Source organism: Echinops telfairi, unplaced genomic scaffold (assembly GCF_000313985.2).
Source record: "Echinops telfairi isolate 266 unplaced genomic scaffold, ASM31398v2 ScPeMD7_22;HRSCAF=79, whole genome shotgun sequence".
Lineage (NCBI taxonomy): Eukaryota > Metazoa > Chordata > Mammalia > Afrosoricida > Tenrecidae > Echinops > Echinops telfairi.
This window is the reverse complement of record NW_022103919.1, coordinates 2,982,336-3,046,812: the sequence shown is the minus strand read 5'-3', so window position 1 is coordinate 3,046,812 and position 64,477 is coordinate 2,982,336. Positions and strand designations below refer to the sequence as shown.

The window sequence follows — 64,477 nt, the reverse complement described above, 5'->3', positions numbered from 1 at the left end:
CAGACCCCGCCTCCCGCCCACAGCCTGTTCCACTTTCAGATCCCCGCCTCGGCCCCGCCCCACTCCGGCCCCACACCAGCCCCGCCTCCTCTGAGCCCTCCCCCTTTACCGGTGTCGGCGCTGGCTCGGCCCGGGCTGCCCGCGGAGAAGCCTGTGCGCAGGAGTGCTGCGCTCTGACGTCGGGCGAGGGAACTCCGAGGGTAGATGGCCAAAGGCACTTTAAAACCCCGCTCTGCCTGATCGTGGGCGCAGAGGCCTCTGGGTAGGTAGCAGGACCCTCCGTGTGGGAAAAATCCGAGACGGTTTCATTCTCAAGGCCCCCGGGACTTTGGGGAAAGTTTTATGGTTCGCGTCACAGGAGAACTGGAGTGATGGCGCGGGAGCGCAAAAAGACCGGAGGGCCTTTGACCATTCACTTATGTGACTGCTCCGGCCGCTTTTATTGCCCCGAAAGACGGGTCCCTTTTCCTAATAACCCCGAAGAGTGTGGGCTCATGTTCTTTTTAATGAGCATATGAATTTTAAAGCCCAAACCCGCGCCCCGTCGACTACTGGGTGGCGAGGGACGGATGGGTGGGCCCGCAGGACCGGCCCCTATCCGACCCTCCCGTCCCTTCAGCCCTGGACCTGAGCTCAGCCCGGCAGCTTAATTTCAGCCCAACACCAGACAGTCTGTAAGCAGAACGGCGGAGCCCAGCTCTTAGAACCGTCCGTCGTTTATTTCCGAGCATCTCCCCGAAGACAAAAGTCCAAGGGGTTCGGGAAGTCGGGGCGATGGAAACGGGGAAGTCCATTGAGGGGTTTGCAAAGAATGAGACGAAACCAGATGAAGTCTTGAATCTGCTCCATAAACCAAGTCACAATCAAGACTTTCAACTAAACCCCCCCCCCCAAAAAAAAAAACCCACAGGACAGAAAATCCAAAAATTAAATCCAAGGTTGTCTGAGAACGCAGTACGGGATAAAGAAGCCGTCTCATTTGTGCGGTAACGTGATGGCTGGGACACAGCGGTCCCACTGAGAGAAAATAAGATCAGACCGCGATATTTTGCCATATACAAAAATAAGTGCTAAAAGACAACAACACAACCCCCGCCCCAGCCCTGTGGGCGAATTCCGACTCCGAGGGACGCACGCCAATCCCTGGAGTGTCCTTTCAACGCGCGAGGCGTCTCCGTTGCCCTAGGCAACCGGCCCGGCGCTCGCGCTGCGGCCCCTTTAAGGGGGGCGGAAACCCGACCAGATTTTGTTTCGCGCGCCCGCCCGCGGCGCCCTCCGCACTGCGGCGCGACTATGGCCCTAGCCGCGCGTGTGCTGTGGCCCGGTGGGCGCGCTCTGGCCCGGCGGCTGGGCAGCCGCCCCGGGACCGAACTCTGGGCACCGAGCCGGGCTGGTCTGGCGGGGACAGCACGCGGCCCAGACCCCGCCGTCCCCGCCGGCAGAGGGAACCCACGGCTGCTGGGAGCCGCGGCGCTGGCCCTCGGGGGCGCCCTGGGGCTGTACCACACGGCGCGGTGGCACCTGCGCGGCCAGGACCTCCGCGCCGAGGGCTCGGCTGCGCAGGTGAGGACCGGCTAGGCCGGGCCAGGGGTTGGGGAGCTGGGACTGGGCATCCCTGAACCCTAGGACTTGATTTGCCTCCTTCGCCCTCTAGTGACCTTGGACGAGTGATTGGGCGTTCAGTCTTGAACCCGCAGCGTGTCCATCTGTAAAATGGGGCTGTCACAGATCCCAGCTAACTAGAATTGCCTTTCTCATAAAATCGGCTTTCTAAAGGGTTTGAGGAAGCCCCTCGAAGGTTAGAATAAACCCAGAGACACTTCCCGAGAAGGGCGTCCCGAAGATGGGCCCGGAGGTCTTGCTTTGGAAAGGCTCTGGGCAGATTTATCCTGCAACACGTGTTTCTGCTGGGTGGCAGCCAATCGCAGTACTCCAGGAAGATTTGTGTTTTAATTGAAGGATTCTGACATCACACCAAAGAGAAAGCGATTTCAGTGTATCATGTAGCACGCAGAAAGGATTGCACCGTATCATTCATAGCACAAGCAAGTAAAATGTGTTGAAGATAATTTTTTTTTAATGGTTGCAGCAATACAGACGAGACATTAGAGCCAGGTTCCGAAGAGGCTGGGAAACGGGTATCCTTGCTGATGCCTGATGAATCTCATCTGAAAGCAGAGAATACAAGAAAGTTGTTTACCTGTGTTTGACAGGCAGCATGGGTCATAACAAACTCTGGCTAGCCTCAAGGAGAAGGGGAATTCTGAGAACACTTCATTGTGCTCCTGTGGAGCCATAGGGAGCCCACGGAAAACAGACTAGGAGAAGCATTTTTAATCAGGGAAGGCATTCCGTCGGGGCTGTATCCTTGCACCATCCTTTTTCAATCTGTATACTGAACAAATCATCGGGAAGCCAGACGGTAAGCAGAAGAACCTGGCATCCGGAGTAGAGGAAGGCTCATGGGCAAGCTGCCAAAGCAGAGGGCACAGCCTGGCGTGCGGAAAGCCAAGAGGACTGGCAGCAGGTGCTGTTGAAGATCAAAGATTATAGACTTCAGTCTGGATGACCCTTTAATGGAAACAAAACCCGAATCCTCACAACTGGACCAATAAACAACAACAGGATCCACGGAGAAGAGACAGAACTGTCAAGGATCTCATTTTACTTGCCTGCACAGTCCGCGGCCCTGGGAGCAATGAGAAATCTCAGGGCACAGCCTTGGGCAGATCTGCTGCCCAAGACCTATCTGAAGCGTTAAAGAGCACGGTGTTTGAATGAGCACACGCACGGGAAGGGAGGACGGGGAGAACTGGGAGGTTTGCACTGCGGTGCTGGCAGAGAATCGCTGCTGCCAGAGGGGCCAGCAGACGCACAACCAGAATGCCCCTAGAATTGAGGATGGCGAGCCTTGGTCTCGGTACTTCGGACACGTGATCAGGAGGGACCAGTCCCTGGAGAAAGACATTTTACCTGGTCCAGTGCAGGGTGCCTGACAAAAGAGGGAGGCCTTCAGTGAGATGGACAGACGGATGGACGCAGGCTGGCTGCGGCCATAGACTGTGAGGGAGGTGCAGGACGCGGTACTTTATTCTGTGGCTGGGAGTGGAGCCAGGAGTGGAGCTGATGCACCTGCCACCTAGGGGCGATGTTCTTTCTACCCTCCATCACCTTCAAATCCTCGGGACTAGCATGTCCATGAGGCTGATCCTGTCAGGGGTGGCCCTGGGAGCGGGAGAAGCAAGGAAGTGTCCTACCAGCGGGGTTGTGGCCCTGCCCCCTGGACACTTCATAGTCTACCCAGGACCAACACAGCCACCTCTTCTCTGCTTGGAGGCACCCACAGCCGTTTCCTGGGTACCCCTGGGTAGCGGGGTGGTGCCTGGCAGAGGGGCAGGAAGGAGGTACCTGCCCAGCAAGCTGAGCTGGGGGCTTTCCCACCAAAATGTAGGTCCCAGGCCCCTGACCCAGACAGCTCACCGCCTTTGAGATCAGAGGTAGACCCCACACAGCAAATGCGGGCCCTGGGGCTGCAGCCAGAGGGACACCTCAGGTGGAAGCAGTTATTCTGCATTTGGTTGGGACAGCCTAGGACTGGCCAGTGTCCCCTTGGTGTAGGAGGGAGAAGGGAAGGGTCCTCTAGTGTTGGACAGAAGCCAGACGGTCCTTCCTACACAGACCTGGGCGGCTTCTCAGCTTCCTGCCCTGGGAAGCTTGCTGGTTGGGGGCTTGAACCTGGGCTGTCTACTCACAACTGGCAAGAGCCTCCCCTGCCTGTCTTCCTCCCCTTTCCTCTGCGCCCCTGCCATCCAGCTTACCCTCAGGGGTGACTTGCTGGGGGTGGGCGTGGGGCTCTGGGCCTGGGGCCCCGTGGCGCTCAGGGGGCCCCTTTCTCTCCCTCTCACCCAGCTGTCCCTGTCAAGTCACCTGCAGCTGACCCTGTACCAGTACAAGACATGTCCCTTCTGCAGCAAGGTGCGCGCCTTCCTGGACTTCCACGCCCTGCCCTACCAGGTGGTGGAGGTGAACCCCGTGCGCAGGGCCGAGATCAAGTTCTCCTCCTACCGGAAGGTGCCCATCTTGCTGGCCCAGGAAGGAGACTGCTTGGTGAGTGTTGGGGGCCCCCTCCACCACCCTTGTAGTCCAGGTCACGAGGCCTTCTGGAGTCTAGCACAGCATCGGGCACAGGCACCCTGCTTTGCAGCCGTGGGCGCCCTGGGCCTCGGCTGAGGGTTGTGGGGGGAAAGTAGCTGATACACAGTTGTGCATGGTCAACCCATTCTGGCTCCCCCTCTTCTGCCCCAAATATCAGCCGGGTCTAAGCGAGGCAGAAAGCTGAGAGCTTGAGGGTGGTTCTGGTTTCAGGGTTCGACTCTGGTGCTCAGTGGCTGCGTGACTTAGGGCACGTCACTCCGCCTCTCTGGGCTGGCTTCCCCACTCATCACACGGGCGTTATCTCCAGGTTGTGGGCCCAGTACTTCAAACCTAGGGTGTAGCTTCTAGGAGCCCACCTGCCCCGTAGTGCCCAGGGGGGCGGGCAGAGAGTGGGCCAGGGGCCTGGAGGGCGGAGGCTGGGCCTTGGAGGGCGGAGCGAGCTCTTTGGGCATTGGGTTAGTGGTGATGAATGGGCACGGGTCAGCAGGGCCGGCCTCCCCGCCTGTACGTCCGCTGCTTTCCCCATAATCCTCAGCCCAGGCCCACGAGCAAGTGTGGCTCAGTGAGCCTTTTCTCTTCCAGCGACAGCTGAATGACTCCTCCGTCATCATCAGTGCCCTCAAGACCTTCCTGGTGTCGGGGTAAGGAGCTGGTCACTGTCCCCTCTGTTCTGTGGCCTCCAGGGGGTGCCGCACCTGACTTGCCCTCCTAGGAGCTGTGTGTGTGTGTGTGTGTGTGTGTGTGTGTGCGCATTTCGCTTTGATTTCCAGAAAGATCCATTGAGCTCTTACTCTGAGACACACCCCCTTTCCCTGCACATCTCATTCCACCAGGGAAGCCCTCCCAATCTCTCTCACTGAAGGCAGGGCTTCCTCTGCCCACCCCCCACCCCCACTCCCCACCAGCTCGCAGGACCCTCCGTTCTCTGCCCGGGGGCTGGGTGGCCAGTAGTAGGCTAGGGCTTAGTCTCCCTTGGGAAGGAGTCGGGGTGAGCCTCTGGGTGTCTCCTGAAGGCAGTCTCTGGAGGAGATCATCACTTACTACCCACCCATGAAGGCCACCAACGACCAGGGCAAGGACGTGACTGAGTTCTGCAACAAGTACTGGCTCATGCTGGACGAGAAGGAGGCCCAGCGGCTATACGGCGGGAAGGAGGCGAGGACGTGAGTGGGGCTGGCCCCAGGGTGCTGCTTAGGGCTCCCCAGGGCGGGAGCCTGAGGGGGAGGCTGGGAGACCACCAGGGCTGGGCTGGCAGAGCCAGAGCCTGGGATTGAGCCGCAGTGGGGACCTTCTTGGCTCAGCCTTATCCATTGCCCGTCTCCACCACCAGTTGTCCAGTACCTCCGGGCCATGGCTTGGGAAGCCCACTGGTTTCACCCAGCTCCTTGGGCCTGGAGGGTGTGGCCGTCAGGGGAGGAGCTGGTGGCCATCCCCGCCTCCCTCCCATCCCTGCAGGGAGGAGATGAAGTGGCGGCAGTGGGCAGATGACTGGCTGGTGCATCTGATCTCCCCCAACGTGTACCGCACGCCCACCGAGGCCCTGGCCTCCTTCGACTACATCGTCCACGAGGGCAAGTTCGGGGCTGTGGAGGGCGCCGTGGCCAAGTACGTGGGGGCGGCTGCCATGTACCTCATCAGCAAGCGCCTCAAGAGCAGGTGATGGTGCCCTGTGTGTGTTCCCACCTCGCAGGCGAGGGTGCTGGGCTGTGGACTCTCAGGCCTCAGGGTGGCGGAGCTGGGAGACCCAGGCCCAGAGAAGGCACAAAGGCACCGTAAGCTCTCAGCAGAGCCGGGACTCGAACCCACAATGCAGCGACGCTTCCTCCCTGGCAGAGGAGGCTGGCCTTGGAGTCCAGGGGCCTGAGTCCCTGCCTGTGCCGTCCTGTCTCTCTCTCGCCGGTGACCTCCGTGTCTTGGCTTCTCTGAGCTCTCCCCGCTTGGGCTCCCTGGATGTGATGTAGGGTCATCACATTGGGGTCCAGCTTTGGGAGCCCCGGCCCTGAGGAGGTGTGGCTGCCCTCTTGGGAGGGAGGGGCAGGACCTCCCTGATGGCCTGCCCCCCCCCCCCCAGGCACCACCTCCAGGATGACGTGCGTGAGGACCTCTATGCAGCCGCCAACAAGTGGGTGGCCGCCGTGGGCAAAGACCGGCCCTTCATGGGGGGCCAGACGCCGAACCTGGCTGACCTGGTGAGTGACCGGACAGAGGGGCTTGTTGAGGTGGGGCCAGACCCGTAGTCTGAAGGCTGAATGCCTTGGGGAGAATCTCTAAGCATCTGACCTGATAAACAGCCTCTAAATTTTGGCATCTCTTTGGGGAGACAAAGCTGGGGGAAGGTCTTTTGTTATCCCACAATCTTGGCAGCCCCCTGAGTGCCCCCTGAGGAAGCTGGCTCCACCTGTGGCCTGGGACAGAACCCCCTTGAAGGCTTAGCAAACCCCAGGAATGGCACTGACCTGTCACCCACCAGCCTAGGGGTGGTTTCCGGTCTGGCTGGATCCTGGGGCCTGGGGCCAGAAGGCAGCCGGCCCAACTGCTCCAGGCTGCTACCCTGAAAGGCCATCCAGGGCAGAATCCTTTGACGGGTGACTTGGGTCTGGAGTATCGCTCCTGCTCTCTGGGTAACCCTCCGAAATGAGGGGCCCTGAGGGACCTCCGCCCGGGGTGTCACCCAGAAATGAGAGTGGGGGCGGGGTGGGTGAAAGCTGCAGCCATTCAAAGCCCAGGCGTACCTGCTGGCAGGCGCTCAGGCAGCCTGCGCCGAGCCGCCCACGGTGCCCCTCCCGTCCCTGTGCAGGCGGTGTACGGCGTGCTCCGGGTAATGGAGGGCCTGGAGGCCTTCGGCGACCTCATGCGGCACACGCACATCCAGCCCTGGTACCTGCGGATGGAGAAGGCCGTCTCGGGGGCCCCATGAGTGGACTGAGCGGCCCCGGAAGCACACAGCGGAAGATGTGGCTGCAGAAGACCAGGATGCTGGGGCTTGGCCACCTGGCTCTCCAGGGGGACCCCTCCATCAGAGTGAGACCCGAGACTGCCCCTCCACCCCCCAGCCCTCTCCTAGGCCCTGGGACCCCAGGAAACAAAAGTCCCAGGCGCAGTTTCCGTTCAACAGCCCTCCGGAAAGTCAGGGAGGGGCTACCTCCTCCTGCACCCCCACCCACCCGAAGATCGCAGTGGCCACACACTCCCCCTGCCCGGGCCTGCCTGGACCAGCCTGGGTGCCAGGACTGGACAGCGGTGTGTTTGAAGGAGAGCCCACTCTCTGGGCTCCCCCTAAGAGTCTGACTCACAACCCCCACCCAGGACCGCATCTGGTCACAATAAAGGTTCGCAGCGCCCGGTGCAGTGGGTGCAGTCATGCATGCACGTCTTCGAGGCCGAGGCTGCCACCACTGGGCTGTCACCACGGTCTGTCTGCAGCTTGCTGCCAGGAGTGGGGTTCAGGCTCAGCAGGCACGTGTCACACATCCCTCAGTGTGCCACAGGGAGGCCCAGGGGTCAGTTGGCCCTTCCCTTGTTGAGCGGGGGACCCGGGGCCGTGACCACCCCTTTTCTGAGCCTCAGTCTGTCATCTGGCATCATGGCAGGGAAGTTGGGAGGCTCCATGACCTGACAAACAGGATGCCCAGTTCAGAGCAAGCTCCTGACCCAGGGGACCGAGGCCGCTCCAGCCCTAGGCTTGTGACCAGGAGAGCCAGGATCAGAGAGCGCAGTGCCCTGCCCAGAGCCCCTCCAGCAGCAAGTGGGCCCGAGCTTCCATCTTCTCCTTCCCAGGTGGGAGGACAGCCCTGGGGAGAAGCCAGCTCTGTGCTTCCAGGATGAGGGTGAGCTCTGGGTGAACTTTTTCCAGCAGTCAGTGAGCTAACCCCCCACCCGTGGATCCCTCTCGGCGTGACTGGGCAAACCACCCCGACCCTCTCAGGAAGGTTCGTTTCTTTATGAATGGAAAAGAAACGCATTTTCGTAATGAGTGTAAAACAACCTGCCCTGTCATAGCACGTTCACAGTGGGTGGCAGTGGTTGCTAGGTGGTCTGGAGGGAGTCACTTGCAGCAGCCTTGGCGTCAGCTGGTGCTGATGGAAGGAATTTGCCCCGAAATAGGAGGAGGCAATTCTACCCTCAAGGCCTGTTTTGGAATCCCATTGGGAACCAGCTGCCCTTGTTGCGCTAATGGAAGTGGGCCTTTTGAGCCAGTCTCTCAAGATACAAGAGACGGAACCAACCGAGAAGAGATGGGGTACAGTATACACAAGCCCCACTGTGTTAGTCTGGGTGGACTAAAGAAACAAATCTAGGGACACTCATATGTATAAGAGTTTTATATCAAAGAGTAATTATATATTACAAAACAGCCCAGTCCAGATGAAGACCATAAGTCTGATATCAGCCCATATGTCCGGTACCAGTCTATGAATTGCCCTTCAGACTCAGGCAACACATGCAGTGATGCCGACGCACGATCACAGGCCAGTGGGTGGGAAGTCCTGTGGATCCCATGGCGGTGGAAGCATCTCAGAACTGGTGTGGGTCTCCATGTGGCTCCTCCATCTTCAGGGCTCTGGCTCCATCAGCATAGCTCCATGTGGCTTATCTACAGGCATGTGTAGCATAGCGTGTCCTGACTCCAGGGAGGAAGACAGGAGTTCCCAGAATCCTCAGAAGGCCATGTCCACAAGGAAGGGTCAATCAGGTTGAGACCGGATTGACAGGCTAGACTCCACCCCTTCACTCAGGTTGATGGGAGATAATGTAACTGCCACACCCATAGTCCTCTCCCAGGAACCTGGAAGCAGAAGCAGCCGGGCTGGACTCCTGCAACATTTCCTTTATTAAAGCCATCTGTTACCACCGGCGGCTCCGAGGGAGTTGCCAAGTGGGTTTTAACAAGAGCAAGGACTTTATTGTGTCCACACGTGGCTCAGTGGGTTTGTATCCAGAGCCTGAGCCCTGACCTCTTAGCAGGAAGGGGCGTAGATTCATGGGGTGGTCTGTGGTTGGTTGAGCCAGCCAGATCTTACGGAAGCAGAGACAAGCAGTTGTAAAGGGCTGGCCAGCAGATAGCAAGTGGGTTACAGAAGCAGAATGGGGGTGTAGGTTGAAGGTCTCTTTTTTTTCACATTCCACAGATCTGTTGTCTCAGGAGCAGTGCTTTGCCTCTGCCTCATGACACTGGTGCTATTTGTCATAGCAGCGCTGGATCCCTGAGACCAAACCAAAGCTCCACCCTTGGCCAGCAAATCCATTCCCACGCATCTTGCGCCCCTGTGGCATAGTGGTTATGAATTGGGCTGCCATCCACAAAGTCCACAGTTTGAAACCACCCGGTGTTGGAAACTCACAGGGCAGTTGTCCCCTGCCGTATAGGGTGACTATGAGCCATCATCTACTCGGTGGCAGTAGTTTGGTTTAACAGGGGCTTCGAGGCTGGAAATCTTGACGGGAGCAGACAGCCCTGTCCTCCTCCAGTGCAGTGGCTGGTGGGTTGGAACTGCTGCCAGCACTGCCAGAGTTTCTCGACAACCTAGACAAAACCACGCCAGCTCACTGCTGAGTCATGCCACTACTCATAGAAAACACACACACACACACACACACACACACACACCCCCACCCCTCCGTCTGTCTCCCGAGAAGCAGCTGGTGATTTCAGACCTGGTCCTTCCTGATCCTCCGCTCTCAGGATCACACTGCTGCTTGCTTTATCCTCCCTCCTTCCCCCCACAGGTGCTCCCCCCCCACCCGCTCAGCCACCGTGGCACCGGCTCATGTGGCCTGGGTCGGGGGAGCTCCCCTTTCATGTGCCCTCTCCCGGGCACAAGGGGCTGTGGGGAGGAGGGCCAGACGGAGGCCGAGGCCCGTCTAAGGGGCCTCGGGTATCTGTCCCCAGGCCTGTGACTGTGCCCTTGAGTCTTGGGAGGTCTGTGGGCTCAAAGCCCCCCTCCCTGGGGCAGGGATTAGGCCTGGGGAAGTCCCCCTCCCTCAGCTTTCTCTGTGCCTCTCTCTCTCCACAGACAGGTATTTCCTGATTCCCTCGGAAGGACCCCAGCCCCTGGGTTACCGGGCACGTTTTTTAGCTGCACAAGGAGGTTGACTAGCCACCCTCTCTCTGTCCCATGTTCCCCAGAGGGACCCCCAGATGTGCCCAGTTTGGGACAGGTATCCTGTTCCCAGCCCATAGCCAGGGAGGGTCCCCCGGCGCCCACCCCTTGCCCCCTGCTCAGCCCAGCAGCTACAGTTCCCAGCCGCAGCTTCCCCCTGCAGTCAGGCCCCAGCCTGACTTCACATTTACAAGCTCCGGGATAAGGTTGCTTCTGTCCCCACCCCGCCCCATTTCATGAAAGGGGATAAGGCTGGTGGCTTGGCCATGGTTGGAACACGGCCCCATTCCAACTGGCTGCTTCAGGCGGCCAAGGAGCCCGCACCGTCTCCACCAAAGTCTAACTGGACTTGCTTCCTATGCTTGAGGCTGTCCAGTCAACCTGAGGCCACCAGGAGGGACACCCTGAGCCCGGCTGCTTCCCCCACAGGCCTCCCTTGCCCCCTGCAAGAGGTGAGTGATACCTGTTTCAGGCCATGCTCTCCTCCGCCTCTGGGGACGTGTCCTCCCACGGCCACCGGAGGGCGATAGGGTCTGTGAAACCCAGGAAGAGGTGGCCACCAGCTCCGGTGCCGCCACCTCATGGTGACTCCCAGTATTGCATCTCAGGCCCGCACTCATTCCCCAGGGTCTCTGTTTGCCCATCTGGAAAATGAGTTTGTGTGTCAGCACTGGAAGACAGTGGGTCAGGAAAAGTCATGCATCGAAGAGGAAAAGACCCCAAGCTAGGAACCCCTGTCCCAGCATGTTCCCTACAGCCTGGATGGTGGCAGAGAAACCTGCCATTTGCTGTGACCTTGGGCAAGTCCCGTCCCTTCTGAGAACTGGATCCGGTGGACACATCTGTCATTATTCCCAGAACTCGTGGTCCAGAGCTCCAGGAAGTAAGAAGGGTGAGATCCCTCCTCCCTGTGAGCTAGGGCAGGCTCTCTGGGGAGGACCAGCCAAAGCCAGGGCTTGCAGGATGAGGAAGTATTTGGGTTCTGCTCTATCTGCGGTTGAATCTTTGAGCCTCCCCACTTTCACTTTGATTATGCAAAACTAATGCATCTTTATTGTAGGGGACTAGAAATTGGAGCTAAGCAAGATGATACGAGTTATTCGGTCTCCCCTCCTCGCAACATTTTTGCTTTTTTGCGTTACCTAGGATGAGTGATTATACGAGGGTGAGTCAAAAAAAAAGTATCGCTACAAAATCCCAGAAACTTTTATTAAACAAACAATATCAAAATCTGAGGCTTTCTTTTGACACAGTCTCCACCTAGGTGTGTACGCTCCTGAAGGTGGGGCTCCCATCCTTCCAGCCCTTCCCCCAGGAACCACGCTCTTTGACTTAGCTCCCATCAAAACACCACTTCTGGCTTCATCAAAGGCCTCGAACCGTTTTCCTTTGAAGTTGCCTTTGAATCTGAGGATCAAAAAGAAGCCAGAAGGAACAGGATCAGGGCTGGAGGTGGACAGGACAGAGTTCCCCAAGGGAAGTCTCACAGACAGGCCGTGCACCCTGGACGTGTGAGCTCATGCATTGTTGTGAGGGGGGTTTCCTTGATGTAACTTGCCTGGTTTTCTGCTCACCGATGCAGGCTTCTGTTTCCTTAAAACGTCTTCCTGGTAACACACACACCGGAGATCAGCTGCGTCCTTTGAGAAAATCTTACCAAGGCCACATCTTTGGGATCTCTCAAAACGATCACCGTCACCTCTGTGCTGACCTCTCTTCCACGTTGAATATGGCTGCCACCCAGCCTCCCCTCACAGGCCACTGTTTGCAGGGATCTTTCTTTCCGTGAGGCTCCCTAACAAGAGCATTTCTGAGAGAGCCGTCCTCCGCGTCTCCTCGCCCAGGGACACGCTGGGCGCGTTTCGCTTGGCATAAGCCCAGGCACGCATGAGTTGAAAACCTAGGAGCAATGCTTTTTGACTTACCTTTGTGTGTGTGGTTTTAATATATACATAAGCTTATATGAAGTATATTTATAGTATATCGCTGATATGTAATAAATAACCATTTGGAATTTATTTTCAGAAATGGAGGTTCCTTTATTTTAAATTCCAGTTATAGGCATATGAAGATCTGCACATACAAATATGTGTAAAATATTTTTTAAAATTATTTTATGGGGGGCTCGTACAATTCTTGTCACAATCCATACAACCATCCATTGTGTCAAGCACATATGTACATTTGTTGCCCTCATCATTCTCAAAACATTTGCCTTCTACTTTAGCCCTTAATATCGGCTGCTCATTTCCCCGCTTCCTCCCCACTCCCCCCGTATAAAATATTTATACATTATACATCCACATTATAGATTAGAAATCTAGCCAGTTGCAGTTATGTATTTTAAATGGGCCTACGGCGTAGCAGTCAGGAATGAAAAAGGAGCGGGTATTTTCGCACAAACTTTTTGAAGTCCCTTTGTCTGTCTTCACTTTTAATTGTGGAAATGGCCCTATGAGTTAGGAACAAGCATTATTCCTATTTTACAGATGAGAACACTGAGACACCAGAAGGGTCGATCACTTGCCTGGTGTTCCACAGCCAGCAAGTAGCAGAGCCAGGATTTGAACCCAGATTTCCTGGCTGCAGAATCTGTGACCTTGAGCATGAGGTCATGTGGCTGCTCTCTCTGGGGTTCCTGGTTTGGGGACCTCTCTCCTGAGAGGTGTGGCTCTTCTTGTCCATCCACCTTTGGGCCTTGGCCCGCTAAGCCCATTAAAAAGACATCTTTGTTTTTTTATATTATTTTTAGGGAGTTTTTTCCATCATTTTTACAAATCCAGGTAGGTCGTGACCCCATTCCAGGCCAGTCAGTCCTTTCCTTCACCGTTTCTCACAGTCACAAAATACTCTGCACGCATGACGTCTGCCTGTCCCATGGTTTATTGAGCCCCCTCATCCAGTGGGGAGGGTTGACGGGCAGTGTCTGAGGAAGAAGCCCCAGTGGTCAGTGGTTAAGCATTAGGCTGCTCACCGAGAGGTTGGCGGTTCGAATCCATCAGCTGCTCTGAGATCAGTCGTTGTAGTCAATGACTGTAATCAATGAGCCATCCATCCCAACCAACTGGGCTGGACCGAGAGCACGGAGCAGCCCCGCTCCCTAGGGAGTCTGAGGCTGTGGATCTTTATCCCTGTAAATGCGACCCGAGGGGGCAAGAAGCACTTTGCAGATGTGATAGAATGAATGGTGGGGAGATGGGGAGGATGGGGAGATGACCCTGCATTGGGGGTGGGGGGGTGGGGGCTCTGACTGCCAGCGTCTTTAAGAAGCAGCAGGAGACTTGATTACAGAAGGGGAGAGGGTGGTGCCGTGATAAAGACCAGAAGTGAGGAAGGGACGCAGGACGAGAACTGCCCATGACCTCCAGAGACGGGAAAAGGCCGAGTGGATTCGCTCCTGGAAGCTCCCGAAGGAACTGGCCCTGCCCACATCTGGACATGGGTGTCCTTAGGAGCCGTCAAGTTAGTTTGGGTTCATGGGGACCCCCATCAGTGCAGTCACTGTGTCAATCTGTCTCCTTCAGGGTCTTCCTCTTCCCGCCCCTCCACTTGACCCAGCACGCCAGGCCCTCCTGACAGTACTGAGACGAAGTCTCGCCACCTGACCTCTAAGGAGCACTCTGGCCTGCTTCTTCCAAGAGATCTGTTGGTTCTTTCGACGGTCCAGGTACTCTCGGTCTTCACCAGCAATTGCTGTTTCTTCTCAATTTCATTCGTGCCCCCGCACGTCCCCAGTGAAGGCCCTGGAGGCTTGACTGCGCAGGCTTGAGTCCCTCCGGGGCCATGATGATCCACTCTACTTTGGCCAAGGGAGGTGGCCCAGAGCCTGAACGCATGTTCAACAGGTGCCCCTAACCCCCACGTTCTTGCAGACAGCAGGAGGATTGGACTGGTCTGGCCCGCTCTGCCTGGAGTCTATTCATCTGCAGGCTCCCAGGCTCCTCTGGGCTCCACCTCATCCACCAGCTGGCCAGGTCCCACTCCCTGACTGCTCCCTGCTTCCTCATGGATACGTCAGGGCAGGGGCCAAGGTCCACACCTGGGCAGCTGGACCCTGGTGCGCCTGGCTCCTCCTCCAACATCCAACTGGCTCAGGCCAGTGCAATCTGGAATGCAGGCCATGCGGTGAGGGGCTGAGGTTGGGGACAGGGCCTCTGTTGGCACAGCTGGGTTCAACCCCTTCTCTGCCTGTACGAAAGGGGTTGTGCCAGGGAGGAAGCCGAGGGTCAGCAAGGCAGAGGGCTGAGAGGCCGGCATGCACACACAGCCAGGAAGCACACACAGCCAGGATGCACACACAGCTGTGGGGTGAAGGGGAGAGGGGTCCCCCACAAATCATCACAGGTCCGGTAGGCACAATTGTACAGCAATAATAAGTAAAGATTATAGTAAAGTCATAGAGCGCATGAGAGGTAAAAGATAGAGCCAAGTAATGGAGTCAGATACAATTCATGGTACCATTGCTCACCTCAGTCCCATCTGATGGTCCTCGTGAGGGGAAGCTGGCCACGAGAGCAGGAGCAGCCTTGGGGACCGAGAACCGGGGAGCCTCCCCTGGCCCGAGAGTCAGAGAGGGCCCCAGGAAGCCAGGACCAGGGAGAGCGTTCTCTCTTTATCGCTAACCAAGTGTTATATCTCTTTAGGGGGACATGATTACAGGTAACCATGTGTCACAGGAAGGGGCAGTACAAGAGGCATACACATTGTAGGAAGGGGATCTATGATAGGCATAAGCATGACAGGAAGGGGACAAGCTAGGGGTGTGCCCATAGGAATGGGAAGGTCTAGGGGTATAATGTGACAAGATGGGCGGACCCTGGATTCATGGTGGCAGCCTAACCCTGGTCATCCTTGGGTGGGTTTGACCTCTCTCGTGTCTCCTACAAGGAAACAGACAACTATTATCCTATCAGAAGGGAGTGGGCCCTACTTGTGGGATAAACAGTAGTGTCTGCCTGGTCTAGATGGCTGATGGCTCTTAGGGAGAATGACCCCTAATCTACTCCTGATGACCTCCAAGTGTATAGTCATTCTCAAGCAGCTAAGTCTGGCATATATTTAGGGGAGACAGCTTGAGAGAAATCCTTCTATTTCCCACACGCAGCCAGGACGCACACACAGCCAGGATGCACATACAGCCTGCATGCACACAGCCAGCATGCACACACAGCCAGCATGCACACAGCCAGCATGCACACACAGCCAGCATGCACACACAGCCTGCATGCACACACAGCCAGCATGCACACACAGCCTGCATGCACACACAGCCAGGATGCACATGAGTTTCTCAGGCTCTCCTCGACCTCCCGGGCCTGGGCAGGAGGACCAGGAGGCCTTGTCATTTGGGGCACGTACTAACTTGGGAAGAAGGTTCCCTGAGTGGGTTGTGGCATGGAGAAGCCCCCAACCTCCCAAGTCTCCTGCTGGGGTTCTCCATGCACGCAGCCTGACACTCTGGGGTCAGCTGACCTCACTCAGTGTGTCCCTTGGCAACCCCTTTCTCTCCCAGAGCCTTAGTTTCCCCGTCTTTAAGAAGGGGGTCTCCCATGGCAGCACCCCCTGGAGTTGTTGAGGTAAGAGCCAGCGTAAGAGGTGAAAGGTCAAGCCCCCAGACAGGCACGAGGAGGGCTCAGGCTGACCACACCAAGCAAGCAGTGCCGAAGACTGCCTTCCCGTTTCCTGTCAGACACGGGAGTGGCCAGGCCCTGGTCATGTTTGAAATAGCAGGCCCTCCTAAGCATTCACTGACGAGTCTGGAATGAAAAGGATTTGAGGAGGCGCTTTCTGCATGTTTGGAATCCTGGAAGGAGCCCTCATGACACAGTGGTTAAAGCACTTGGCTGTTAACCCAAAGGTCAGAGGTTCTAACCCACCAGCTACTCCGTGGGAAAACAGTGACAGGCTCGGAAGCCCCTGGACAGTGCCGCCCTGTTCTGTGGGGGCAGCCGGAGTCGGGATGCCGAGTGGCATGCCGGGTGGGGAAGAGGAAGCCAACATACACTTGTTTACCAAGGCCGGCCCTTCCCACTGAAACTTTCCGACAGTATTCCTCAAAGAGCGTGTGACCTGCCCAAGGTCACACACCAAGGAAATGGTGATGCTGACAGAGAAAGCAGACAGGTTTGGGGCAACTCCCATGCACCCCCATTCCTAGACTGGAGCTGCCCTGGCCGGCCTGTTCCTTCCCTGAGAGCAGGTGGCTGTGATGCTGACCCAGAGACCTTGGGCTTCTGGGAGGAAGAGGAGCTCGCAAGCTGCCCATGGCAACGGTGGTGCCCGCCTCCTCCTGAGATGCATGTGGGGCCAGCCCAAGCCCATTCCTTCTGAGCTGCCACAGGGCAGTCAGCTTGCTCGGGCAGGGCACAGTGCTTGGCAGCTTCAGGCAGAAGTGCCAAGCAACAGTGCAAACCCCAAGGGGCGCTTCTCATGCCACATTCTGCACCCTCCTCGGGAGTGCCCGCTGATGGCACGCCTCCATCTAGGGAGGGACCTCTCCCCTAGGAGATGGACTGGCTGGTGGGAAGGGCTCTCCCGGACAGTGTGAAGAGGGAAGCTGGGAGCCAAACAAGTGCCTTTGTTTGACCAGTGCTGCGAGGCAACGATTCCTCACTTAGCAACGTCCTCATTATCTGACGTCTCTCATTTATGGCCACCTATCATCTGACTGTACTGTACTAGAGGCAGTAGCAGCCAATGTGCCAGATGAGAGTAATGCTGGCTGCGAGGACCTGAGGTGGGCCCACCTGGCTGGGTCGTGCGGCTCACTGATGCAGCAGTTACACAACGAAGTCACTTGACCACTCTGCACTGATGTCATCCGGCAGTTCTAGAGTCCACCATGGTAGTGCTGCGTGGTGCAGCGATCTGAGAAGTCATCCTCCATTTTTGCCTCCTGCCGGTTTTCCTAAGTCAACTTGGTCTTTGGAACCCGTAACCGTGGCGAGGAGGGAGGTGTGGAGGTGCCCAGATCGGCGGTTTAAACCACACACACATATTCTCTCCTACGTCTGGACGTCGGGGGTCCACAGTGGGTGTGGCTAGACAACCATCAAGGTGTTGGCTGGTGCTGTCCAAGGCTTTAGGGGAGAATCCATTCCGGCTTCTGGAGGTCACCCACACTCCATCCAGAGCTCGCGACTCCTTCCCTGGGTTCTCTTCCACCTTGAAGGCCCCTGGTGATTCCATGGGTCATCCCATGGGATGCTGGGTCATCCAGAGTAATCACCCTCATTTAGGGTCAGCTGATTCACAACCTTAATAGTACCTGCCCTAGCAGGTTCCCTTTGTCATGTAGCCTAACCTATTCAGGGGTGAAGGGGATTTGGAGGTGTACATCTTTGGGGGTCACTATTCTGCTGACCACACCAGGAAGCATTTTGGGGGTGGGGGAGAAACATTTGGAAGAGTTCCATTCAACCGATCACTATTCGCTAAGCTCCTACTAGGTGTCAGCCACTGTTTCAGGCCCTGGGAGACGGTGAACAGAGGCCTCTGGGAATGACATCCACACAGGGCCTGCACCGTAACCCAAAGTGCACGGGCTCTGTGCTCAGGAGAGAATTAAAGCAGAGCTGGGGGATTGTCATTGGGGTGGTCAGGGGAGACGGAGCCCTCACTCTGAAGACATGTCAGTGAAGACTGGAAGGGAGGGGTGAAGGAACAAGGGAGACCCCCTCCCCCCCCCCACCTCCCCAGGGAACTTGGCTTGGTGAACTCTGAGCTTTGTCCATCCCAAAGCATCGACTTCCAGGGCAGATGAGCGCCTCCTCCCAGCTGGATGGACCTGGGAGCTTCGGAGGGCATGGTGACCAGGCCAGGGCACTCAGGCCACTGCCGCTGAAGGTCCACCTGGGTGGGGTGGAGTCATTCCTACGGCTGGGAGGCACCAGGTAGCCGAGGCTCAGTGGGTAGGAAATGACTGATGCCCGTTTCCTGGTAACACACCATGGAAGCAAGCGGTGCGTGCCAGCGTCCCACCTGGGCACATGCCCAGGCCTCCCCTACAGCTCGATGCCAGGGCTCCCCAAGTTGCTGGGCACTGTCTCCGGCGTCCAGCCCTCTCTGGGGACCGCAGTATGGACAGTTATTGTTCAGTGCGTCAGGGAATGCTGGAGCGTTTTGTGCACCAAGAAGGGTAGGGCACACACTTCCCTGAGCTCAGAGACCATCCCGGAGACAGGCAGGGAGTGGAGTGGGGTGGAAGTGAACCTTGTTCAAAATGAGACGTGACGGCTGACTCACAGCAGCCTTGGGGACAGACGCCTGGCACTCACTCGCCTGGCACTCACTCGGCCTCTCCTACCAGTTCACCAGGAAAGGTTTTCCCTCCTCAGCTCTGAGTCCCACATCTTGGTGGTGGGGGTGGGGGCTGGGAACAGGCTTCATGCCTTCCTGGTGAGTCGGGCAGGTCACGTGGGGCCCCAGGCTTTTTATCCGAGTGAGATGGGAGAGCCGGGAAGGTTTCTACAAAGAACATTTCAAAACAAAATTGGGACTTCAACCACTCTCCATGTCAGTCACCATCATGTTCATCCCCAAGAGATTTTTCATCAGCCCCCCAAGAGCCCCGCTGCCTGGGAAGCAACATGGAGAGCTGTCTCAGGCCTGGGGGGCGTTTCTGGGGGTGCAGTGTACATGCCCCCTCGGGCCGAGAACCACCCCCAGCCGCTCGGAGGGAGAAAGGAGACTTTCTACTGCCCAGTGTGTCTTGGACACCACAGGGCAGTTCTACTCCGCCGTCCAGGGTCACTGTGAGTTAGAACTGCCTCGATGAGTTTGTTTTTTTAATGGCTCTTAGTTTTTATCCTTCATGTTTATTCCCCATTTGATTTACAGACAGTGAGTCACATGGCGTCTGAAATGGACACATTCATGAGTTCTGACAGGCGCATCCGGCGTTTCTTCACCATCTCCCTCACCCAGGATTCCGAATTTTGTGGTCAAGGTTAGTCTCACCTGTTCTAGGTCAAAACTACATTTACTCTTCTGTCTGCCTTTCTCTGTGCTGAATGGATTTTCAGACTTGCCCATGCTGTTGCCTGTTGTCCCAGGAATTCAGTCCAGTCCAGCGGGGAACCCAGCAGCTGCGGTGCAGGGAGATGCCAGGCCCCTGCCAGTCACAATGAAAGGCAGTTCCGCCTGAGGGCGGCAGGATGGAGGGTTGGGAGCATTGCAGGGCTGGAGACCTGGTGGCTTTGTGGGTTGCCATGGTCAGCAGTTCAAAACCACCAGCGGCTGCTCGGGAGAAAGCCTGACCTTTCTACTACTGCAAAGTGGGGGAGTCGCGGAAACCCATAGGCAGCTGGGCTGTTCAGAAACTGCCGTGAACCTCAGGATCATTCTTTTGCGGGTTACACCCTCATTTAGAGGCAGGGGCTAAACGCTGGGTAGCAATGATTGCTGGGTCATTAGGTAAACACCCCTTTATTAGAAACTGTCCTTTCTGGGGAGGGGGCAGGGGAGGAACATTTGGTGCCTCTCCTCCCCCAACTTCTGAACTGTCAGTTGTAGAGTCAAGGCCGAGTGTACCCAATGACATCCCATTAGGGCGTTGGTTACCCTTGACAACAAATGGTGCTGGCTAAGCCCTTTTATGTGCCCTTGGTACAGTGCTAATTTTTAAACTGGGTTGTCTTTTTTTTGTCTTTAAGGGGGTTTATTAGTTTATCTTAATTTACCCAAGTCCAAAACTATGTATAAATGAAATTCTGGTTTTCTCCACAATCTCTTTTTTTAAAAAAACATTTTATTAGGGGCTCATACAACTGTTATCCCAATCCATACACACATCAATTGTGTAAAGCGCATTTGTACTTCATTCTCAAAACATTTTCTCTCCACTTAAACCCCCGATATTAGGTCCTCATTTTTCCCCTCCCTCCCCACTCCCACCTCCCTCGTGAGCCCTTGATAGTTTATAAATTGGTATTTTGTCATATCTTGCCCTGTCCGACGTCTCCCTTCACCCACTTTTCGGTTGTCTGTCCCCCAGGGAGGAGGTCACACACAGTTCCTTGTAATCGGTTCCCTCTTTCCTACCCATTCTCCCTTTACCCTCCCTGTTTCGCCACTCACACCACTGGTCCTGTAGGGCTCATCTGCCCTGGATTCCCTGTATTTTCAGTTCCTATCTGTATCAGTGTACATCCTCTGGTCTAGCCAGACTTGCAAGGTCGAATTCGAGTCATGGTAGTGGGAGCGGGGAGGAAACATTTAGGAACTAGAGGAAAGTTGTATTTCTCGTTGTTACATCGCACCTTGACTGGCTCATCTCCTCCCTGAGACCCCTCTAACTGGGTTGTCTTATGATAGCAAGACACACTTGCATGATTAATATGTTCAGGACACAAACCCTCTTGTCTGTCTATGTACCGCAAGTGTTCCCCCCGGGTCTGCGGTTTCTGTTCATTGGAGGGTTCTGAGCAGAGGGGGGACCAGGAACCACACAAGTTCTGGAAGGGTCACTGGCTCCCACTGGCTCACTGGTGGAGAATGGGGGAGCCAAGCGGAGGAGCGTCGGTAATCGTTCTGGTGAGAAATGACTGGCGTAGCCCCGGGAGGTAACAGGTGTGAAGTAGTCGGATTCTGGCAGCAGCACTGAAGGATTTGCCCCCACTGGAAGGAGTGGAGAAGACTTTGGGGAGTGGGTGGTGTTGGTGTCAAAGACTCAAAGGAGTTGCCCCTTGCTGGGAAGAGGAGTCCCGGGAGAAGCAAGGCTGAGAGGAAATTTCAGTTGGCTTCCAGACCCGGGAGGCCTGAAGAACCTCTTAGTCAGCCAAGTGAGGATGCTGGCTTCCTCGGTGAAAACAGTGGGAGGGAGGCGGCCGCTGCCGATGACCACACGAGTGTGAAGAGGAGGGTCCCAGCTGCCCTTAGGGACCTGGAACATGTGTTGCGCCAGGAAGGCAGGCGGAGCCACGGGAAGACGGTCTCAGTATTCAGCCGTGTTCCCCGAGGTGAGGGCTGGGGTGGCCAGCACCCTGGGCACTGCACCCCAAACTCTAACCCACACCCACACCTAAGAGAGGGAGGGGCTCCTGAAGCTGGGGCTGGGGTTGCCGAGGAGTCTGATGAGAAGAGTGGATTCATCTTCGAATACGTAGAAGCCCCCCCACCCCTTCCTGGGCCCACAATCAGAAAAATCACGGTTTCATCGTCCACTTTGAAACAACTTTATTAGAGGGCTGTTTGACACGACAGCTTCCAATTCTTTCTCAAGCGGTTCTTGGGCACATTGCCATCATCGCTATCTACCTTGCAGGTGATGTTTGCATTGATCTTTGCTTCCTATTGAAAGTGCCCTCGGCGGGCCATTCTCCTAGAATGGAAGTGCAGCCGTCGGCGGGCAGGCGTGAGAGTTACATGGTGGTGGAGCAAGGGCAGGAGCCCATCTTCCCCACGGGGACAAGGGAGGGAAAGAGCCGAGCTCCTCCGTCCCAGCACTCCATCCATCCATCCATCCATCCCAAGCTCTCGAAAGGCACCTCACGACCTTCTGACTCAAAATAAGGGGGTGAAATAACAACATTCTCCCAGTCCAGGAAATGATTTGGACATCCATCTTCAACACTCTTGGGATAGCTCCCAATCTTCTCGGCCCCAATCAAATCAGGCCTTCAGACACTGGGGTTTTCTGGGCTCTCCTTCCGGGACACACACCCAACAGGAAGCCCAGGCAGTGCTGGCCCACAAGACAAAGACAAGCCTGCACCTGCCCTGTCCTCCCTCGTGGGCCTCCAGCTCCGAGGACGGTCTCAGCTTCTTTGGACAGACAGGACATAGTTGTGGGCGGTGGGCAGGAGCGCCCGTGGTCCCTTTGTCCTCCTCTCTCCCCACCATGCGGTGTCGAGAAAGTACAACTCACCATGAACATAAATACGAAGATAAAAAGAACTTGAGAAGAACTGACTATTAATTAAACACATCTATAAAAATAGTTAGGACATAACTCTGTTCAAATAAATACAAAATAAATAGGTTCCGAGCAGTGTGATCCATTGTGTCAGTGGAATGTGAGGCTGGTCCCATTATGCCTTGGTCAGGGTTAGACATCCAGCCCCTGGGATGTCAGAGACAGACTGTAATGCAGAACTGCCCACCCCGTCTTCTCTCTGGAAGCAAAAAACCCCGCACATTCATCCAGCTTGTCTTTCTGAACAAAGACCCTTTTCCCAGTGATACGTAATTCGGGCTTTCACACCTGTTCCTTCTTTCACCCGGGGACAGAGGCATGGGACAGACGTGTCCCCCTGAGACACAGCCCCGCCTGCCACAGCGCAGGGACAGCAAGTTTGGTTCTGGGCTGGGGCCAGTCCTGACAGAGGCGGAGCCAGCTCGGAGTCCCAGGAGACACAAGCAGAGGGCAGAGCCCCCAGCCTGCAGGCACCGGCCTGTCTAGATGCCATGGGCCGTGACGGCAGGGAGCAGAGTGGCCACTCGTGCAAGCTCAGGACATCTGGGCCCATCTGCTGTCAGCTCACACGGCGGGGGGGGGGGCACAAAGGTTACTCTTGCCCCTTGCTCACAACGATCATGCCAGCAGCTCAGCCAGGCCAGCGGGGAGGTCAGGTGAAACCCTCTTTTACCGAAGGCTTGTGGGCAGGCGATCGGAGAGCGGGGGTGGGCGAGCCGCCCTCCTGTCTGGACACAGCAGAGGAAGGAGACGAGGGGGCCTGCGTGATGTTCTGGCAGCGAGCGCGACACGAGAGGACTAAGCCAGTCTCCAAGCTCTGCCCCTTGGCAGGCACTGAGGGACATGCCCCTGCCTCTGCGCTCAAGCGCCCGAGTCCCGCTGACTCCTGGACACCGAGGAACACCCACGGGGACAGGTGTCCCCTGGAATCCACGCGGGGACCAGCGGGACAAACCCAGGGGGCACGTTCTGGGGCGTCCCAGCTGGGCTTCATTCACAGAATGAGATGGCTACACGTCCTGGACCGAGGCCCGTCACCGAGACTGCACGCCCAGCGTGATCTTCAGGTTCTCGTACACCACGTAGCTGATGCTCACGGCGGGGATCACCTTCATGAAGTTGGGGGCCAGCCCTCGGTACAGGCCAAAGGCTCCCTCGGTCCGCAGGATCTGTTTGAAGAGGCTGCTCATGGTCACCTCCGGGGCGCCCTCAATGGAGGCTGCAGTGACAGGGATCTGTTGGTGCCTTTCCTCACTCAGCACCGCCCGACTCCCAGCTTGCCTCCCCGCCGGGGACAGACCCAGGCCCAGGCTTACCTTGTGCTTGCATGCGGGTCCTGACCAGTGCCAATGGGTAACTGGCCAGCTGTCCACAGGTGCTGGACATGGTGCCGCAGGCCAGGAGCACGAACACCCCGGGGTCTGCGCTGTTCACTGCGTAGCGCTGCAGCCAGGCGTTCTTGAGCGTCTGGAGGGGGGGTGCGGGTAGGGGTAAGTCAGAGGATCAGGGCGGGCTCGGCCTGCTTGTCTCTGGTTGTCAGTGGGGACGCCCTGGACAGGCCAGGGGGCACGGAGCGGGGCGGGGGGAGGAGGAGCACCTCCCTCCCCGGAAGGAAGCTGGACCTGTGTGTTCTAGAGCCCGCTCAGGAGGATGGCCTGGGGCTGCAGGGCCAGGCAGGGTGACAGGCGCATTGGCCGGTCCTTGCAGGGAACCAGACGTGCAGCCGCCGAGTCAATGCCAACCCATAGTGACCGTATAAGATAGGGTAGAACTGCCCCTGTGGCTTCCCCAGACGGCAACCCTTCATGGGAGTAGAACGCCTCATCTTTCTCCTGAGGAGAGAGGCTGGTGGTTTCCAACTGCAACTTGTAACCACTGGGCCACCAGGCTGCTCTTGCAGGGAAGGGGTAGTCTGTCAGGAACCCCCCCCCCCTCCCCGTGGTGGTGGTACCGATTCTATCTGACTCCTGAGTCTACACAGGGGAAGCCAGGCTGTTTCAGGTGATGAGGAGCTTAGCTGGGAGTATGCCTAGCACTTTACCTCGTAGACGGCCAGGTCGATGCCGGCATAGGGGATGATCCCCAGCATGTTGGGGACATAGCCTTTGTAGAAGGCTGCCATGCCCTCTCTGGCCAGGATCTTCCGGGCACAGTCCATCATGCCTGAGTACTGGCCTGTCTTCCGCAGGGCCATCCGGGTCTTCAGGACCTGCAAAGCCGGGTGGGATGCATGAGCATGGCCCCGTCATCACCCCCAGGCCCTGCTCCCATGGGCACTGCCCAGACCCCAGGACCAGGGCGGCTCCTCACCTCCATGGGGTAAATACTGCTTTGGGCGATGGCACCTGCCAGGGACCCTGCCACAAGCCTCTCGTGAATCCTCAGAGACTCCTGGTCACTGCTGACAAGACGCTTGATCTAGAACAGGGAGCAGACGGACACACGGATGCACCTGGGACCATCAGGCAGGCAGGCGGCCCATTTTATGCTGCCTGGATTTAAAAGGAAGGAACTGGCAACCAGTGGAACTGGTGGCCTCCCACCTCCGGCATGGCCTGGGTGGGCCTCGTGGGGGCGGGGAGGGGGGGGGCGGATGATGCTCAGTAAGCAGCAGCCGCTGGGGCTCCTGGGGAAGCTCCTCACCTGCTCGTACGCCATGAATTTGATGGCCGACTCGGGGGCGATTTTGAGGACATTGATGCCGTTGCCGCGCCATAGGGATTTGGCTCCTCCCTCGCGGATCATCTGGGTGAATCCGCCCACGATGCACATGTTGTTACTGCGGGAGGCATGGACCTGCGCAGGGGCATCAGTCTGTCAGAGAGATCTCACTGGTCTGACAGTGCTCCATGCTGACCTGACCCCGTGGGTGTGGCCAGTGGGCAGGCCCTGGCTTCTTGGGCTTCGGGGCTCACACACCACTGATTTGGGATCAAGCGGTGTTCACCACACCCTGCAGTGTATTGAGTATCTCCACGGGCACGGCTTTGAACAACGGAGCGCTCTCTATTACAGAAAAGCAGACAGCGCTCTGTAACGAGCCCCGAGAACCATCAAGCCCGTCACTCTCAGTCACCCCTTGGGTCCCTGGAACGCAGCCCCAGGCACTGCAGCTTGTATCACTGGAGCGCCTAGGGAGTCCGGTTTTGCTTTTCAATTTCTTAAAATTTGGCAAGGGTTTCAAGTCTCTTAATTTCACTTGAGGGAGGAAAGTGGGTGTTGGCGAGGCTGAGCTGTGTCCAGGGTCACACAGTTGGGAGGTACCCCAGGTGTGCCTCCCTGGCTCAGCACCGTGCTTTGAGTTCACACCTTCAGATCAAGGGAGGCGCTGCCCCCAAGAGTGCTCCTGGCACATAGGGATTCTGGGGTGACTGGTCACTGCTCAGACAGACGCCAAAGTCCAGCAGAGCTTCCTTGCGCAGGTTGATTTCGCAATTCTTCCCCTGACGTCAACCTGGCTTATCTTTGCCCTGTACACGTGGAGTCCAGCCCAGTCAAGGGACGGGGCCGTTGCCAACTGGCATCTGGGTCAACCTGGGCCTCCTCATTCATACCTGCCCCTCTGTGTGGCTCTGCGAGGTGTGCCACACCCGACTTCCCACTGGACTCACCTGTCCTAAGCCGGTCACCTGATGCCTGGCTTCCGTGGCTCAGATCAAATTAGATCCAGCTGTGCTATGGGTCACCTGAGCCTGGGTGTAACGTTCCCCTTGTGGGAGCAATAATTCCGGGGCCACGCACTGGGCTGGAGAAGGACGGGCCCCAAGCAAGGCCCCGGCTGGCCTTCCTGGCTTACCTGCATGAGCACCTTGAGTCTGTCCAGGGGAGCTGTGCAGGTTCTGGACACGGCCCCTGCCCCGCCTCCTGCCACAAGGTGTCTCCACCACATGCCCGTCTGTCTCTCCTCCACGGTGAACTCATCCGGCACCGTCAGGTTCTCGCCGACATCAAAGATCTGAGAGGAAGGCCCACAAAGGTCCCGGTTCCCTACTCAGGAGCGGAACCCGACACCGTGCGGAAAGTTCTGGCAGGCCGACTGGACCCAGAGTCCTCTAACCCTCTAGAATGGCCTGCACCCCAGCGGCCACACAGCTGGTAGGACTGAAGGCCAAGGCTTCTGGAGGGAGTCTGATGAGGACACCCCCCCCCCCCATACCCTGCCTGTGGCCTTGAGGGGCCCTGGTCTAGCATCTGAGCTGAGCAGGGAGCTACCTCTGTGGGACAGGCCTTTCAAAGGCCGCTGAGCAGCTCCAGCAGGAGCTGCTGACAGGGCCGGTTCAGCCGAGGGTCAGCAGGCTGTGCTGCGGGTCACGCCAGGGGATGGTCTCTGAAACCGATGTGTAACGGGATCATGCTGCTGGCAGAACATTACGCAAGCCCTGAGCAAACATGTTGGGGCTGTGACAGCTCTGGACCATCTGCTCCTGAGTCGGCCAGCTTCTCCTGTCCCCAGGGCAGCCGTCCAGAGACACGGGCCAGCTCCTAGTCTTGGGGAAGGCCACCTCATTCCACCCACTAAGACTCCAGGTGTCCCTGCAGAGCGAGGCCCTGGCACAGCCACTGGGCAGACAGGGGAGGACAAGCCCCCTGGCTTTGTCTCCCTGAGCTGGCAGAGCACGGCGGCTGAGAGACAGGCAGCTGAGAGGGTGAGCCAGGGGAAGCCGAGATGGCCACAGGGCTGCATTCTGAACACGCAATGACAGCTCTGACACGGGGAAGGAAGGTGAAGAATGGGTGCCACTGTGGGGCCAGAGAGGACCTCCACCATGGAAACGGGGCGGAGAGGCAGAAAATCAAACAACAGCTCCTCTATCTGCCTGTCTCGAGGGGCGCCACCTCCCCCCCACCCCCAGGAAGGCTTGGGAGAACGTGAAGTACTAGGGGAAGGGTTTATTTGGTGGGGGGTGGAGGCTCACCGTGGAATGCTTCCAGTACAGAATGATCTCCGGGATGTTCTCCACGGGGTGCAGCAGGTGGTAGTCCCTCCACTCGTTCCAGTCGATGGTCATCGTGCCGTTTCTGTCCATGCTGCAAGACAAGGGCCCACGCGGTTGTAGGGAGGCGTGTGTGTGTGTGTGTGTGTGTGTGCTGCGCCAGCACCCCCGCCTGCCAGCTGCACGGCCCACCTCTAGGCGAGCGGTGCCCCTCCTGTCCCTGATGAGCAAAAGGCGGGAGGGCTCCATGCCCCACTTTGCACAAAAAAATGGAACTCTGATGGCCCACGCAAACCCCATTCTGGCCACCTGGGTGACAACGAATACTTACTAGGTGACAGGGCCCCAGAAGCGGCCCGTTCGTATGCTGACAGACAGACAAGGGAGGTGCAGAGGAGAGAGGAGAAACAACACAGGTAAGTGCTCGGAGCGGGTGTTAGTGAAGCAGGCACACGCTGACAAGACGCCGGGGTGGGGGGGGCACACACGCACACGGCACGAGGACACCCCCCCTCCACCGCCACCCCACCCGGGGAGAGCCAGGGTCCTGAGGGCGTGGCAGAGAGAAAGGACCTCCTAGGGCCAACCCTGGCCACAGCTCCAAGCTCCCTACCCCCGAGGGCCCCCATCCCTGGGAGCTCCTTTTCCGGGAAGCATGCTAGGTGGGGCACAATTGGAGCTGCTGGTCTCCCTTCACCTACTTGAAACCCCCCAACCAGCTGGCCTCTTCTTGTCATGGGTCACTGGGGGCTGGGCACAATGCCAGGGGGCGGGAGTGAGAGCTACGGGAGGGTCTGGGGAGGGGCCACCTGTTCATCCTTGCAAATCAGAGGAAGGCAAAGTTCAAGAGGTGCAGTTAGAGCGCATCGCGCGCGAGGCGCCCTTAACCACTGACCTCTTGAGAATTTTCTCTGCCTGCTGCTCAGATATCTTGACGCCCAGGTCCCGCAGGGACTGCATGATCTCCTGCGCGTCGATGCGTCCTGTCGCAACAAAGGCCGCCAGTGAGGGGCTGCTCACCCTGGGGAGTCCCAAGGCCAGGCTGCAGGTGGCCCCAGAAGGCCACACTCACCATCATTCTTTTTGTCTAAACTCTTAAACACCAGCCTCAGTTTCTTCTCGTGGTCTTGGAGGTAATGGACAAACTCCTCAAAGTCCAGCTGCCCATCCAGGTCCTTATCTCCGGCTTGCACGATTTTCTGCAAAACAAAAGGGAGGTTCCGTCCTCAGCGGGGGCAGCAGCCTGTCCCTGTCCCGTGTGCGGAGGGCCCTGTCTCAAGGAATACCGGTGCCAACCTGGGGGCAGACGGGGTCCCCACAACACAAGACACATCTCCCAGAGCTACCAGGGCATCCGAGTGCTGGGCAGCACACGAGCGAGAGCTCTCCTGGCTTCCCTTCAGATGGGGAGAAAGGGGAGCTCTGGGGGGGTCCCCAGACCAAGGACAGTCCTGGTGGGCTGTGCTCAACCGAGGCCTTAGCAGAGTATTTGACCTCATTTCTACACTCGCAGCCACAGGCATGGAAAACTGCCCTCTTTTGAGAAAGATCCCCATTGTTCTGAGATAGAAATGTTTTCAGATACATGCTCTCCAGGCCAGATAATGTGTCCCTAGCCCGCAAAAGCCCTCCATTCAGTGGCAGTCTTAAAGGAGCTACCAGATGAATCATTTCTGTGAGTCTTCTGTGCCTGGAGGGTACCTAGAACAATCCGGTTCTATCTAGCCCATGTACTGTAAAATGAGCAGCCCCCTGGGGAGGGCTCAGGAGGTCTGAGGTCAACTAGCACTAAGTCAAGATGCAGACTCACCTCATTGCTGGTTTGTTAAGTTACCCGCTTATGATATTGCCTATTGATTATGCTGTATGTTGGCTGTATCATGTATGCCTTATGAAAGATCTGTAAGCCCCATTATGATATCCACTGGAAAATGCATTCCCTCTCAGTCCTGACACGGGACAAGGAGCCCCTGTGCCCCACTGTCTGTCTGTCTTTAGTATTTTCCACAATCGCAAAGCTGCTCCTGAGGGTCCGTTTGAGTGTTGGGGATCCCCCCTCACCCCAACAGAGAGCTTGCTACCTTCTCAGGACAAGTAGCCTGAGAACCAGCTTGGTGCTCAACCAGGGTTAGCTGTTCGTCTCCTCCACCGCGCTGTCCCTGGCAACAACCTCAATCCCAGAAACTGCACTGGCCACAGAACCCGCCGGTCCAACGTGGGAGTGTAGGGGAGAGCTGGCGCCTGCCAATGCCTGCCTGGCAGAAGCACTGCCAGGAGCACTTGGGAGCCAGGGCACCACTCTCGGACATGTGGTGGACGGCACTGCCAGTCCTGAGTTACAGGGAAATGAATGATATCACTGACACCACCTCCCCACCCAGCACTTAAAACCAATGCAGTTCTAACGAGTCAGCATGCAGTATCCTTTCCAAGAGCTCCCTCAGGGGGTGGGGATCACTCTGTTCTGCCGCTTCAATCCACCTGACACGCTCCGCAACTGGACCTTCTCTACAGACACGCTCTCTCTACGAGACCTGTGACCGGCTTCAGCAGCGCTGGGAGGCACCGTGGCTTCATACAGACAGAAGCACGGGATGGTTTAGCTTACCCGAGGTCACACAACTAGAGATGTGGTGGGCAGCGCTTGAGCTGAGCCCGTGGGAACCTGAAGCTGCAGGATCTTGAGACATCCTGCGGCCATCCTAACGGTGTGTCACAGGCTCCCCCACGCCAGCAACACCCCGAGCCAAACCAGAACTGAGACTCCCCCAGGAACACGGGTAGCCTTCCAGTGTCTCGGAGGCTCTCAGAGAGAAACACTCATTGTCCACAAACTCAGATGGGCTTCCAAGACTTACAGACCAGGTAAGGCTTGAAAACAGCCGGACCGATGGGCTAGCTCACATGCTCAAATGAATACAGGCTCTCTCTCAGGTGAAAGTACTCTTGGCAACTGCTCAGCCACCTGGTGGGCTGCGAGCGAGGCCCAGTGGTGCTGGTGCCCCACTCAGCGGCAGGCTGGGGTTCGGGAACTTCCTGCAGACATTGGACTCTGGGCCTAGAGCCAAGGTCCCAGCAGGAGTGGAAACAGAATCCTTATTCCTTATGGGGAGGAGGCCAGGGGTGACATCTGAAGCTTTGATCTCCGGGATGTTCTGGTCCCAGGCAACCTTAGGCCTTAGCTCTCAGCTTAGGACACCCCCCCTAACACCCTCCCCTCCCCAAAGCTCACTGCCCTTGAGTTAATGCCGACTCAAGGGCAGGGTAGTTTCTGGGGGTAGAAAGCCCCTGTTCTCCAGAAAAGTGGCTGATGATTTTGAACTGCTAACCTTATGGATCAGAGCTCAATCTATAAGCACTACACCACCGGGGCAGCTCAAGGACAGTCCAGTGCAGCTCACTTCAGAATATCCCCAAGTCCTAGGCGCCTACCTCAAAACCACTGTGCTCACTTTCCGTCTCCTTCTGGGACAGGCAGGTTACCCTTGCCGGCACTGTCCAAGCCCCACTGCCATTGTGAGCATCGGCTATCTGGAAACTGCAGCAGGCACTGTGGGCTCAGAGTCCCCATCTCTCAGATCAAGATCCCTGCTGCCTCTCGCTCTAAAGGGCCCTCTGAGAGATGGCTCTTGAACCTGTGTGTGTGCTTTGTTCCCCCTGGGCACAGCTCTCTACACGTGCTGCCCTCCTGGGAGTGTGGCCATCTCTGCTCTGTGGCCCCAGCTACCAGTCTCCAAAGAGGCGTCTGCCTGAGAAGTTGCCCCTGTTCCCACCAGCATATGGACTTCTCAGGAAGCCCCTGTTGCAAGGGGATTTCTTTGGGAGATTCCAACTCCCACAAGTGCCTTCTCCAGAAACTCCCTGAGCTCGTGGTCACATGACGGCCAGTCATTCCTGCTGGAGCCACAGCCAGCGGAACACTCCCACATTTCAGACATTCCTTCCGCTGGTCTGGCTGAGGACCACTTCACACATGCCTCCCCTCCAGCACCATCCATCCGTCCATTCATCCCACAAACACTGACGGGGTCCATCTGGACAGTCACCTGTCCAGGTACAGACCTGTTTCCACTGGCGATAGGTGGAGAACTCCTGGGAGGGGATAAGGACACTGAGCTTGAAGATGGACTTCAGTTCGGCCGGAAGTCCCTTGGACTCGAAGTACTGGAACTCGGTCTGGGCCTCCCCGAGGAATGGGACATACAGGCACAGGCACAGCATGCTGGCAGGGAAGGCAGGTGTGCGGCTGCCACCAGGGAGCAAGGCTGGCCGAGTGGGGACCGGGAAATGCCGCCGGGGCAGGGAAAACTTGTACGGGATAGGCCAGGGCTCAGCGGTCATAGGCTGCCAAGGCCCAGCCCTTGTACTTAATTGAAAAGAAAAGCCCGCCCACTGTATGTCCTAGCCAACCACCAATGAGAACGGACCCAGGCTGGCGGATTGCTCAAGGGGTGTGTAAAGACCAAGACTGACGTCACCGGCTCGTCACTGGCTGGGTCAGTTCACTCTCTGGAAGGGCCAAGCAAGCGCTCTGCCCTCCCAGCCTGCTGGGTATTCCGTCTGAACCAACTCCCCACTCCTGTGCTCCCCCAACCACTGCGTGCAACAAAAGCCCATGGGCGTAAATCATTCCCCACAGAGAGAGCCCGCTGAAGGCAGACCCAGTTTAAAGTTTAGCTGGGAGGGGTGAGGGCAGCCCCCTGGGGAATGAACTACTCCACAGGCTCCATCAGTCTGCAAGGGACTCACTGCCCACCAGCCGGCGGAGCCCAGGCTTCGCTGCCTTGGCCACCGTCTTCCGGGCACAGACCCAGAGAACCCCCCAGCTCCCTGGCTGACAGTCCCTGGAAGGTGTTCCAGGCTCCTCAAAGGCAACCCGCTCCACTGGGTCGCTGACATCATGGGGTAGGACTTCAGTTCCTAAACCGATCTGGTCCACTGCCCCTTTTCGGGGGTGGGGGGGCATATTTAGCGCCCCCTGGCAATTGAAAATGTGGGTGCTCTACTCCATAACCCAGGAAAATTGCATGGGACTGCTTTTGCAGCCCTCTGGATCATTCCAGTGCCTGCAGGGGGCGGCGTTGCCCGCTGTGGGCACAGCGGCTGTAGCACCTACAGGTCTGTGCTGAGAGGTCTCAGACACACCAGCCAGCGGTCAGTGGGGCCTCCTCACACAGGCCGATTCCAACTCAGGGAGACCAGCAGGGCTAGGCCTCAAAGGCCATTTTAGCTTTTTGATCTAGGAATTTCCGGTATGGATTTAAAGTATGTAAAATAAAAATTCTGATCCTCCATTGCGGCAGCCACCACTTCAAGTGTTCGACAGTCGGTCACGTGCCGTCAGGAGCACTCAGTCCATCTTTACAGAAGGTCTTCCTGGTGAGGCTGCTGCTCTCCAGCCCGGCCTGCATCTCCCACCCGATCCCGATCCCAGAGAGAGGGCAGCAGAGAGAAACGAATCCCGCCCCCTCTGCTCTCCTTCAGGAAACCACTGCCCCATAGACTCCATGTTCTCACTGCCAGGTGGGTCAGAAGGGATGGTTATAGTGTTGGGATCAGCACACTTCAAAGTAATTTCTTAACTTTCTAAAAAGCTTTTTGTTAAGAATTCAAAGCGGTCTTTAAGGAGTTGGTATTTTACACAGAACATTTAACAACTTTTTTGTTCCCAAAAGATTTGGTGAGCTCGTGAAAATGGGCCTTCGGCTACATACTAGGGGCCCAGGGGCTGTTGTGCATGTTCGTCCTCCAGTTACATCCATGACACTCAGCTGCCCTTAAGCCGCCTGATCCAGAACGTCCCTAATCACCGTAACTGGGCTCAGTTGGACTCTAAGAGTCTAAGGAACAAATACAGGCCCCATGCTTTCTCAAAAGACCTCAGGTTGGTTGTCAGGAACACAGACATGCCAGACGCTTCATTCGATGCAAGGAGAGCTTATTTCTATTGTTTGTTTATTTTGAAAGGGTTCACGTTTATCAATAAAATTAACATTTTATAACTTTTAAAATAAATTGTTTTGTTGGGGGCTCTTACAGCTCTTATAACAATCCATAATTTTAAATAAAGATTTTATAAACGAAATAGCCAAGTTTCTCAAGGGCTCATGAGGGAGGGGGAGCGGGGAGGGAGGGGAAAAATGAGGACCTAATGCCGGGGGTTTAAGTGGAGAAAAAATGTTTTGAGAATGCGCTTTACACAATTGATGTGTGTATGGACTGTGATAAGAGTTGTATGAGCCCCTAATAAAATGTTTTAAAAAAAAAAGCCGAGTTTCAAAACACTGGCCTTCCTTTGCTAACTCATACGTGTTTGTTTCTGAAACGCAAACAGAGCCATTGAAGTGTCCAGTCGGACCGATGTCTGCAGCGGCCATTCCTGTATAGGATGGCAAGCATTTCACTGAGAACGTTATTCGACTGGAGATGGTCATTTTACAAGAGAACCCGGCTTTCAAATAATTTTGGTAAATACAACTGTACTGTGTGGTTCGAATGAGAAACTATGAGAAGAGATTTGAAAATGGTACTAAGGGAAAAGGAGACCTAGATTCTGTATTGTAAGGACACACTGTTGAAGCCATTTGCCCTTCTGGAAAAGTGGAGCAGAATCTCCTGCATTGGAGCAAAGCTCACCCTGGAGACCACTGGTGTCGTCACCGGTTGAGATGCTCTGAAACGTTCAGCGTGCACCTGTCAAGAAGCTGCAATGATAACAGCCATTTGATCCCAACTAGTGTGAAAAAAAGAACTCCGATGGATTTTTATTTTGCTGTTATAACTGAGTCCATAGAATGTCCTCGATGGGCAAACTTAAATTGGGGTGTACTCATTTACTTAATCCACCCACCCTTCTGGATTCCACAGGTAATCCAGGCCTCAATTTTCACAGAAACTGGGAATCCGTCCAGGAAAATGCTCCCCGTCTTTGGAATCGCATACCGTGGGGCTCAGAGAGGCTGTGGGTCTCATCCCTTAATCTCTGAGATGAGCACACAGGCCCGGAGAGATGACCTTGATTGGCCCCAAGTCTGTCAACGCGGGGCTGAGCCGTGTAACCGGGCAGGGCTCTAAACACAACCTCCACTTGCATCTGCACCAAGGAATGCCATGGCCACAGGAGATTCTAGAACTCAGCTCCCAGAGAATGCTAGGACTTGCTCCTGAGGCTTACACCCGCTAACCCACACCTGTTTTGGAAGGCAGCATTTTGTGTGGGGCTTCAAAATGCTTGTGGGAAACTCCCATGATCATTCCACTGCCCACTTCTTTTTTTTAGTGAGTGTGTGTGTGTGAAGGTGCCACCTGGGCAAGTGTGGCCTCAGCTAAAAACCACAAGCGCCCGTATTGTGTGACCCACGAGCCAGAGGAGAGACAATGACAAAAGCAGGGCTCATGTGCCACTCCCGGAGTTCACAGGGCTGACTCCGTCCCCCAGAGCTCGGCATAACACACGGAACCCTCCCCCACCCCCTCTGCCTTATTCCAATTCCATGACCCAGATCTACTTTAGTGTCCTCTAGTGCCTATTTCTGAAACAGCTAGTATTCGAGGAGCAAAGCAATCCTAGAGCCCTCTGAACGTGGTGGGGCTTCATTCAGCTCTGAGCTATTAGCCCTTTCACCCTCACATCTGCTAATGCCACCATGAGCTTGGCTGGTTCTCCCACTAGAACGTGCCAAAGAAAGGCAGGTGTTTCCAGCTAATACCAGAACAGCAGGAGTAAGCAGAGGGCAGGTATAGTGCCTGTGGGGTGTGCAGCATTAGGGCATAACGCATTTCCCCCTCCTCTGCAGTGACTCAGATCTGGGCAGGAACAGGAATGGTGAAGACACCGAGCCAGCATCCGGCCGCTCAAGCCCCACCTACCCCATCGGGCTCGAAAACGTCATTGGCTGTGGTGACGGGAGTGTCGTTCAGTGATCCCAGGTTGCCATGACAGCCCAGCGGAGCCGGTTTCCAATGAGACCTGCCTACACTGGGCAATTAGACACACACAATGAACAAGGTTCTCTGAGCTTCTGAGAAGGCGGCCCCACGGGATTTGAAAGCTTGAATGCTCCGGAGTAGGGGCTTTCTTCTGCAAGTGCAGCTTAACTCTAAGACAAAGATAAAGGGGCGCGCCTTGAACAGTCCCCAGAAGAATGCAGGATCCTGACTCACTAGCAGACATCTTTGCGCAGGGGCAGTGAGAGCGAGACAAAGTCGTTTGTGGGAAATGGAGACGCCTGAGAAGCAGAGTGAGCTTCTCTCCGGGTCCCCCCTGACCCCTCTCGCTTAGTGGACACCTCTTTCTGAGAGGAATGGCCAGGCCAGGCTGGATCAGCCGCTGTTCCCAACCCCACCCTGAGAACGGACACTGGAGAAGGAAGCCCAAGCCACAGGATTCCCGGCTATCTGCTTGGAAAGAGCTTAAGCTGCCCCTTCAGGGGCCTCCTTCCAGACTTCAAACCAACCTCCCTTCTCTAGGCAAGGTCGGCGGGGCTCCTGTCCTCCCAGCCCGGTTCTGCTTCCTCTTGGGGAGCAGAGCCAGGGGGGAAGTGTGTGTCTCGGGTACAATCCCCCTGCAGGCAGCTTCTCGCTTCTGCAGGCCAGGAACTCAGCTGTTCAGAACACAGAGTCCTAAAGCGGCGAGGCCATCCCTGGGAGCCCAGCTGGCAAGAGGTGCAGGACTGAGTCTGGGAAGTGGATTTTAAAGGCCATTTAAAAAGGCAGCGAGCGGTCAGCTGAGGACACAAGGCAAGCAGATCGGTAGACAGGAGCTTGACTGCCATTTCCCACCTTGTCTAAAACTGTCAAGGGGCGGCCACGCTGAGCGCACGGCCAGCATGCACACCTCAGGCCTCATGAGGGCTCCCGAAGACCTGGCACTCGGGTGATGCCATAGCCCAAAGAGCCGCCGCACTGCTGAAGCCGCTGTGCCCACAGTCCTTCCTCCAGGGGATGGAGACACGGACCACTCGTTCTCAAAGTCCAATCGGCAAACATTTCTGGGTGTCTGCCCTGTGCCGGCCACAAGCCAAGTGATTCTCACCCTGAGATGGCAAAAACAGCACAGCCAGAGCTCGAGTGGCGGACAAGGTCACTCCTGCTACAGGGGAGAAAGCTCTGCCAGACAGGCATCTCCATTCGGGTCCTGAACGCCCCGAGCCACTTGGAACGCTACTTTCCTAAAGGGCAAAGTCCCACATCTCAGCCCTAGCACCTTAATTGCTGGACCCTGGACAGATGATCTAACCTCTCCACACCTCAGTTTCCAGGTCCAAGAAACGGGAGCTTTACCATTCACCTTGGCACCCGTAAGAAACCCTGTGCTCCCAAGAGGAGCGTAGGCCGTGACTGCAGTGCTGTGGTCATTCCAGGCGGGGGGTACCAGTCTCTGCACCCTTCTCTGCCCCAACCTCCCCGCCCTCCACCTGGGATCAGGCAGGGCTGGTCTTCTGCAGGCCCCACACAAGGGAAGTCTGACTTTGAAGACCCTGGCAGGGGCTTGCCCCCCCCCCTGGTCCAGGCCACTGGGGCTTGACTCTGAAGGCACTCTGTTGCATTTCTGCTTGGCTGTGCTTTCGAGTTGGTCCCATTCTTTCAAATGGCTTCCTGGGACCACTCATGCAAATCCTCTAAAAAAAACTCACTGTCTCCCAGCTGCTTCGGATTCGTAGTGACCCTATAGGGTAGGATAGAACTGGCCCCAGGCCCGCTGTGGGTTTCTGAGACGGCAGCTCTTTACGAGGGTGAAAAAGCCTAGTCTTTCTCCTGCAGCATGGCTGGTGGTTTTGAACTACTGACCTTGTAGTTAGCAGCCCAACTTATAGCCACGATGCCACCAGGGCTCCTAGACAAATCTTATGGAGAACTTATTGAACTCAACCCTCCTTCCATCACAACGATTAACCGTGACCCACAGAGCAAGATATGGGCTCTCACCTACCCCCAACACCAATGAGACTTATTTTAGAGGCTCTCCCCACCCCCGGCTTTCTAGGAAAAAAGATCCCAGACCACCTCCTACACTAGGAAGGTCCTCTGAGGGGGTGCTGTTACCTTAGGAAACTGCTCTGCAGGTCCGACGACCAGCAAAATGGTGGGTCTCTTGTCCGTGGCGTCAGCCCTTCCGTTTGGTTTTCCTGCCATGCTTGACACCTGGTCTCCTTGGGCAGGAGCCAGGGTGCCGCTGGCTTCATGATCTGCGCCCTGTCTGGAGCCTTGGCACCCAGCCCTCAGGAAAACACTAGACAGAAAGTGCCACAGCACCAGCAACATCCCGGCGCCCTGAGAACACTGCCGGCGGCGTCTGCTCACTTCAGAGGAGGGATGTGACCACAATACCAAGGCTTTCTGCCCAGCTCTCTGCGAGGCAAGCCTGGGAACTGCCTTCCCTTTTCGAATTTGCTAGCACCACTGTTGTGCCTGGCCCGCGAAGCCGCTCCCTCTGTGAGCCTCGCCGGGTAGCTGGCCACAGGGAGAGAGCAGCTGCAGCTTCAATAGACGCTCACTTCTGCAGGTGGATGGAGGATGGTTGGATGTCTGGCTTTAAAAACCCAAAACACGGAAGGAGCAATAGCCAAACAGACCTCTCCAGGCAGCAGCCATTTCCAGCTCCCAATTATTCAGCTGTGCTCGCTCAACTAATGATCCGCACGCAGGCGGAGGACCCACGCATCCAGGCTGCATTCTCACTGCAGCAGGGCCTGGCCAATCACCTCTGCCGACACTACCGTGTTCATGATGCCAACTGGCAGCATCCCTCCAATCACAGGCGCACAAAGCCTGGTTTCCTGCGGGAAGTCGGCGACCTCCAGATGAGGCTCCCCTCTCCAGGAATCCACCCCGAGGCTGGCTGCTTCCGCTGGGGCCAGATTCCTACTCGCCACGGGGGCAGTGTCCGGGATGCAGTCACCATTATGTTGAACAAGATGCAGAGTCCTTGGCCACACTTGGAAGACGTCTCCCATCCGGCATCAAAGAGAATGCCTGCTATCGTCGGTCCTTTTTTTCCTGTGTCTCCTTTTACACTGCGAGCTTCCTGGGGGCAAAGTCCATGTGAATCCTTTCTAGTGTCTAGACCCAGGCTAAGTCTGTAGTCTTTCTGAGCAAAAGGACTGTGAATAAGAAAGAATTACCCTTTCTAAATCGACTGGCTGACAAATGCACCCCCCCAACACACACACACACACACACACGATTCTTTGGTAGTGTTCATAACCTTTCTTCATCAACACAAGTATGAAGCCAGTTTAAAAAACGTATATTAATGAGGGGATGGGAAAATTACACACGCTCATAGATTGCTACAAGAATGCAACTCAGTACAACTTCTCTGGAGGATTTGACAACAGCTATCAACATTTCAAAAGCACAAACCCTCTGAGACATGGTGCCTCCACTTTTCGGAATCTATCCTGTGGATGTATTAGCACAGGTGCGTAGCCCCTCAGCATTATCTTAGAATATTTTCAGCAGCCTTATTTATAACAACACACTTTTAGAAATAACCTAGTTTGTTTGTTTTTAAGGGAAAAAGACAAAAACCGAACCCACGGGCATTGAATCGATTCCGACTCACAACGACCCTATAGGACAGGGCACAACTGCCCCATGGGTTTCTGACACTGCGACTCTTCATGGACATAGAAAGCCTTATTTTTTCCATCTGAGCAGCTGGTTGTTCAAACTGCACCCTGGCGCATAACCACTCTGCCACCCTGGCTTCTGCTTCAAATTGTGGGACATTCATACGGAACCCAACACACACTGGAACCCTATGCCACTATTATTCAAAGGTTAGGAATAACCTTAAAGTAGCCTGTGGAAAGGTCAGGAGGGAGAGCATAGTAGGCTGAGATTCATTTCTGAGCATGTCTCGATGAAGATTCTCGCGAGAAGGATACACATGTAAAAGCAAAAAAAACGATAGAACTGCAGGGACAACCAGATCTCAGCATCCGTCTCTCAGTAACTAGTAGACTAGATCGACAGATTCATAGTATTCCAAAACGCTCACTGCCACTGAGCTGACACCAACTCCTAGTGACCCTACAGGAGCGAGAAGAACTGTCTCCGTGAGTTTCCACGGCTATAACTTGTACCTGGAGTCTCAAGCCTTTTCTCCCTTGGAGTGGCCGGGGATTTTGAACTGCTGACCTTGTGGTTAACAGCTCAATGTGTCACTACTGTGCCACTAGGGCTCATATACAAGGAGGTATCCAAATAAAAATGTTTTTCTCCCCCCAATTATTAAAAAAATTTTTTACCAAACAACCGTATCACCTTCACAGTACTCTCCATTACATTTAATACATTTGCCAAATCTATGATTCCATTCTTGGAAACATTTTCCAAACTCATCTGTTTGGATGGCGGACAGCCCCTCCCTTATTTTTCCTTCACATCTTCTACGTCATCAAATCGCTGTCCTTTCATGTCCCTCTTCATTCACGGAAACAGAGAGAAGTCCCATGGAATGAGCTCAGATGAGTCAGGTGCGTGGGGCTAGGGAGGCATGCTTTTTTTTTTTGCCAAAAACTGGCGCACTGGGATGGCCGTGTGAGCAGGTGCATTGTTGTGGTGGCAAAACTAGTCCCCTGACTGCCACAAATCAGGCCTTTTTGGTTGCACACTGTTACGCCATCTTTTCAGAACCTCTACATAGAAAGCTTGATTAACAGTCTGACCTAGTGGAACAAGTTCCAAATGCATTATATTATGCGTCAACATGTTCGCCTGTTTGGGAAGTTGACGGATACACAGAAAGAGGTTCGTCATCAGTCGACATTTCACCTTTTTTGAAATGAGAAAACCACTCGTACACTCCTATGAGTTTTTCCCCCAACCCTGTTTTTCGCCCCCTTGCAAGCTGTATCCCACATCACAATAGTTTCGGAGGCATTTACCCCAAGCGGGAAACAAAATTTCATAGCCCCACGCTGTTCTCTCTTTTTTTTTTTTTTTAACATTTTATTAGGGGCTCATACAACTGTTATCCCAATCCATACACACATCAATTGTGTAAAGCGCATTTGTACATCGTTTCTCAAAACATTTTCTCTCCACTTAAACCCCCGACATTAGGTCCTCATTTTTCCCCTCCCTCCCGCATGAGCCCTTGATAGTTTACAAATGGGTATTTACGCTGTTCTCTTAAATCTGCCATCACAAAAAACAAGGTTGGAGCAAAACTGCTTTTATGAAAAAATTTTGTGACCCCACCTAGAGAGGAAAATTCATACAACGAAAGCTTTTCTGTCTGTTTTTTGTTTGTTTGTTTGGGGGGTGGGGGCACCCCCTCTTGCAAACGCACGTGTGTGTGTGTGTGTCCATGTGTGTGTATCAGTAAGGGCATAGAAGATTTAAACGACACTATCAACTAATCTGACCTAATTGACACTTACAAAATGCTCCACTCGACACACTCTGGCCGTAAAGGAGCGTCCAGTGGAAAAGGAGTCCATTCACAGAGCTTGTTCTCTGTCCGCACGGGAATTCAGTAGAAAGCAGTGACAAAAGATATGCGGGAAGCCCCAGAGAGCTGCACACTGCGTAACACAAACCCGAATCACCCACAGGCCAAAAAGAACCCCGGTGGGAAAGCACACGGCTTGAACAGCGTGTGAAAGGCGAGCACAGCAAAATCGGTGCCACGAAGCCCTGCAGAGCTTCACCGGAAAAGTCTCCATCAGTAAGCTCGGCTTCGAACTTAAGGGCTCAGAAAGAGAACAAGTGAAGTTCAAAGTCGCAGAAGAATAAGCGACCATGCCTTCCTTACCTTCGTCTCCCTCAGCCCGCACTGCAGCCAGGGACCCAGGGACCTTGTTCCCTTACCTCGTGCCAATGTCCTTCTTTAGAAGCCCTGCCTTGAGCCTTTGATTTCCTTGTGGGTCAATACATTCCACCTCTTTCTCTTTGTACCCCAGTGCTACTCAAACCAGCAGTATCTGGTAGACCAGCGGTTTGTTTTAGGTTATATGCGGATTATACAGTGCAACTGTTCACTACATGTAGCTTCCTTGGAAGGAGGGACGGACCACCAATATTCGGGGGCAAGGCTGGCAAGTGAGACCACCCTGAACTTGTGACTTGCAGGCACCAAAGATGGGGGATGAACAGGTGGCACCTTCTTCATTCTTGCACCCATTGTTATGAGCCACCCATTTCTCCCCAACCGCCTGCCATGACCCTAGGAAGCTACCCTTCTAGTCACTACATCGTAGATTTACCTACCTTGAACTTCACTGAAATAAAACCCAACAATAACAAAATAAGAAAATCCTCTCTGAAAGAAGGAAGAAACATTAAAAAGGGGTCCAACCCTACCTTACTCTGACCCACGCTCCCTGTTCCGTAGTTTATGCCGCCCCACCCCCACATGGAGGAGGTGTGTGTCTGGCAGCCCCATTTGCTTGCTGTCCTTGAAGCCCAGCAGGGCAATAGTCAACTCTAGATTCTAAACTGTATGTCCTCCCCCACCCCCCATGTTATTGTTACTGGTGAGGAAGTATTAAACAAATAGCCCTGTAGTAATAATCAAACAAATAAATAAAAAGGGAAAATGGTAAGATGGCAAGTTTGAACATAACTATTATCTGCAGCCTAGGGGTCCTGGTAGTGTAGTGGGTGTGCACTGGGGTGCGATCTGCAAAGTGGCAGTTCAAAACCACCAGCCACTCGTTGGGAGAAAGATGGGGCTTTCTACTCCTGTACACAGTTACAGTCTGGGAAACCCACAGGGCCAATCTACCCTGTCCTAGGGTCACCATGAGTCAGCACTGACTCACAATATCTGCAGCAATCTACTTTCCAATACACTCCGAAGACAAGACTATTCACATCCCTGGTTAATGAACCAAGAGAATTCAATGGAGGTTTATCCAGGTGGGGGCTCTGCAAATGGATCTGGAGCTTTTACCTCCATCCACAGCCTTCCGAAATCTGGGTGCTCTGAATTTAAGCTCTAATTCAATTCCCTCCTTTGATCTTAGACTTTACCGTTCAGGATCCTTGGATCACACAGGCTGACGAGGAAAGCAACAGCTTGTAAAGGACTCAACTCTGTGGGAAAGTCAAAATGAAGAGCATCTGACCCGTTCCAGATCTCACCTGATGTACTGAGTAGGGTATAAAACTCTCTGGAGCTTCACATCACACAGGTAAACCGGAGATTCCCAAGGAAGTTTTAGAACAAGGACGCAGAGAGTTCTTATTACCAGCCAAGTTACATGATGCGTCTCATCTATCAGAGTTAGCTACCCACTGCCTCTCTATCTTGTAATTATTACCATTCAGAAGAGATGTCAGAGGAAAGACTTGAAACACTTTTTTTTTTTAATGAAGCCAGATTTTATTTGACAGAAAGCCAGACTGCTTTCTCGATGGATTAGATAACAAGGGCTGGCTCTGCCATCTAGGTTACGTAGAGGGCATTTCCCATCATTGAATACGTAAAACCTGCAGCTCTATTTAGGAGCACTATGTGCCGGCATCCACGCAATGGCAGTGGGGTTGGTGGAAGGCTTTGACCAAAACAAAAATGAAAACGCCCCAAAACCTGACAGTACATATAGGTATATAATATGTCAGAAATGATCTCCTCTACCACTATTAAACTTGCCATATAAATTTTTTAGATTTAAAAATATGCAATGAAGTACATGGCTGTGAACATTTTTTTACCGTGTGACAGGTGCAAAGAAAAAGTCTTAAAGTGTGTTTATATGAAGGGGCTTTGAAAATCCCCGCAGAAATTCTATTATCTTTTCATTTCATTGTCCCACAAGTGCTGTGACGCCCTGTCGTGTCCTGATCGGTGGTAGCAATCTGCCATTTCAGAGACAAGACTTTAGCAGGTGATAATCTGTTTACATCTTCACTGGAATGAACCAGCTGGCTCATTCCAAAGCTTTGATCCCATGTGCCCTCCTACAGGCGCTGAGCTTCAGGATTAGGGTGTTCAACACCCTCCTGACGTGACTCAGCCCACAATTAGGGAGTGAAGAACCAGGCACTCAGGTACTACAGGTGACAACACCGCAAGGATGACAATGGTGACAACCCTGATCTTGTTCCATTCTAGGAAGTAAAACCGGAAGCTGTCGTTTTGTCTAAACGCTCCCTGACCGTGGAAGAGAAGAAGTGCAGTACAGAGAAAGTGAGTCCTGGAAGTCTCTTGAAGGGCGCTTATTTCTGGAGAAAAGCCAGTGCTTGAGATGCCCTGGTCACGGCGACTGACTGCCTCTAAACAAAGATGTCTTTTACCCCTCGAAGGCAAGTTACATGTATACAAAATTAGCCTAATTCTCAGAAGGAATATGTAAATCACAGTTCAACGGAAGCAAGAAGTCTGGGCATGATTGCGCTTCCTTTTCTGTTCCCACGAGAACTTGATTCTCCTCCTGACTAGATGTGTCAAGGGTAAAAGGGAGGGGAGAATACAGTATTGGGCCAGTCCCTTGAAATGATCAAGATCTCCCAGTCGATCCAAACGGATCAACAATTCGTACCCACTTGTTGCAGCCACTTTACTGTCCCCTATCCGAAGGCAGACGACCAGGTTTATTATCAAAGCAACACGAAATGTTTTCGGTCTCTGAAAGCTGACCTCAGTCTCTGAGTGACTCAGTGAGTGTGCACATGGCTGCTTGCTCTGCACTGCAGGAGGGCTTCAGAGGAAAAAGCCAGAACAAGCCCAGACCCACCCCCACTGCCAAAGAGTGACTTCTGAATCATAGCGACTCTGAGACTGTAAATCTTTATTGGGAGCAGACAGCCTCATTTTTCTCCTGAGCAGCAGCTGGTGGGTTTGAACCACCAATCCTGGGTGTAACAGCCCAAAGCCTAACCCACACTGCCACAAGGGTTCCTAAACCTACCTTGGCTCTTCAGGGTGTGAAAGGCAGCTGAGAGAATTCTGTGTTAAGAACACTTGGTTAGACCAAGTCAGCTCATGGAAAGAATTCAGAAGAGAGTTTTTCAGCTCCAGAATGATTTCTCCCTTAGGTCCTACTTTTATTTTTAACACACACTAGCAAGAAAGACTCTGGCAAACAAAGAATTTATCCAAGATGTGATGAAATAAGGAACAAAGACAACTGTTTAAACAGGTATCACTGAGCAGGGCTGTAGGGACCTATCTTTCCCAATGCCTCTCCCCAGCTCGGAACACATCAGCCAGCCCTATGACTACACGCAGACACACAACAAAGCAGCCAGGAAAGCCTTCCCAGTCCTAAGGTTCAACGCTGATGGCACTCACTAGGCTCCAGCCCTGTGGGTGGAGGGGAGACCAATCAAGGTGGGTGAAGGTGGGCACTGTAGTGGGTACTAGTCAACAGGACTGCAGATTTAGCTCTTCCTCAACGACCCTCTCCTCACCGGCTCTTTTCTGCACCCCTGCCGGGGGTGAAACCGTTTGGGAGAGTGTTCTCGTATCATGCTGGCAGTCTGCCTGAGCTTTGGTGAAGGCACAGTACAGCCAAGGGGGAGGGAGGGCCAAAGGAAAGAAGGGAGGAGTGAGGTCAAGGGTTGATGGAACAGCCTGGAAGCTTCAGAGAAGTAACAGTATTGGGACATGGGCGGGGTCATCTCCACTCCCCTGGATTGACCTCATCTCCTTTTGAAGGTTCCTGGAAACCCAGCCAAAACGTTGAGGCAGATAAGAAGCTCCTCAAGATAACTCCCTGAAAAAAAAAAAAATGACGTGGCATTGTGCCGGGTAACTGCAAGGGCTGAACCCACGAGCGGCCCAAGAGACAGGCCGTCTGCTCGGTGAAGACTTCCAGCCGTGGGAACCCTATGAGTGAGTCCTACTCTGTCCTATAGGGTCTTGCTGTGAGAAGTCTCATAGGGGGGGATCGCCATCAGATCATTATAGTGAGGAAAACCACATTGCGGCACAAGAGCAAGAGAGAGATGGAAACGGACTGATACATCAGCAGGGCTCCATCGACCGAATCCCAGGGTAGATGAGATGAACAAAAACAGTCAACTTCTGCAAAAACCTTTTAGGAGGAGCCTCTGGTGTCTGACAGGCCAGAATTGGAGAGGACAAAGGAGCTGGCTCTCTTCTATTTGCAGAGCTTGCCTCGAGGGGGACCCTCCTTATCTCTGCCCCTATCCTTTTGTCTAGGAGTCCAGGTGCCTCAGTGGTTATGTATGGGCTGCCATGCACAAGGGCAGCAGGAGACCTCCAGTCTCGGAGGGAGAGCGATGGGGCTTCCTACTCCCGTTAAGCGCCAGTCTGGGGAACTCACAAAGGCCGTTCTACCCTGCCCTACAGAGTCCCCATGGGTCGGCATCCTCTGTGTTGTTCCTGTCCCTCCAGGAGGCATGCTCCCCCCTTCCTCTGTCTTTCCCCTAAGCAGCCTGCTCCCCCTTGCAGACTGCGAAGTTACTGCTGTCCTTTCCCACCTCCTTGGGGCTTCACCTTGACAGCCTGGGCGCCAGAAAGTTAATTTGGGGAGGTGGGACTCAAGATGGCATCTGGACTATTTTAAGGCCTAGGATGAAACCAAGGTTCTGTCAAGGGTGCCTGTGCTTTAACTAAGTGGGAACCAACTTGACCGGCAGTAGGTTTGGGGGGCTGGGTCTCTTTTATGTCCTGTATTTAGAAATATCACTTCGGTCCCTGCTTCCTGAGCACGCTCCGAGGTCTCACAATGTTGCACTGGTGTTAAGTACAGATGGGTAGATGGCGTCAACTATTAAATGTTGAGAGGTTTTATGAGCAAACTGAGGGTAGCCATAGAAGGCAGTAGGCAGTGTGTGCGGTGAGCTAACTCGGGCATTGTTGAATGCTGGGCTCTGCCACTGGCTTTGTCCTCAGCCGGCCCAATTCCTGAGCCTCGGTCCCGTTTCTGCAAGATAAGGTAGTTCGTGAGCCACTCTCTGGAGGTTCCCACCAAGCTTTCCTCGAAGCGTTTCTGCTATCCATCTTTAAAGTCAAATCTCTATTTGAAGGAAGACAATTGTTCTAAGAGCTGGCTTACTCCAAGACGTGCTTAATTCTCCCAGCTGGCCCTCACACCAGGGCATGAAGAGCAGGGTGCAAGTTAGTGCTCGCCATGAACGACCCTGTGAGGGCCAAGTTCAGGGCCAAAGACCCCCTACGATGTGTGTGCACACAGAGCTGTTGTACACAGAGTCGTTGGAAGTCATGGCTGACTCATGGCAACTACTAGCAAGCCATTCACAACTTCAACAACTTCTAGAAAACCTCTGGCCACCAGGTGTTACTTTTTGGTTTTAATCTTCTGTAGCCATTAGGTGTCCCTGGGTGGCACAAATATTTGTTAAGTCCTCAGTTGAAGCAGCTAAATGCTCAATTAAGCAGTTAAGCCAAAAGGTTGGCACCTTGAACTTCAAAAGCACTTTGAAAGACCAAACCAAACCAAACTCACTGCCAGGGAGGTGGTTCTGACGCATGACGGCCAGATAGGGCAGGGGAGAACTGCCCCGTGGGTTTCTGAGACCGGTTGTCTTTAGGTGAGGGAGAAGCCTTGTTTTCTTTTGCGTGGTGATTTGGTATTTTCAAATGGTGGACCTTGTGGTTTCTCACAGTTGAGTTTGAGGTTAGCAGCGACGACACAACCAGGGCTCCTGGTTGTTGATTCTTTGCAAAAAGCCACGGGCTGGGAGACTCTGCGGAGTGCAATTCTACTCTGTGGAACATGGGTTCATCAGAGGCAAATCCTGTGCTGTTCACAATCCTGCAACAGCAGGGTCCCCGAGCAAACACTTGGCTAGATAAAACACACAGGGTAGGAGAGGGGGAATGGGAGCAGACTCATGAAGAGAAAATGTATGGTAGAGTTTGACGGAGAATATTTGTAAGATCCAGATTTAGTTGCACTGTGAACGTATCTGTGAATGTGGTGGAACGCACAGGGGACAAAGCGATGAAGATTTCCTAGCCGTAACCAAACACCTCGAGGGAATGAGTTGCAGGGCCTGGGGGGTCAGGCCAGCGTCTGGGAGACCCCAAGGCCAAATGGCACAACACAGTTCTCAAAAACATGCTCTACATCTTTACTTTGGTGAGACGTGACCAGGGTCTTAAGAAAGTGGCCATCGAAGGTGGCCACCTCCCAGTGGAAATAAGGGTGAAGATCAAAAGACACATGGAAACAATTAGTCCAATAGACGAAGGGCTCCTGTAGACATGATTCTCCACAACCCTTATACCAGAAGAACTAGATGGTGCCTGGCCACTCTGAAAAGGATCACATTAGAGCAGTGGTTCTTAACCTTCCTCATGTTGAGACCCTTTCGTACAGTTCCTCATGTGGTGGTGACCTCCCCAAACCATAAAATTATTTTCGTGGCTACTTCATCACTGTAATTTTGCTACTGTTATGAATCGGGTGACCCCTGTGAAAGGGTCGTTCCACCTCCAAAGGGGTCTCGACCCACAGGTTGAGAACCGCTGTATTAGAGGGTCCTGGATAGAATGAGAGGAAAACGTAGAACAAAACTGGAAATCACAGACTAGGCTTAGCCCTCACACGGGGACAGGCAGGGCCCCTGAGACTATGGCCCTATGTCACCCCTTCAGGTCTAGAAGTAACTCACTTTTTAAGATCGAAAGGGTAGCATTTGCCCAACAACGAAGCTCAGAGGTTAGGAAAGAAGGGGGAGTAGGCCCTGGAGGCCCAGGGAGGAAGTGGGATAAGTGAGGATCTGTTGAGGGGAGTGCAGTAGACGGACTGAATCAGCACACGTATGAATTCGAATGTAAACTATGCTCTGCTCTGTAAACCTTCACATAATTCATAATAAAAAGATGGTTACAACTTTAAAACAAAATAAAATCTAAAGAAAAAAGAACCAAAATTCATAGGTTCAGCCCGAGTTGATGGCAGCTAACACCACTGTCTACAGGGCTTTGGACAAGCTCCAGTCCTACACACACCTTGTAGCTCTGATGTCCCCAGACTTTATCTTCTGCGTTCATCTGACAGCTCTACCCGACTGTACCAGCAGAGAGGAATGCTAGCAAAACATTTGTTACCCTCACTCCCTGTGGTTTCTGAGAGGCTTCAATAATTAATGACCCTTTGACCATCAAAGGAATCCGTCCAACTGAAGCTCCTGTTCAAGCTAGCTCTTGGTATCTTCTTCTTTCTTGCTTGGTCTTGAGGTTCGGGTCCTGACTCCACCTCTTCCTACGTCAATTCCTCGTTGGAAACAGTTTACGAGTTGCTTCATGAAAATTACTTTGAGCCAGGAGCCCATTTACAGCAACAACATAATCAGCTTAAGACACGAATGAAATGCAGTCTAAAACAAACTTTTTTTCCATCTGTTTCTGATGGGCTATTATATTACACTAAATGATATCTATCTCTTTTCTAAGACTAAGACTCTTCTCTCTTCTGTTGTTTCTTTCTTCTATTTCGTGTAAGTCTAGCATTAAGTACAGAGTTCAGTGCTCGTGTCAGCAGCACATACACTAAAATTGGAATGACACAGAGAAGATTAGCATGGCCCCTGTGCCAGGATGACATGCAAATTCATGAAGCGCTTCATATATAAAAAAAGTATATACAGTTCAATAGTTCTGATTAAGCAATATCAGTTTGAGATCAGTAACCCTTCCCTCGATTCTTTCATGCCAACAATGACTGCCTGGTGGAGTGTTAAAGTGCTAGACTGCTAAAAAATAATAATAATAAAATAAGGTCAGTGATTCAAACCCAGTAGCCCGCGGTAGAGAGATGTGAGGCCTTGGGAACCTATAGTGTCCCTACGGCTGGACTTAGGGCAGTGGGTTTACTGTGCAGGTAGAGGAGAGAATGGGGACAAGCGGCATTCTTCATTCTTCTACAGGATAATCATGAGCTAATTTTGAAACATATCCTGTAGGGAACAACAGATCAGGCCGGAAACAGATTTCTTATCTTTCTCAAGGGCTCCCACACGTGAACTCCCTTTGTGATCCTCAGAAACCATAAGGATTGCTGAAGAAGAGGGGGGCAGGAATCGGAAGCTGGTCCCATTCCTTATCCGTCTTCCTTAGTGGTCAAATGATTTTCTTTGAGGTTGTCTCACCATCTTCTTGAACCCTTGTTCATTCACCTTTCAAAGGGGCCGAAGTTCCTCTTTTGCTACTAGATGGTACAAAGGCAAGTCGGAGTATTCAAGGGTGTAAATCAGCAAGCCCAGCCACACCAGCATCTAGAATTCTCACCAGTCCCCTTCTCCACAAGCTAAGGGGACAACTGCTTCTAGGCAGTAGGCTTGCTTCCTTCTTCGGATTGGCCAGCAGAACTATAGCCTCTGTTTTCAGACAAAGATTCGGTTGGGTCACATGAAAATCCCTTAAAAAGGTACTGCGATAGTCAGCTCTGGCTGAAGTCTCTCTCATCTCCCAAAGTCACTCCACTACGGTAGCCATCTTTTTCTTTTTTGCTTTCTTTAGTAAACCTTCCATTCTTTAGTCCCAGGGCAGGCATCTTGCTCACGTGCCTTTTACAAAGAAAAATTTCCCTGGCTGCCTGCCACCGACTTCCCTGCCCACTTCCATTTTAAGTCATTTTTCTTGGACTATTCCAAGCTCGTCTGCAACAAAGGGAGATGCCAACACTTGCTGGTTTGTTCTTAAAGAAAACGTGACCCAGGCTGTTGGAAGCAAGCAGGAAGATTTTGTACTGTCACGAGGCCAGGGTTTCTCTACCACCGCTGACAGGCGCTCACAACTGAATTCCTGTGCAAACCTAGCATCGCAAACTGGTCCTCCTGTCGTGGGAAGCAGCGTCCAAAGTTTGATGTGCTTTTCAACACCTCTTCTCCTGGCTGATGATCCACTTTGAACTGAAGGGCCCCCAAATTCTAGCTTTGGCTAGTTCTGCAAAGGAGTCCCTGGGTGATACAAGCAGTGAATGCACTTGCTGTTAACCCAAAGATCCAAGGTTTGAGTCCCTCCTGAGCTGCCTTTGAAGAAAGGCCTGGCAATCTACTTCCAGAGAGCCAGCCATTGGAAACCCCGTGGGGCACAGTTCACTTCTGGTACCCGTTGGGTCTGGCCCCATGGACCAGAAGGAAGCTGGCTTGTTCTGTAAAGCGGCAGCCCTGCTCTGTCTGTCGGCGGCTCATTCTGATCCGACTTCAGGAAGTGACATGGTGGGAAACAGGCTGGGTGGTTTCCTGCTGCCCAGTTATTTACAAAATGGCAAATTCTCTGATGCTTGAAAATTTCATCCTAGTACTGACTTGGTTCCTCTAACAGGTATAATAAAGTAATAAAACGGATCATTCCCAATCTCTACTGAAACGATTTAGCTCCTTCCAAAGCTGAGTCATAAAGAGTCTATACTAAATATACAGATTAAAAGCATCGAAAAGAAATGGTTCATTTCATACAACTAGGTAGGATGTGTGCAGTACGATGGACTGCTTTCCTATTGCCCTTTTCACCATGGTCCTGTAACCCCCACCAAATGACTGTCTGGGACCATGCAAATGAGGCACTTGTGGCCCACCAAAGGGATTGGCTAGCTTGCTAATAATGCAAATAAGGTATATCGAATCCTAATGAGGCAATTGTCTCCTGCCATCCTGATAGGCTTAAGATGAGCCATTCCAGAAGGAGAGGGGACCTCACTATCAGCAAGAATTACTACTAGAGCCAGGAGGCAGAGAAAGTTGTAACACTGGAAGGTGGTTCGAAGCAGCAGTAGAAACAAGAGACTGGCATTAGAAGGGGTGGTGGGGAATCGTGGGAGCACTGACGCCACTATTCAGTGCCTTTGGGCTAAGGCTTGCTGGAGTAGGGTACCCCCTGGCACTCGCTGGAGGAGCTAAAGAGCTTTGTAACACTTGCTTACGCAGGGTAAAGGCCAGGGCTGAGAGCCAGAAAGAGGCCTGCTCAGGGCCAGGGTGGAGAAAAGCTGTCTTGATCACAAGTTTGAATTGCTCTGATCCTAAACCTGTTAACCCCCCAAACCAAACTCACTGTCATCCACATCTGTTCAGACTCCCCGTGACCCTACGGCTCCAATAACCTGTTAGTTCCCAGCTGCCGGTCTTAACTCTCCTCCTACCTTGTGAAGTTAGAAGAGGTTACATATGCATAAACCACCATTGTTTATATTGTCAGAGATTGAGGGTTCAAGCGAGCCCATAGGGCTAGGCTCTTGGGTTCATCAGAAAGGCCTTTTCTTTTAACACTGGAAAGAAAAACGATCACGTTATCCTTATTTACCCTTAAAATTCACTGCCAAGAAAATGGATTAGGATCAGTATCAGCTATGCTGCGAATTACGACTCCAGTTTTGATACAAATAATGGTGTAAACACGTGATACACTCCCGCTACCTCCCTGAGCTCCTCAGGTACACGTCCTGAGGTCAGCTGTGCAATCTTTCTTTTGAAAACATTATTACTAGTGTGGTGAAAAACATAAAGCACTTGCCATTTCAATTGTGCTCCTTATGAGCACACTCAGCGACAGTAATTACGTTTTCCACGTTGTTCGATAGTCACGTTATCTTTCCAAGTGAGTGCTATACGGACAAAAATCCAGCTCACACCATTTTCTGCAAAACTGACTTAAAGATAAAAGAGGTTGTTTAAGCTTTTAATGCTATCCAATGATTCTGTCTTGTGCCTGGTCTTCCCAGGCCCATCCCCAGTAGGTTAAATACTTTGGCTGTTACTTCAAGGTATTTTGGATGGGAGTTAAAAGCACCTATGTACACTGATCTACCAAACTGGTTTAACTCACTGGCACCGGACCAGATTTTTTCCCCCATACTTGGCTCCCAGTGGCTCTCTTCATGTGGTAGAACACAAATGGACCAAACCAACTGACCAGAGCGACAGACAGGTGGTCGGCTCTTGTAATCAGGTCAAGGCATGAGGCATCAAATACTTGAGAGTCACACGGAAACACATCTCATGGAAGGCCGGAGGGGAAGGAGCAGTTGGTGTTCTGGGCTTTTCTATGAAAAGGACAACGCTTCTCTTTTTTGGCAGTACCACAGGTGACCCTATCGCCATTACACTCCTGCTCATTGGCAAAGGACTTCTTCCACCTTGGTGGTCAACACTTTCACGTCTAAAAAAAAAACGTCCCCCCAGCTTCTTCCACTCCATCCACATTACAACCCTGCCAGGGCTCATGGCCCCATTTTCTGGATAAATATGGCAAGGGGACCCGCCTGAAATCATGTGACCTGTCAGTCCTCCCCACCCACATCGTCACAGATCTGCCTGAAATCCCAGTTCCTGTTTTCTCCCACTCCCACATGCTTCTGAGAAACCGGCTCACAGCCCACGGGAGGCATGGAAACGTAGGGAGGGGTTGCTGCTGGAGACAGATGCATGATCTTGGCAACGGAACGGGGAGCATTTAACTTGGCCTTGAGGTCAGGAGGTGAGAAAGGTAAACTCCCTTCTTGGGAGGAAACCCTGACAGAGGTCTCTCGTCCATCAGAAGGCCCAGAGGGCACCCGCCTCTGTCCACCAAGAGTCCAGACACACAGAAGCCAGGAAGAGATTCCATTCCCACCAGGGGGGCCTGTCAGTCACTGGACACGAGCTTTCCCAACATTGAGGATCCCACCCAGCTCAGGAGGCAGCTGGCACCCGGGCCTGCCGAGCTGCAAGGTACTGTCAAAAACACCGGGTCGTCCAGACCTGTCACCAGGCCCATCCCCCGGGAGCAGGTAAGGGGCAGGGGGTCCCCTCCGCGCGCGTCATTACCCGGAGCTCGCCTTCGGTGCGGTGCAGTCCCAGGCGCCGCAGTCCCACCGCCAGGTCGTTGACACACAGGCCTCCGTCGCGGTTGACGTCGAGTGTCTGGAAGAGGCTCCACAGGCGCAAGCGGTGGTCAGGGCCCCCGCAGATGGCGCCGCCGCACGGGTCCCCTATGGGCGCAGACGACGAGGCGGCGGAGGCGGCGTCCGGCGGCGGGGAGGCCACGCAGCGGCACAACACACTGCTCACCATCAGGCGCGAGGCGGGGGCGCCGGGCGCGGGGCGGGGGCGGCGGTCCGGCGAGCAGAGCGCGGAACACACGCCGGGCAGCAATCGCCGGGTACGCTCGCTGGACGTCTGCTCACACGGCGGGCGCGGGTTCCAGATGCCGGCAAGCTGGCGGGAGGGGCTGCTTCCGGGAGCCCCGCCCCGCCGCGCGCCCATTCGCCGACCACGCCCCCGCGTGCACCGCAGACCAATCACAAGCCCGGACGGCGAGCAGGGCGGGGCGCACTTCGAGGCGGAGCCTTTCTAAGGACGGCCCACACCACCCAAGACTACTGGATCAATGAAGGGGGCGGGGAGATTCCGACTCTGCCTGGGGCCGATTCAAATAGAAGGAGCTCGGGATTGGCTGAATTGGGCCTGAGAGAGAAAAATCACGCGGCGATAGGTAGAAGTCTATGATTGGCAGGCTGAAGGCCCCGTGTCCAATTTCCATTGAGAAACGCTGTTTAGATTGCGGCGGAAGCGTGAGAATGAGAGGAGAGGTTGGGCTTGAAAAGATCCTAATCTCCCGTTGAGGAACTGGATTTGTGTGAGCACCAGCTGCGAACTGCAGAATTTGCGGACATGGGTGGAATTAAAAATTAATTGGCGAGAAAAAATTTAAGTGGCGTATGGCTTAAGGCCTGAAGCACGAACTATCCTCTGGAGGCTGGGTTTTACTAGTCTAAAATCCTAAACCACCAATGAAGTAGTGGAATTTAACAGCCTACTAGTCGGAATACTGACCGTTGAATGACAGACTCGCTTTCCAATGGAAGTGAGCATGAGGTAGGTGGGTGGAGCGATCTGTGTCAACCGACACTCCTTTAGACCAATGAGCAAGCCAGTTCCGTCAAGTAGGCGGGCCTTTGAGAGCTCAACGACGGAACAAACGAACCAATGAGCGGCGCGATCTTGGCGCCGCGCCCAATCGGCGGGACAGGTTCTCCGGGAGAAGCGAGGGAAGGCGGGAAAAGGGGAAGTGGGCGGATCACCGCACGCCCTCGCGGAAGAAGCTGATTCAGGAAGCCATTACGCCGCTGGCTGGCGGCGGCTGGGCCCTTCAGGCCTGGGCCCTACGCACTTTGCGTAGCGAGAGGGCTTCCCAAAGGCCTGGTTCTTGGCCTTGGGCAAGCCTGGCCTCTCCCCGTAGGGGGGGTGGTAAGGGGCTAGGCTGAGGAAGAAAAAAGAAAGGGAATTGGGGCGGTTGAGGGACTTATCGTTTATTTTAAAAGAAGGGAAAGGAGAGGCCATGGCTGTCCCGGCCAAGAAGAGGAAGATGAACTTCTCCGAGCGGGAGGTGGAGATCATCGTAGAGGAGTTGGAGTTGAAGAAGCACCTGCTGGTGAATCACTTCAATGCTGGGGTCCCCCTGGCTGCCAAGAGCGCGGCCTGGCACGGTATCCTAAGAAGAGTCAACGCCGTGGCCACCTGCCGAAGGGAGCTGCCTGAGGTCAAGAAGAAATGGTCTGACCTCAAGACTGAGGTCCGCCGCAAGGTTGCTCAGGTCCGGGCAGCCGTGGAAGGTGGTGAGGCCCCTGGGCCCACTGAGGAGGATGGAGCTGGTGGACCTGGGACCGGTGGTGGCGGTGGTGGCCCCGCTGTAGCCCCTGTACTGCTGTCCCCCATGCAGCAACGCATCTGCAACCTGCTGGGCGAGCCCACCATCATCAGCTTGCCCACGACCACAGAGATCCACCCTGTGGCCCTGGGACCCACGGCCACCGCCACAGTCACCCTGACACAGAGTGAGTGACCTCGCCTGCCCAGATTGACATGCATACATGGGAAGGAAGGGTCAGCAAGAGTTGGGACAACCTGGGGGAAACTGGCTGCCCGGGGTCAAAGATCAGATGGCGTTCTGGGAAGATCATTCGTGATCTTGTTCCCTTTGGGATGTCGTCAGCTCACGTAGTATGGACTACTGATGAGCTGGATAGTTTCCCGCTGTGTCTTCTCGCCATTTGTGTCCATGACTTCTCCTCACTTGCTGGACTCTGGTCCTTGAAGACAGAAACCCGTGTCCAGCTCCCTGGCACATAGTAGGCCATCAGGGGATACTTGAATGATGAAATGGAACGACTAATGTGTGGACAAAGACCATCTGCTCTCAGTGTGTGACTCTTCATCAGTTATGTCCCTGGGGAATCAGCTTATAATCTACATGTTCATTCGTTCTTCGAAAGTTAGCACTTTTTCCGTGCCAAGCCTGGGGCTGGGTACTGAGATTACCACAGTGTCTAGAATAGAGGCCAGATACATTCCAGTCAGATAGCTAGACCACACATAGGAATAAATGCACTATTGGATTGGAAGAGCTAGGGGCTCAGAAAAGGAAGAGGCATTTCAGCTGGGAGAATTCCAGCCTGGTAGAGGTGGGAGGGTATATGGCTGATGGTGACCTTTAGGAATGTTGAAGCTTAACCTTTCCTACATGCACGGAGGCCCAACCAGCTCCCCTAGAATGCCTGCTTAGGTTCTCAGCTCTGATCGACAGTGCTTGGCTCTGGTGGTTGGATTTTGTTAGTTCTGCTCTGTGTTTGGGTTTGTGACTGTTGTTGCATTTGAGGTGAACTATGATCCCTTATCAGTCAGTGATGGTCAGTGAGGCTTGGAGAACTCTAGTATCTATGAGTGCCTTCAACCTTGCAGTTACTGAACGAAAGGTATCGTTTCCCAGGTATATTGAGATGGGAAAAAGAGAACAAATGTTCTAAATCACTTGCTATTCTGGAATAAGAAGGGAGGACCTTTAGGTATCCCGTGGTCCAAGGTGCTCAGGAAAACAGTGAGGCAATTAGTGGGCACCTTTGCTGCTGCATCGTGGAGGTGTATTGGGTATGCATGGGGCTGAGATCCACAAGGGCAGCAGTTTGAAACCACCAACCAATCCATGGGAGAAATACAGGACTTTTTCTCTCGTAAAGAATTATAGTCTCAGAAACTCACAGGGGCAGTTCTACCTCTGCCCTATAGGGTCGCGATGAGTCGGAATCGGCTTGATGGTGGTGAGTTTGGCTTGGTTTTCCTGCGGCTGCTGCTGCCGCCCCACACCTGTTTTGCTTGCCCACAAGGGATGTGCAGGTCACAGAAGCACCACAGGAGGCAGGGCTAGTCTGACTACACATGGCTTTATGTGGCGAGCCCCACGCAGATGCCCAAGCCATTATTAGCTAGAAGCAGCTTTGAGGGGTGATAAGAAGCAGGTTGAACTCTGATGGCAGGGAGACTTGGGCTGGCATCTTGGTAATGCTGAATTCACTGTGTGGAGTTAGCGAGTTGCCCCGTGTTTCTGACTCAGTTTCCTCATCTCTGCAGATGAAGGCGACGATGGGCTCTTGGTGTTATTATGAGGAGTCATCAAGCTGAGTGTCTAAGGCTCACCTCAGTGCTGGTCACCTAGGAAGTGTTCTCAAACTGTTGTTAGTACCATTATTAGCATCTTTGTTTGGGCCAGACCTAGGGTTGGCCCTTCGGTTACCAAGCAGATTAAATGTCTAAATCCAAATCTTCTTCGATGCTAGATTGGGGGGAGGTAAATAGCTATAAAGCCAGGAAACGCCTGGATTCTCCTGGGTCTCTCTCTCTCTCTAGGACAGTTTAATGGCTGCCTTTCCACCCCACATAAGGAACCCTGGTGGTGTAATAGCGAGTTGCACATTAGGCCACTAACCTCAAGGTCGGCAGTTCAAAACCACCAGCTGCTCGGCAAGAGAGAGATGAGGCTTTCTACTCCCATAAAGGGTGACAGTCTTGGGAAATTCACAGGGCCAGTTCTAGCCTGTCTTACAGGGTCGCTGTGAGTCAGAGTGGACTCGATGACAGTGTTTTAGTTTTCTCACCCCAGGCGGCCAGCTACAATCCTAGAAAGTGACCTGCCCCTGCCTTTGCTCTTTCTTCCCTGCAGTCCCCACCGAGACCACCTATCACACCCTGGAGGAGGGAGTGGTGGAATACTGCACAGCCGAGGCCCCCCCAACCCTGCCGGCCGAGGCCCCCGTGGAGATGACGACCCAGCACGCGGACGCCTCGGTCAAGCCGCAGGCGCTTAAGAGCCGCATTGCCCTCAACTCGGCCAAGCTGATCCAGGAGCAGCGGGTCACCAACCTCCACGTGAAGGAGATTGCCCAGCACCTGGAGCAGCAGAACGACCTCCTGCAGATGATCCGCCGCTCCCAGGAGGTGCAAGCCTGTGCCCAAGAGCGCCAGGCCCAGGCCATGGAGGGCACCCAGGCGGCCCTGAGCGTCCTCATACAGGTCCTCCGACCCATGATCAAAGATTTCCGCCGCTACCTGCAGAGTAACACGCCAAATCCCGGTCCTCCGGCCTCTGACCCGGGACAGCTGGCTCAGAATGGACAGCCAGACAGCATCATCCAGTGAGGGCCAGGATCAGGCTAGCCCTCTGCTGTGATTGGATAAAGCCCCCAGGGCGGGAGGCCATGTTAGTGGTGTCTGTGATTGGCCTTGGGCCAGAAGCAGCCCCGTGGCCAGCTCACTCACCAGTGGACATCTAAGGGCCTAGTGTTTCTGTGACCTGCGGGTGATTGGAAAGGGGAACTCGTTAGGCAAATGCTCCGATCCTCTACCATTTGTGCTGTGTTGCTAAAAGCGGGTAGGTTAGTAACCTGGGGGTCCAGCCCAGGTGATGGGACATGTGTTGCCACGAGCTAGGGCCTGTGACATGCCTCAGAGCCAATGGAGAACACCTGTAAGCAAGGCTGTCCCTGGAAGTGCTCTCAGGGCTGGGGTCTGGCCGAGCTGCCCCACCCCAGGTGCCACCATATGCTTAAGACCCTGTCAGTGGTGCTGGCAGGATGGTAATAACGTCTTTCTCCCAGACAAGGCAGAGTGACCCGGACACCCCTGCTCACTGTGTCTCCGTTCTCAGGGGGCTTCAGTGAACCCTGGGTTCTCACCCCCAACTCCCAGGGATTTTCGTGCCCTGGCTGTGCCCGAGATACTGCCAGGAGGGCCACAGCTATGGCTTGGGAAGACGGTCTTGGAGCAGGCAGCCAGGCCCAGGGATGCTGAGTGCCATAAGGATTGGCGTGGCTGCCCCTGACCTTCCAGAGCCCTGGGCAGCCCTCGGGTGGTTTGTCCCAACACCTTTGCACTCAGGTCGTGCTCCAGCTCTGGGGTGCTGTCCACGGTGGAGAAGCTGGGAAGAGGAGACGAGTGCGGACACTGTCACCACAGTCCTCTGCTGGCCATTTCTTTCCAGAAGGCTTGCCGCCAGCCAGTAGTGTTTATTCTGCCCACGAACCCCTTCTCGGACCGCCTCGGGGACCTCCGAGCCCCGTCCTGTGGCCACACCCTGCTCCCTTCCCGCCCCCTGACTCCTCCATGCTCCCTCCAATGGAACCTCCACGCACACACACGCACCCACCAACACCGTTGGCATCACCCTCTGGACTCGAGCGAGCTCTCCCGCAGCACGCGCCGCGTCTAGAATTGACCCAAAGCCATGACTGGCACTGAATGTAAGAGGTGGGAGAGTCCACGTGGACCTCTGGGGGACTTGAAGTCCGCCCTCCTCCATCCTCTGCGCGGGGGAAAGGCAGGCCCACCTGGCCTGCAGGACGAGGGGGATGTTCCCGGTCCCGTCTCTCCCTTTCCTCCGCGGAGGCGGAAATGCAGGGACTTTACCCAGAGAGCGTTTGTTTCATTTTCAGAATCGCCATCAATTCCAGGGACCCCGGTGTCTCCCCGACGTCCTTCCCTAGTTCTCGGTGCTGAGGCCACAATCCACATTCTGGCTCCAGATCTTAGGGAAACAAGTGCAGGACGTGGCCAGCCTGGACACGTGCTGACCATGGGAAGATGTCCCCAGAGACTGTTGGAAGGTGATGGCCATGCCACCAGCCATCCCTCTGTGCAGGCACGTCTAGAGTGTGGAGAGGAAGCCGGGAGAGGGTTGAGTGGCACAGAGACACAGCTGCTGTGTGGCTGAAAAGCGGCAGCCCTGGCAACTGCGCCCCTGCTCCTGGTCCAGGGAGCCCCGACAGCCCCAGCAAGGTAGCTGCAGGCCCTTCCTGCAAATTTGCTGCTCGGTTAGGTTTCCTCTGGGGTTGGGAAACCGAACCAGTACCTCCTGTGTTCCAAATGGGTAGAAAGGGGAAGCATGGAACCCTGGCGGACCAGTTGTTTGCAGGCCATCCTTTTAAATTAAAGAGCTATCACCTGTTTGTACATGTCGCTGTGTCTTTAATGGTTATGTCGGAGAGATGCAAGGTGGCCCCCTGCCTGTTGGTGTAAATAAAGTTTTATTGGCACGTAGCCATACCTGCTTGCGGACTTAGTGTCTAGGAAGCCTTTTGAGCTACAGCAACAAAGTTGAGCATCTGTAACAGAAACACCTGGCTCACAAGGCTCCAAAGATTTACCATCTAAATTCTGAGCACCCTGGTTTGCAAAAGGTTATGGATGGCAGTGGCAGCCCCAAATCCACTTGTAGTGTCCCCACATAGAGTAAGCCTCTCTTGGACGCTCTCTGCTCATTGCCCAGGGCTGTAGATCATCTTGCCCTCACCACGAATGCCTGGGAGAGTGGATTGCCTCCACCCTTCTCTGGCCAGCCCAGGGAGGGCAGTCTCTCTTAGAGGGGCTTGCCTGGGGGTGTCTTTGATAGAGGTCACTATAGGGGGTTGAGTAATCATGAGTCCCTGCTCTTACCTGGTTGGCCCTGACTGTGTTGGTCAGAAGACCCGGGACCAATCTTGAGAGGCCTTCTATCTAACAATATGCGTGTCCCCATCATGGACTCATCCCTGCTTCTATATGTAGTCCCACCTGTGACTGTGATGGGCCACTCTGCCACCAAGCATGCCTTTTGTGACAGTTTCCTCCCTACCACTACCCCCTTCATACATTCTCTCATCTTGAGTCTCAATTATGAACCCTTTGGCACCATTTCAGCCTCGTGATGGTGGATGGTGGTCTCCCTCATCCAGATGTTGGGTCTGTCTGTCTCTTTTAAGACTACACACACACACACACACACACACCATCTGACCCTGCATAGAAAAAGGGTGCCTGCCCATCTCTGACTTGGTGCAAATGGCTAACTGGAAAGTTGTTGACAGGTGGTGTCCACCTGGACCCCCCTTAGATGGAAAGTCTCGTCTACTTCTAAAGAAAAACCAGCCACTGAAAGCCTTATGGAGGAAATCCTACTCTGACACGCACAGGGTGGCCTCACTGTGGGTTGGAGTTGAGAGCAACTGATGGTGGGCCCCTGAGCTAAAGCAGTGCTTCAGGTGTTGAACGAGAATCACCTGGGGTGTTTATTAAGCACACACAACTCCTGGTCTCACCCAAAGTCTCTCATAGACTTAAACTCAAACCCCAACTCACTACCAAGAGTTGATTTTGACGCCTAGTGACCCTATAGCGTAGGGTAGAACTGCCCCTGTGAGTTTCCGAGACTAACTCTTTATGGCAGAAAGCCTCATCTTTCTCCAGGGGAGTGATTGGTAGTTTCAAACTGCTGACCCTGTGGATTAAAGGAGCCCAACTCAGAACCACTATACCACCAGGGCTCCAATAGACTCCTAAAATACACATTGTATACAAATTTTGATAGTGATTTTGGTACTACCTGGAGGTTAAGAATTTGCCTCAAAGGCTGAAAGATTTCAACTCCCCTAGTCCTGGTGGGAGGACCCCTGAAGGCATAGTGGTTATGTGGTGGGCTGCTAACCTTAAGGTCAGCAGTTCGAAACCACCAGCCTCTCGGAGCAAGAAAGATGAGGCTTCCTACTCTAGTAAAGAGATACCCTCTCACATTATTTGTGTTTTTATCTCATAGTAGTATTATTATTGTATCCTTACCACTTTATTTTGCTTCTGTTTATTCTTGTTTCTGTTGGGTTTTCCAGTTTGTGAAGCACAGAAGGAGTAGATGCATAGAGGTATAACAACTGATGCAAGGGTGTATGGGGGAGGTAGGTGTGGGGGTAGGAGATGGGGAGGGTGAGGGGGTTGGGAGCGCAAACAAAGTACACGGGGGAGGTGGAGTAGGGTGGGGTGGAGGGAACCCTAGAACTGATGGTAACTGCACACCTCATTTTAAAAGTGACAACCATTAAAAAGTGTTCTAAAATGGATTGGAGTAATTATTGTATAATTCTTCTTGATATGATGGAACTGTTTGAATTGTATGATATGTGCATTATGTGGCAATAAAACTGTAAAAGAGAGAGAGAGAGATTTACAAAAAAGAAAGAAAGAAAGAAAAAGTTAGTCTCAGAAACTCAGGCAGTTCTATCCTGTCCTACAGGGCCGTGATCAGTCCGGATTGACTCGATGGGAGTGGATTTGGGTGTCAAGAAGGACACCTGGTGGTACTGTGGCTCACGCCATGGGCCACTGAGTTCAAAGTCAGAGATTTGAGGCCACCTGTCCGCTCCCCTGAAGACGATCTGCCTCAGGAACCCTGGGGAGCAATTCTACTGTCCCTTGGAGTCACTGAGAGTTGACCCCGTGGAGCATGTTTGGTCGTGGGTGTTGGGTGGAGAGGATTTGAACTTGACCTTGAAGTGTTTCTCAGTCAAAGCAGGAAGCCCAGGGGACAGATGATATTGTTCTTTTTGGCTCCTGGAAGGAAACACTGTGACCTTGACTCCTCAGGACAGGTGTAGGGTTACTTTGAAAAGGGACAGAGGGTGGCTTCACAGGATTAAACCCAGGGCACCTTGGTGCCAGTAGAGAACTCTCGTGCCTGTCACATGGTTTTTCTGCGATCTTTCCTAAAATGTGGGACATTCCACAAAGGAAGTCCTCCAAGCCACTGATGCTTGTGATTTTTGAGGACTGAAACCTTTTATGCTTTAAACCACTTTCAAAAGGATGTCTCTTTAAAATTATTTTTATTTAGCCCTGCCTTGTTCAATAGGAGTTGGGGAATGGGTCCAGGAGGTAGTGCAGACAGGGGGCACGTCTGTACTACACGTGTTGGGCTTCCCCGTCACACAGGCTGGGCTCAAGGTCCAGCTTGTTAACAGTGTTTCCGAACCTTTCTCAGTTTCTTCCTGATTCTTGGATGGAATCACAAATGATAATCCTTGTAGGGATTGAATGGGAGCCGTGGGTGGGGGGGGGGAGGTGGCTTATGCCCAAACCACAGATAGGCACACTTGTTCTGTAAAAGGACAGGGGGAAGATGGAGGCTGTCTGCACCTGTAAAGATACAGGCTCAGAAATCTGACCGTTAACTTGGAAGGTGCACGATCCTGCCTGCAGACAGAGTGGATTACTGCACCTTCCTAACCAGCCCAGGCAGGGACAGCCTCCCTCAGGGGCTTGCCTGGGCGTGTTCTTGATGGGGATCAGGGTTCTTGGGCCACAGAGTCATGAGGCCCTGGACCAATCGTGCAAGCTCTTCTCGTTAGCCTAATATATGTGTGCCCATTATGGTCCCAACCTTCACTTCTGTAGTCCCACCTGAAACTATGATGTACTGATCAGCAGCCAATCATGCTTCTGTGATAGTTTTCTTAGGCTTCCCTTGTCCTACGTAAGCTGCTGGTTCTCTGTAGACCCTTGGACGCTGTGTTAGAAGCAGATCCAAGGACACTCAGATAGGTGGAAGAAAGAGCTTTCAATCAAAGAGTAACTGCATACTAAGAAAACATCCCAGCTCAGTCCAGATCAAGTCCGTAAGTCTGATGCTAGTCTATGAAATCCTCGTTGGATTCACGCGGCGTATGCAATGATGTGAAATGCAGGACGAGCATAGGCAGTGGGTGTACAGTCCTGTGGATCCTGTGGCGGTGGAAGCATCTCCAGGTTCTGACCGGTCTCAGCATGGGTCCACGTGGCTTGCCAACGGAAGGTGAGAGAGACAGAGAGAAGAGGACCAGCGACCAGAGAGACATCTCTCTTGGGTGCCCTCCGATCAAGCTGTGACCTGATGGAGCAGCTAAACCCCACCCTTTGCTCTTAAGACCTTTACGTGGTCACCATGAGATGATGTAACTACCACGGCAGCATTGTGACCTTGCGGATGACCTCCCTCCTCTAGATGATGCGTCTTGGTCTTGCCTTTGTCCTGTGTAAGACTTAATAAATGTTCTCTGTTGATTCTATTTGAGATTTGGGGTCTCTTGTCCTCTATGTGGGAACCCTGGCGGTGTAGTCAGTTACACAGTGGGCTGTTAACCAAAAGGTGGGCAGTTCGAAACTGCCAACAGCTCCATGGGAGAGAGACGGGGCTTCCTACTCCTGTAAAGAGTTAGAGTCTCTGAAACCCACAGGGAAGTTCTCCTCTGTCCTAAAGGGCTGTCCCGAGTCTAAACTGATCCAATAGCAGTGAGTTTTGTCCCCTGCAAAGGGTCCTGGTGGCACAGTGATTTATTAGTGAGGCTGCTAGCCCAGAGGTCAGCAGTTTGAAACCACCAGCTGCTCACAGGGAGAAAGATGTGGCTCTCCACTCCCATAAAGACGAAGCGTCTCAGAAACCCACAGGGGCAGGTCTATCAGGTCCCTATGAGTCAGAATCAATTCTGTAGCAGTGAGTTTTTTTAAAAAATGCTTCAAGTGTGTCCTCTAAAACAGCGCTCAACTACTTACAGAAAGTTTGGCGGTGCAAACTGCCTGAGAGGCACCTCAGAGGAAAGGACTGGCTACCTGCTTCCAAAAGGCCCCTGCCTTGAAGACCCTATCCCGCAGTGCTGCCCACGGGCCGCCATGCGTTTAAACAGACTCAACAAGTACTGCCCCCAGCCATCATTCGACAGTGCCGATTGGCCCAAGTGGCACCGTTTTGTGTTTTAGTTTGGTCTGCCAGTGGGAGTCTTGCCAAAAGTGGTTTGAGCCAGATTAAGAAAGAGGTGATCAGAAAAGACAAGAAAAGACAGAGGTGACCCTGGAACTGGAGGGTGGGGCATCCCAGGAAGCAGAGGACCAGGGGACAGGGGACAGGGAGCCAAGGCCGGATGGGAAGGAGCTGAAGAGGGGACGCTCTATGGAAGGGCCCTGAAGAAGACGCATTATGCACAGAAGGCCTGGGTTCTGGGAGTCAGCTCGGCCCTCCCTGACTGGAGGCCCTGGGCTGGGGTTGTTTAATTTCTCTACACCATGGCTTCCTCCTCCAAAAACGCTTCTCCAATCAAGCTGATGGGGGAACGGTGTGCACGCTGGTGCTGCTACAGCCCTCGGCACGGTGCCAGACACAGAAGAGCCCAGTGACCATTGATGTTTGTGTCAATGATTAGCCATGGCTGGGTGACAAACTACCCTGACAGCTTGTGACTTCAAAGAGCCACCGTGGGGCTTGCTCTCGATGTTGCAATTCGGGCAGAGCTCATTAGGAAGTTGGCCTCTCTCTGTGCCCCCACCTCCTGCCACCAGGGATGGCTGGAGGGTCCATTTCCAAGATCACCCTCACACATCCTGCTAGTTGAGGCTGGATTCTG

The 64,477-nt window shown here is 53.9% G+C and overlaps 3 protein-coding genes and 1 non-coding gene across 9 annotated transcripts; 3 read left to right on the top strand and 1 right to left on the bottom strand.

Moving 5' to 3' along the window:
• The first annotated feature begins 1,293 nt into the window (after positions 1 to 1,293).
• PTGES2 (prostaglandin E synthase 2) lies at positions 1,294 to 7,500 on the top strand. Its single transcript, XM_004713281.2, has 7 exons — positions 1,294 to 1,563; positions 3,910 to 4,107; positions 4,738 to 4,796; positions 5,169 to 5,318; positions 5,611 to 5,811; positions 6,227 to 6,344; positions 6,953 to 7,500. Exons 1-7 carry the CDS (start codon positions 1,294 to 1,296, stop codon positions 7,070 to 7,072), a joined length of 1,116 nt encoding a protein of 371 aa, XP_004713338.1. The 3' UTR covers positions 7,073 to 7,500.
• Positions 7,501 to 21,414: 13,914 nt separating this feature from the next.
• On the bottom strand, positions 21,415 to 53,064 carry SLC25A25 (solute carrier family 25 member 25). 6 transcript variants are annotated; one of them, XM_030885120.2, is made up of 11 exons: positions 52,800 to 53,064; positions 28,177 to 28,303; positions 28,000 to 28,087; positions 27,436 to 27,471; positions 27,087 to 27,198; positions 25,967 to 26,125; positions 24,814 to 24,966; positions 24,481 to 24,588; positions 24,212 to 24,379; positions 23,487 to 23,637; positions 21,415 to 23,389 (listed from the first exon to the last, which is right to left on the bottom strand). In XM_030885120.2, exons 1-11 carry the CDS (start codon positions 53,043 to 53,045, stop codon positions 23,205 to 23,207), a joined length of 1,533 nt encoding a protein of 510 aa, XP_030740980.1. In that variant the 5' UTR covers positions 53,046 to 53,064; the 3' UTR covers positions 21,415 to 23,204. The 6 variants fall into 6 exon arrangements, with proteins under 6 accessions (XP_030740980.1, XP_004713342.1, XP_045144535.1 ...); XM_004713285.3 differs by lacking the exon at positions 52,800 to 53,064 and adding an exon at positions 37,149 to 37,718; XM_045288600.1 differs by lacking the exon at positions 52,800 to 53,064 and adding an exon at positions 31,167 to 31,394.
• Positions 48,523 to 48,629, top strand: LOC115869168. Its single transcript, XR_004046032.1, has one exon. It is a non-coding gene; the product is annotated as a U6 spliceosomal RNA (small nuclear RNA).
• A 1,113-nt stretch (positions 53,065 to 54,177) lies between the features above and the next one.
• On the top strand, positions 54,178 to 59,248 carry NAIF1 (nuclear apoptosis inducing factor 1). The gene is made up of 2 exons (XM_004713286.2): positions 54,178 to 54,808; positions 56,968 to 59,248. The coding sequence occupies exons 1-2, from the start codon at positions 54,313 to 54,315 to the stop codon at positions 57,441 to 57,443; spliced, it is 972 nt and encodes a 323-aa protein (XP_004713343.1). The 5' UTR covers positions 54,178 to 54,312; the 3' UTR covers positions 57,444 to 59,248.
• Positions 59,249 to 64,477: the final 5,229 nt, after the last annotated feature.

Excerpts from the sequence above, each read along its gene's own strand:
- NAIF1 (XM_004713286.2), top strand. The coding sequence starts at position 54,313 with ATGGCTGTCCCGGCCAAGAAGAGGAAGATGAACTTCTCCGAGCGGGAG. Across the intron at positions 54,809-56,967 it reads CACAGTCACCCTGACACAGA|TCCCCACCGAGACCACCTAT; the intron begins GTGAGTGACCTC and ends TCTTCCCTGCAG.
- PTGES2 (XM_004713281.2), top strand. The coding sequence starts at position 1,294 with ATGGCCCTAGCCGCGCGTGTGCTGTGGCCCGGTGGGCGCGCTCTGGCC. Across the intron at positions 5,812-6,226 it reads AGCAAGCGCCTCAAGAGCAG|GCACCACCTCCAGGATGACG; the intron begins GTGATGGTGCCC and ends CCCCCCCCCCAG. Across the intron at positions 6,345-6,952 it reads CGCCGAACCTGGCTGACCTG|GCGGTGTACGGCGTGCTCCG; the intron begins GTGAGTGACCGG and ends GTCCCTGTGCAG.
- SLC25A25 (XM_030885120.2), bottom strand. The coding sequence starts at position 53,045 with ATGGTGAGCAGTGTGTTGTGCCGCTGCGTGGCCTCCCCGCCGCCGGAC. Across the intron at positions 28,304-52,799 it reads GCACCGAAGGCGAGCTCCGG|AAAATCGTGCAAGCCGGAGA; the intron begins GTAATGACGCGC and ends TTTGTTTTGCAG. Across the intron at positions 24,380-24,480 it reads GCAGTATTTACCCCATGGAG|GTCCTGAAGACCCGGATGGC; the intron begins GTGAGGAGCCGC and ends CCGGCTTTGCAG.